Consider the following 72,089-nt stretch of genomic DNA (forward strand, 5'->3'; position numbering starts at 1 on the left):
TTACAATGATTAAACAACGGAAAATCACCATATATACAAGTATTAGGGCTCAAGTAACTTACCTCAACAAAAACCCCTTGATTCCCTCTTCAAATCTCTCCCAAAAGCTCCAAACACCGAATAGAAATGGTGAAGAATGCACCAAAATTCGCGAAGTGTGCAATATGTACCCTCTGCCCAAGCTCCTCGCACTTGCGGCCATTTTCTCGTACCCGTACGACTGCACCTGCTGTCCATGGAGCCGCACCTGCGTAACTCACTTACGCACCCAGACTCTGCATCTGCGGCAAAACTGTCGCACCTGCGAAGGCGCACTTGCGCGTTTCCTCCGCTTCTGCGAAGCCTGCCCAGCATTACCCTTTTACGCATCTGCGCCCCAGGTTTCGCATATGCGGGCTCGCAGATGCGACCTCCAATCTCACACCTACGCATCTTGCCTAGCCCAGCGTTTCCCGCACCTTCGCACTCCCCACGTGCACCAGCGGACTCGCACCTGCGACTCTTCCTTCCGCAAGTGCGAAAATAGCAGAAGCAGCAGCTCCAGCTGCAAATTCCAACTTCGACAAATCCGTTAACCACCCGGAATCACCCTGAGGCCCTCAGGACCTCAACCAAAAATACCAACAAGTCATAAATCAACATACAAACCTAGTCGTACTTTCGAATCACTCAAAACAACATCCAAATACCAAATTACCCTCATATTCAAGCCTAAGAACTTCTAAATTTCCAAATTCAGCAACAGATGCCGAAACCAACCAAACCACGTCCGAATGACCTCAAATTTTGCACACACGTCACAAATAACACTATGAACCTATTCCAACTTCTGGAATTCCATTCCGACTTCGATATCAAATTTTCCATTGCCTACCGAAATAGCCAAATTTCCAATTTTGCCAATTTAAGCTTAATTCTACCACGGACCTCCAAATAGCATTCCGGACGCACTCCTAAGTCCAAAATAACCTAACAGAGCTAACGGAACCATTAGAATTCAAATCTGAGATCGTTTACACATAGGTCAACATCCGGTTCACTTTTCCAACTTATGTTTCTACTTAAGAGACTAAGTGTCTCAATTCACTCAGAAACCACTCAGGTCCCGAACCAAATAACCCGATATAACATAATATAGCTTAATAACACAAAAAGAAGTAGAAATGGGGAAAACGGGGCTATAACTCTCGAAACGACCGGCCGGGTCGTTACATTAGCACTCAAATATGTATACTCTTGTCAATACGTAAGTTTTGATAAAAACTTATAATATTTACCTTGAGTGTCATTCTTCCAACAAGGTTTAAAATAAAATTTCATAAAATGGCATGACACTACATATGCAACATAATATTCTAGTACATGGAGACATCCGTACATGTTTGTCCCCACAACCACGAAAGCACATTTGCAAATAACTTAAGTATTAACTTGAAACATGCTTTTAGAGAAAGTCCCTCAAGAAGAGTAAGTTTTAATCAACTTACCCTGTATTCGCTTTATTAACATTCTCAAGATTTCAATCTTCCTCTATCTTTCCAATGTTTATTAAAATGTTCAACATCACCAACAAGTCGATATCTATAATTAGATATCCTAATTACATCAAAATATGACCTAAGATATTGATCAACATCCATATATGGCTCACAAGTTGGCTACAAGCCTCCAAAAACTCAAATCGCCAAATAAATTTACATGCTAGACCATTCAACTTCATTCTTATGTTTTAATACCCATTCGAAGTCATTAATGATACTACATCAATTGACAATTGCCACCAAGTTACTATTCATCGTCTTCCATAATCAACACTTACAAAATATACAATTCAGAAGATTACTTAGTTGATCACTCCATCTTTTGCTAACAAATAACTCCATAGGTTCATTGTATCCATAAATTTCAATCACCAAGACTACCATTCATCTTCTCTCTTATTTTCTCAAAAGTACTATTCATGCCATGAACTAGAGTTTTTTAATCCAATCTTTCAACCATTAAAACTTGTAACAAATACTTCTAACTACTCATAAGAAACGAGTTTGAAGCATTGGAATTACCTCTAGTAGATCAATCTTGAAAAATCATAACTTTGGTGATTTTCGCGTTTTTCTTTTTAGGATTTGATGATGAAATCTAGCATTTGGATGCAAGAATAATGTTAGAACTCATGTATATTGAGAAAGAATCAACCCAAAACATCATTAACAACTTACCTTAGTTGGTTGGACTTGATTTGAGCTCAAAATCGCCCCTTCACCTCAAGAACCCTAACCCCCAAATACTCAAATACTCCCCTCCCCCGACCTTGTATTTATAGGCCCAGTTTTCTGGGTTATGGATGCGGCCCTGGATGCTTCGCATCCTAACTTCACTCCTTTTTGAAGCTCAGATGCAGACCTGGACGCTATGGCAGCACTTCACTGCCAGCCTTTGGTAATTTAGTCATAACTTCTTGTAGAAATGTCCAAATGACAAACTATTTGAAGCGTTAGAAACTAGACTTGATGATAGGCTTTACATCACATAACGCCTTATATATATGTAGATATGCTCGTTAAAAGTTGAGTCTTGTGCGTACTCATTTGGAACTTTAGTCTATCATGTTATTTCCATCTTCACTTGGACTTAGGGCTATCCATAGACCCAGCATCACTTATAATATGCCTCGTACACTTATTATCATATCCAATTGATATCTATCATATTAATAGTCCTCGTCTACAGATAAAGTAATATAATTAGTGCACATTAACTTTCTTAATAGTGCTTAAGTACTTCAAACTTTTTCGGGGTGCTACATTCTCCCCCACTTAAGAACAGTCATTCTCGAATGTTTTACAAGTCACTTATAAGAATAGAGTTACCATCCTTTTACCTCCAACCATTATGCATAGGCACTTATGACTACATGGGTCTTATACTTTCTTTCCAATATCTCAACTTACTTATGGCCCTTAAAATTTGGCTATCTTTACAAATTCTTAAAAATTTTGGTAGAGTTTCCCCTATAACTAGGACTATCCAAAAACTTTAACCTGTCAAAACCAAGCCCCCACACGGGTGCCAATAACAATATCGCTCAACAACCAATAATACACAATATAATGTACCATCTTGACCTCATTCGGCCGTACATATACCATAAGTGCATCAAATGTAAATCTTTAAAACTTTTAACTTGTAACATATATGAATACCATTCAATATCAACAATTGCTACTATACATAGCTCCCATATCATTATTATACATGCCTGTATTTTCTTTACTCATGCATACATCAAGTTGTACCTGAAAAGTATCTTCAAATAAATCAAAAATCTCTCTGTGATTGGACTTCCTTAATAAACACTAACTTATTTTCATGCCCCTTTAATTTCTTAGCTTGATCAAGGTAATATCTCATAGTTTATGAGATCGAAGTTATATTGCCCATTTGGTATCTGCAAAACTTATTCATTACGACTCGTAGTCTCAAATTTTCCTTATAACAAATACTTTCAAATTAGTTTGTTGTCCTTTATGAATTCTGTTTTCAAGAAAAGACTTGCCACTTAAAACTAATATTCTCTAATCATCAAACTATTTTGGAATATTCTTTTATTCCTTCCAAAGATTAATAAGATATTTGTCTCAGATTTATCCATCATATGATAATTTCATACCCCCACTTCCGCTCATACCTTTAGAGCTCGTGTTAGATTCATAATTTGATAACTATTGTTCCAACAAATTTGCTCTAAAAATAATTCAACTCACTTCGTTTGAGATCATGACACTAGTTTGCCACCTACTCGCAGACATCCATCTTCTAGTTTTTATTTCTTAACTTTTACCAATTCCTTGACACAATTGAGTATCTTGTGATATTTTTCTATCAAAAACTTGGGATTGCATTTATTTCCATGTGCACCATAGACATGCTACCATATCTCGTAAGCCTTCAACAATTGAGAGGCATTGTTATCACGATGGTACTTGCACCCTTTTAATATTAGTGCTCTTTTTTGAACTCATGCCCTTTACTGGCATATTTTATTTTTGTATAGAAGAGTCTCTTCTCATTCAAGAATGCGCATTACATTACCCTTTTCTATTTCATCTCGTTCTAAGTGTGCACATATTAAAATACCTTCTTATTCTACTTAATCCCACGTACAATTCAAAGTACTTTCTTGTTCTCCGCCAACACTTGAATCTAATTCAAATCACACATGTCCCCAAAGTTGTAGGAATACACTCGAGTTGTTCATTAAATTTTTGACTATCAGACATAACCTTTAACATCCCTGATGCAGAACATTGCAAGTATTACTTATAATGAGTCTATGATTCTCTATAAATACTTTATGGTAATTGTACTTATTCCATCATGAAGTTACCAAAGGTTTTCTCTTCATCTTAACTCTAGTAAATAAAATATCTTATTTCTCAAATCATTACCTTTAAGGTGAATCTTTTCTGTTCAGATGCTCCCCCACTTAAGAGTAAACGCAATTCAAACTCTTACTTGCCACTCGAAGTCATTATTAAACTTTTATCTCACATAAAATTTTTCATTGACAATCAATTTGTTCACCCACTACAATAGGCTATTTATCCCTTCCAATTAGAAATCTCTATTTTACCGCTTCAATCTTTCATCGTACATTGACTTTTATTTCATCATTATATCGAAATACTCATTATTCTCACAATAGGATAGATTGGTTATACTCATAGGAACTTTCTTTGTTCATTTTTGTATCCAAGTATCACGTCGCTACTAGCTACAACATATATTGCTAAGGGCCATTATTTTCCGCCCTTACGACATCTTTATAGTTAGCACTTCACTCTTTCATCTTCACTCTTTCATCTTCACTCTACCGTTGAAATCTCTTCTAATATTTCACCTTTCAATCCATACTCTAATACAGTTCTAGCAAGTACGGCTAACTTGCGCCTCTCATCTCATGCTTAAATATGCTGAACAAGTGTAACTCCCTTAGGCTAAATCCACATATCATTATATAACTTTTCACAACATATACCATCTTCACAATGCCACATGTTAGAATTACACATCCTATCTTTATGCCACCATCATGTTCTCAAGCCGCATATATAAATGAGATTTCATAGTATATATCTCTAAAATTATATTTCTTGCTCTTAAGTCCTTTCATGAAACTTTATTTTGATGGTATCCCACCGAGTAGGCTAATACTTATGATAAAGATGGCATGTATGTAGGGTCTTATTACCTCATGTCTTCATCACAATGTGATAATTATATACTTACATATTTTCACATTCTTCATGGTATTGTTGACCTCGTCCATACACATCAATGTAGGGATTTATGACATATTATCATGTAGTCTTAGAATTCTTGTAACTTCTCAATCTCCAAATCCGTACCATAACCATTTTCAATCATTGTTTTGAGCCTTACGTTATACACCTTATATGTATAACTTTTCAATAACTTTAACTTAACCCATGAGCCATTTCTATATTTATTCTTCTTGAATCATAATGATTTGTTCACTCACAAGTTAATTGCTCCGTCAATATCGGGCACATATAGAGTTTCTTTGAGATCATTCTTGGAAATTCTCAAAAAAATATTTCATCGTTTCAACAAAATAAAATAAGACATACCTCGACTAGAAAAACTCAAAATTATCATTCCATGTCATTTTCTTTTTCTTCTCTAATAACCTATATTGTTTCTTATAACCTCCAAGATTATGCCTTTTGCACATCTCATGCCTTAATATTTTCACACTTACCCATTTAAGTTCACATACTTTATCCTCGCATACCTTTTTATGCATAATTAGAGATTGACTTTTATTTGTATCACATTCATCATTTGGAGGAACTCAAGGTTGTCATGCCCATCTTTTACATATGGCATGCTTCGTCTATCCTCAACTCGTACTTACACATGGCACTTTATTTCTTATATATCACTTATATTACGTATGACACAATCTTGGCAATAACCTATCATGCTCAGAGGAAACCTGGTGTCTAGTATAATTAAGGTTCATGTCCCTCATCCTGTAACATTTCCTTTTCGAATGATCAAGAAAGTCTTTTTCTTTTTCTTTTGGGAATGTGTCTTTGGTCATTATTGACATTGTCTTAACTATGCCAAACTTCTTATGAGTCATACTAAGTTTACCACAAACTTGAATGATTCACATTCACTTATCAATTAGATCCATATCACCTCTCTATATCTTGTCATGATAATTTAAGATGCAACATCTTCCTTTACAATATTCTTTTTTTTTGTACCTTTACTAAACTCGTTAATGGTGATTACCATAGTAAACAGTCCCTCCAGCATATGTTTGTGGTGGGGCCTAACATATGTGCCCTTATTCGCATCCTTTAGTAAAATTCTTTATAAGTCAGGACACCATCTTGACAATACTAGCTGACATCATCACATTATTTTCTTCCATGATTTCTCAGTATTCGACTGAAAATTCTTATTTACCAAAGTAATGTGTGTTGACTGTATCAGTCCCAATCTATTCTCAACTTATCCTTCCATTTTGAAAAAATCTGATACTTTCTGGCCATTAGCTCAAATATATCGTACTATAACTTGAACATTGAGCTTCATTTTCATCACTTTTAATATCTTCCTCAACAGGAAATCAATACGATCGAGAATCCGTACTCTCACTTCAGGCACAAACGCACGATATAGAGTATGAAAAAAATGAAACTCCTTAGATGTCATTGTAGCCTCCCCGATATAAGTGTGGCCGGTAACACACTGATAAGAGGGACTCTACTTGACACGACTCCATAGACTTCCTAGGACTCGACTTAGAACCTAGTGCTCTGATACCATGTTTTTCATGACCCAAAATCACGTGACCGGCACCCGGCACACTACCCGACCTGAGCGAACCAAACCATGTAATGCACCCAAATCATATGCATGAAAACCAATTTAACTGCGGAAGCTCCTTAAAAATTATATACAATTTCAAATTAAATGATAAAATATTTTCTAATTCTAAATCACACATGATGCCTTTCATAATAATAACAATGAGACTAAGTAAAATAAATATATTTTCATGTATGTTGTGTACAACCCCGTTACTACAACCTTTCATAACTAACTATGGAGCCTCTATACCAAAGAATATAACAAACGGTTGGAGTAATTCCAACAAAATAAAATAAGGAAGAACATGATAGCTACCACAAAATAAAAGTGGTGCCTCAGAATACCTCCGAAAGAGAGTCATCCTAGCCTGGCCGCATGCCAAGTATCATACATCATCCTAAAACATATAAAGTAAGCAGGGCCCTGGAGGGGGGGCTAAGGGCTGAGTACACCAAACGGTACTCAATAAGTGTCATAGACGCTCTCTAACTTAAGTTCTTGGGACAAACTTTATAAACATAATGCACCAATATTTGATATAAAATGATAAGTAATTTTATCAATTCACGACCATTGTAATTATAAATAACAACCAAGTGAAATATAAACCACAATATAAACTTTTAAAATATTTACATCAATCAAAGATTTTGGATAAAATCATACAAAATCATTCCATTTGCTTTAAGTCATCGAAATCACTTTCGGCTCCTTAGGCCTAAGCATAATAAAATCATCCTTGCCTTTCACTGTGAGTACTATACCATCACCGTCATAAGAAGATCAACTAGGTTATGTACCTAGCGGCAAGTATCATATACCATACTTGCTCAGGTCGTCTCATCGTAGTGCCGTATGAATCGACTCAGCCATGCTAATAATAGCACAAAATAGTACTCTCTCGAGGGAGAGCCCTCGGCCGTAGTCTATACCACAAAGTGTCCATCTACGCCTACACTGGCACGTGTAGTTTTATAACAACAAACACAATATATCCGAAGTCAATCTCGGTGAACACAAGTAACTCCCAAAATATTTGGTACTTTAAAAATAGATTCATAGCATAGTAGCCTCAAAGGATATATTTTTATCAAATCATAGCATTTATAGTAAATCCAAATTATTTGAACAAAATTTAAATAAATAACCTTTTAGATGCTACAACCTTTATCAATTTAACATCAATCTTTAAAACATACCACAGGTGCCATTTTGTTCATCAATTTCCAAAAGAAATAGTTTCCATGAAAACTTATCTTTAGCACTCAAATATGTATACTCTTGTCAATACGTAAGTTTTGATAAAAACTTATAACATTTACCTTGAGTGTCATTCTGCCAACAAGGTTTAAAATAAAATTTCATAAAACGGCATGACACTACATATGCAACATAATATTCTAGTACATGGAGACATCCGTACTTGTTTGTCCCCACAACCACGAAAGCACATTTGCAAACAACTTAAGTATTAACTTGAAACATGCTTTTAGAGAAAGTCCCTCAAGAAGAGTAAGTTTTAACCAACTTACCTCGCTTTCGCTTTATTAACATTCTCAAGCTTTCAATCCTCCTTCATCATTCCAATGTTGATTAAAATGCTTAACATCACCAACAAGTCGATATCTACAATTAAATATCCTAATTACATCAAAATATAACCTAAGATATTAATCAACATCCATATATGGCTCACAAGTTGGCTACAAGCCTCCAACAACTCAAATCGCCAAATAGTTTTACATGATAGACCATTCAACTTCATTCTTATATTTTAATACCCATTCAAAGTCATTAATGATACTACATCAATTGTCCATTGCAACCAAGTTACTATTCATAATCTTCCATATTCAACTCTTGCAAAATATACAATTCGGGTGATTACTTAGTTGATCACTTCCATATTTTACTAAAAAATAATTCCATAGGTTCATTGTATTCTTTAATTTCAATCGCCAAGATTACCATTCATTTTCTCTCTTATTTTCTCAAAAGTATTATTCATGCCATGAACTAAAGTTTTATAATCCAACCTTTCAACAATTAAAATTTGTAACAAATACTTCAATACTTCTAACTACTCATAATAAACGAGTTTGAAGCATTGGAAATACCTCCAGTATATCAATCTTGAAAAATCACAACTTTAGTGATTTTTGTGTTTTTTGCGGATTTGATGATGACATTTAGCATTTGTATGCAAGAATAATGTTAGAACTCATGTAAATTGAGTAAGAATCAACCCAAAACATCATTAACAACTGACCTTAGTTGGTTGGACTTGATTTGAGCTCAAAATCACCCATTCACCTCAAGAACCCTAACCCCCAAATACTCAAAATACTCCTCTCCCCGGACCTTTTATTTATAGGCCCGGATGCGGCCCTGGATGTTTCACATCCCCACTTCACTCCTCTTTGAAGCTCAGATGCGGACCTGGATGCCATGGCAACACTTCACTGCCAGCCTCTCTTTCGGACGCAGCCTCGGATGCTTCGCATCCGTAGACTCCTCCGCCAGCCTTTGGTAATTTGGTCATAACTTCTTGTAAGAATGTCCAAATGACAAATAGTTTGAAGAGTTAGAAACTATACTTGATGATCTTTCATTTGATATGTTTTACATCACATAACGCTCTATATATATGTAGGTATGATCGTCCAAAGTTGGGTCATGTGCATACTCATTTGGAACTTTAGTCTATCATATAATTTTCAACTTTCCTTGGACTTAGGGCTATCCTTAGACCTCGCATCACTTATAATATGCCTTGTACACTTATTATCATATCCAATTAATATCCATCATATTAATAGTCCTCATCTGCACATAAAATAATATAATTAGCGCACATTAACTTTCTTAATAACGCTTAAGTACTTCAAAATTTTTCGGGGTGCTACATCATCCTTCACAAAATCCACTCAATTAACCTTTATGCAGATATTGTCATCTTCTACAGTGAATAGATCAGCGTAGAAACTGCGAACTTCCTCTTCATAGACTTTGGAACTCTGAACAGTAAAGAGATGAGTCCACTTCTGAAACTTACAGATATCAAACACCTGTCTCATGCCTGACATGTCAATAATGTCAACGTCAAACACTCTGCCCCCACAACATCTTTTTCTTCATTAGGTTTTCTCTTCTATCAACTTTAGACACTTACACTTTGGCTTTCTTGGAGGAGCCAGGTTCCTCTTTGTCACTTGCCTTTCTCTTCTCAGATTTCTTCACACTTTTCTCCTTCTTCTCAGACTTACTTTTCTCACCAAAATCTTTTTGTCCAACACTCTTCTCTTTTTCAATCTCAACACCTTTCACAGACGAACTTTCTCTTGGACTTCACAATCACAGACTTCTTAGAGGATTTACGAAGAAGGGAAGCAGGTTCCTCATTCACCTTTTTGTCCTCAACATCCACAATATTTTCCGGAGGCAGATCCTCCTCATTCACTAATTTTTCCCCTTTCACCAACCTTCTTCTTTTCTTTTTCTCCTTATTTATTTGCAAAGCACTCTCAAGAGCTTCTTTATTCTGCTTCCTAGTAGTGGGTCTTTTAAGAACGGACTCTTTGGGGACTGCCCTACCACTTCTAGCAGCTATAAGCTGTGTCACAGGCATATCATCATAATACTCTTCACTTTCATCATCTTCCTCTTCAGATAAGGGCTTCATCTCAGGAATCACAAAATTTAATGGAACTGCATCTAGATGAGGGCAAGGAAGAGGGTCAGTACTGTCCAGAAATTTTTAGTGGAGCATGGAGTTTCATCCCAAGTAGGAGCAGAGTGCTCTTCGTGGGTAGAGGGAGCAAGTCCCTCTGTTGGCTCCCCTGTAGTACTAATTGGTACCAATTCTCATTGAGGCACCAGTTCCCCACTTCCATCCTCATTACCCTTTTCTTCCTCCTAAGTATTTGCACTCACATCACCAAACACATACTCCCCAACCAAACCCCCTTCAGTAGAAATAAACAGCATACTCTCTATATCTTCCTTCTCACTTACATTCAACAATGTAGAATCAGTAGAGGCAAGAGAGGCGTTACCTGATGGTGATGTAATATTCAGATCAAATGTTGGAGAAGAAGGAGTGGTAGACACACAAGATGCTTCACCAAGACCAGTAATAGCCTCTTGGGCTACAATTACTTCCCCAATTTGATGACACATCATTTATTCCATGTAGCAGAGGGAGAGTTTGTCACAACAAACGTTTTGGGATTTGATTTTTCCAGCTACAGTGAGAACCAGAACTCGATGGAGTCGGAGAAGAGACAATGTGTGGTTGTTGGTCAAAGATGGGTTGTTCACTGGGTGAAGGTGGAGATGCAGACTCAAACTGCTATGCTTCATGAGATGAAGACACAGTAGGAGTAACAATGGTGGCTTTAGGAGACTCTGGCTTTTGAGAAGACATGGTAATTTTTAAGAACAAAGACACAAGAAAGAGGGTTTTTTGAGAGAGGAGGGAAGTTTGATGGCTTTGATGCCGACAGTTGTGCGAGAGACAAGTATTGTGGGGTTATTTAGAGGGGATAAGGGATCGGTTACAATTGGGTGCAACAGACTAGGTAGACGGGTCGGTTTGTAATGGGTGTGACGTTTGGGCTTAAAAAGGTGTGAGAGAAAAGGCAGACACATTTTAATGATGTGTCACTTTTAGCAGTTTTAAAATGCGTATGAGTGTAAGGACTACTAACATGAGTCAAGAGAATCAAGTTTCCTGGCTGATTTTTGTAAATATGAGCCTCATCCTTCTACCAAATTGCAGTATCATTAGCTACTTGTTTTCTCTGTAATTGCCATGCATGTTTACCTGTAACGGTATAGAATTGAGTTAGAAATTACTAGAAAATACTTTTTAGTAGTTTACCTTCACATTCCTTCATAGCCAGTTATTGAGGGACCAGGTTCTCAGTTTAATTTTATTAGTCCCAACTCCAGTCGATTCTTTCCAAAATGCTCTCTGCTCAATGCTTTGGTGAAGATATCAGCTACCTGGTCCTCTGTTTTGCAAAACTTCATGCAGATGAGACCTTTTTCAATGTTGTCCCTAAGAAAATGAAGTCGCACATTAATGTGCTTTGTCCTCTTATGCTGAACCGGGTTCTTTGCCATGTTGAGAGCACTTGTGTTGTCACACAGTAGTGGCATACAATCATAAAACACATCAAAATCTTCCAGTTGTTGCTTGATCCACAGTAATTGAGCACAACAGGAAGCAGCTGCCACATATATAGCTTCTGCAGTAGAGAGAGCTACAAAGTCCTGTTTCTTTGTACCCCATGAAATCAAGCATGATCCTAGAAAGTGTTCCATCCTAGATGTACTCCTTCTATCCACAAAATAATCAGCATAATCAGCATCATCATACCCAATTAAGTCAAAATTATCTCTTGTGGGATAGTAGAAGACCAGGTCCTGTGTTACTTTGAGATACCTCAGAATTCTCTTAGCAGCTTTCAGATGAGATTCTTTTGGACTTGATTGGAATCTAGAACATAATCCCACACTGAACACAATGTCAGGTCTGCTAGCTGTGAAATACAAGAGTGAACCAATGATACCCCGATACATGGTTTCATTCACAGGGGAACCAGGTTCATCCATGTCCAGATGAGTGGATGTGGCAATAGGAGTATCAATAGTCTTTGAGCTTTCCATCTCAAACATCTTCAACAACAACAACAACAACAACAACAACAACAACAACAACAACAACAACAACAACAATCCAATATAATCCCACTAGTGGGGTCTGGGGAGGGTACTGTACCCCTACCCTGGGGTAGAGAGGCTGTTTCCGATAGACCCTCGGCTCCCTCCCTCCAAGAACTCTCACCTTGTTCTTGTGGTGACTCGAACTCACAACCTCTTGGTTGGAAGTGGAGGGTGCTCGCCACTAAAGCAACCTCTTCAGAAGCTCTTTAATGTATTTCTGCTGACTTATCATCGTTCCCTTAGAGGTTTGCTTAACCTTCAGACATAGGAAGAAGTTCAGTTCCCCCATCATGCTCATCTCAAACTCACTTCCCATAAGCTTGGAAAACTCCTCACAAAAGGAATCATTTATTGCACCAAAGATGATGTCGTCAACATAAACTTGCACAATTAGCAGGTCCCACCCTTTTTTCTTCAAAAAGAGAGTGTTATCAATTTTCCCTCTTATAAATCCATTCTCTAGAAGGAACATAGACAACCTTTCATACCATTCAAAAGGGGCCTACTTTAAACCCTATAGTGCCTTGTCGAGCTTGAATACATGTTCAAGATGCTCATGACTGTCAAAGCCAGGTAGTTGTTTGACAAAGACTTCTTCCTTTAAATATCCATTCAGAAATGCACTCTTGACATCGATTTAGAACAATCTGAATTCCATATGAGATGTAAAAGCAATGAGAATCCAGATGGCTTCCATCCATGTAACTGGAGCTTCTTTCTTCTTGATTATAACCTTGAACCACCAATATGGCCTTGTTTCTTGTTGTATTTCCTAACTCAAAAAGCTTGTTTCTGAACACTCACCTGTATCCAATAATAGTTCTATCTGAAGGTCGAGGAATCAGGTACCACATGTTGTGCCTCTCATATTGATGGAGTTCATCTTGCATAGCAGCAATCCAGTCAGCATCTTTCAATACTTCCTTGATATTTTTGGGCTTAATTTGAGACAGAAAGGCTGAGAAGGCAAACATGCTTCTTGTCTTTGATCTAGTTTGTATCCCTAAATCAAGAGGAGTGATCACATTCTGGAGAGGATGTGAGCTTTTGTGCTTCCAGTTGGACACCTGAATCTTATTGTGAAAAGACCCAAGCTCCTCTGAGTGGGATCCATAATTTGCATCCATAGACGAATGAGTGTCACTTGTCTGCTCAGCATCAGGAGTTCCTTGCACTGCATCAACAACTTTGCTTTCTGCTTCAATTGCTGTAATTGAGGAACTAGATTCCTCTAAACCAACGGGAGGTTCTACTACATCTTCTTTATTAGACTCATTGACCTGACTCATCAGATCTGCCTTCCCATTTGCCATATCAATTACTTCTCTAAGAACCTTTGAATGTTCTTCGTCTAGATCATTCTTATCATGTGAATCTTTCCCACTTAAGTGGTGTGATTCATCAAAGATTATATGTGCGCTTTCTTCAACACATTGAGTTCTTTTTTTGTAGACTTTGTATGCTTTGCTTTGTGAAGAATATCCAAGAAAGATTCCTTCATAATTTTTGGCATCAAATTTTCCCAGCGCTTCCTTACCATTATTAAGAACAAAACATTTACAGCCAAATGTTCTCAGGTACGTCAGCTTGGGTTTTCTCCCGTTTCGCAATTCATACGAGGTCTTGTATAGGACGGACCTGATCATGCACCTGTGTATCAAATAGAAGGCAGTGTTCACCACCTCAGCCCAAAATCTCTTTGGTACACCACTGTCAATTAGCATCGTCCTTTCCATGTCTTCAAAAGTCCTATTTTTCCTCTCTACAACACTATTTTGTTGGGATGTTTGGGGAGCTTAAAAATTATGACTTATACCATTTTCAGCACAGAATTCGTCAAATTTTGCATTGTCGAACTCTGTACCATGATCAGATCTTATGCTTATAACATTATGGCTCATCTTCACTTGAATCTGCTTCACAAAGGCAGCAAAGACTGGAAAATTTTCATCCTTGGTTCTGAGGAACAAGGTTCAGGTGAATCTAGAGTAGTCATTTATAATGACAAAGATGTATTTCTTTCCTCCTCTACTGGGCACCCTCATAGGTCCACACAGATCCATATGGAGAAGATCCAGTGGCCTTGAAGTGCTTACTTCCTTTTTTGGCTTGAAGGAGGACCTGACTTGCTTTCTTTCCACACATGCTTCACACTTTGTGATCCTTGAACTTTGACTTTGGCAGCCCACGGACCAGGTCCTTCTTGACTAGCTTGTTCGGCAAGGAGAAACGTGCATGTCCCAATCTTCTATGCCACAGTTCAACATCATCATCCACGACACTCAAACATGTAAGATCCCCACTGTTTAAGGACTCAAAGTCAGCAACGTATATATTTTTGAATCTTTTTGCCACCAGAACTACTTCACCAGTCACAAGATTGGTGACAGTGCAAGACTTTGATAAGAACTCCACTTTGTGTCCTTTGTCACAGATTTGAGAGACACTCAGCAGGTTGTATTTTAGGCCATTCACATAGTACACATTCTCAACTGAGTGAGTGAGTGTCTTCCCAACTCTTCCAACTCCCAAAATGTATCCTTTTTTTCCATTGCCAAAGAAAACACTCCCACCTTGCAGGGTTTTGAGTGAAAGGAAATCATCAGTAGTTCCAGTCATATGTTTAGAGCAGTCGCTATCCATATACCATCTTTGGTTGCTTTCCTTCACTGCTCCCTACACAAGAAAAATCAGATATTAGACTTTGGAACCCAAACAAGTTCGAGTCCATTGTAGTGAGGAAAATGGCAAATTAAACTCCTTCTTGTCCAAGCAGGCATCACACGTTTTTATTGTAGGGGTCAGGTTCCCTAGCAATAGATACTTTTTCAAAAACTTTGTTTTTCTATTGGGACTAAAATGTAGCTTTACATGAATCTTTAAAATGCCAGTGTTACCACAATGAGTGCAGAGCCAGTTATCAGGGACAATAACATACTTACTATGTGGGTTATAAGGAGCCTTTTCCTTTTGGAGCCCAAATCCCTGCCAGTTTCCCCCATTACTTTTATACATGTAAGTGATTGTATCAGAGGACCAGGTCCACTTCAGAGATTTATCTAGGTTATTTTTAACACTGCTTAGATCTTCCTGAAGTTGTCTATTTCTTTCAAGTTCAGCACATAGATTCAATTTTACCATTTTGAATTTATTTTCAAGTTTAAGGTGTGTCTCACTCACCACTTCCTTACCTTTTGAAGAGTTCATGTAATTTTCTATTGAAGCTTTCATAGAAATATTTTCCCTTTTAAATTCCTCTACTGTTTTCTTTAGATCCACAACTACTATCAACAAGTCATCTCTCGCATACTCTACCTTTTCAATTTTCTCAGTTAGGACATCCTTTTCATTCTTTAAATCCTCAATGGTTTCTTTTAAATCAACAACTACGACTAGTAAATCATCTCTCTCATGCTCTGCCTCTCCTAATTTCATAGTTAAAATATTTTTATCATTGATAAGGTTATGATAATAATCAATCAGAACATTTGCTAAGGATACAAGCTTCTTTTGAGAGTAAAACTTCAAATTTCTTTGAACGTCTAGAAAGTTTACCTCAGCGTCATCGTCATCGTCATCGTCATCTTCATCCTCGACAGATTTTGCAATCAGGGCAAAGATGGAGTCATATTCAGGTGCTTCCCATTCAACAACCATCATGGAGGTTTCGCCTTGTTCACCATCTCCCTCGGATTAACTAGAGAAATATCCCCATGCAGCAAGAGTTTGTTTCACAACATTGTCACCGACATCTTTTCTCTTGAATTTCCTGTCAGGAACCGGGTTCCTCTTGGCCTTCTTGTTTATGTTGTGCTTGTACTGGTCTTTCTTGTGGAGAGGGCAATCTTTTATAAAATGTTCTGGCTTCCCACATTTGTGACAGCAATCATAGCCTTTTGGTCTGCTAGAGCTGCCCTTTATTGAAATACCCTCATTTCTGTGAACCATTTCTAAAACCTTCGTGTCAGATAGGCCATGTCAGCATCATTACCACTTGAGTCATTGTTGTCTTCCTTGAGAACCAGGTTCTTCTCCTTTTTTGATTCTCTTCTTTCATGGTCATTCTTCTTCTTCATTTCGTAGGTCTTCAGATTTCCAATGAGTTCGTCAATTGTCAACTTTTGCAGATCTTTTGCCTCCGTGATAGCATTGACTTTACTCTCCCAAGAACCAAGTAATATACTGAGTATTTTCCTAACTAGTTTGTTCCTTAGAATGATCTCTCGTAGAGAATGGATCTCATTGATAATATAAGTGAATCGAGTATGCATGTCCTTAATGGACTCATCACCCTTCATCTTGAAGAGTTCATACTCAGTAGTGAGCATGTCCATATTTGACTGCTTGACTTGAGTTGTTTCTTCATGTGCGATTTGGAGAGCCTCCTAGATCTCCTTGGCAGATTGACAAGCTGATATTCTGTTGTACTCGTCTGGTCCAATACCACAGACGAGGTTTTCTCTATAGCTTTGCGGTCAGCATCATTGTACTACTTCCTTGTCTTTGGGACTATCACTGTTGTCTCACCAATGGTCTTTATAGGGACGAAGGGTCCATCACAAATAATATCCCAAAGTTCTGAATCTTTAGCCATGATAAAATCATGCATTCTTGTCTTCCACCAGTCATAGTATTGTCCATTGAATCTTGGTGGTCTGTAGGTTCATTAACCTTCTTCAAAATTTGGTCGAGCTGCCATGAGGATCCTTTCAAGGTGTTAGCCTTATAGAAAGAACTGGCTCTGATACCAATTTATGTAAACTAAGAGTCTACCAAACTGTATAGAGAACCTGGTTCTCTATCAGTTCCCACAAAACACATACATACAAAGCAGTAAGTAAATAACAAAATAGTATTTTATCTGGAAAACTCCCAGCTCACGGGATCAAAAACCACGACCTACAATTGTAGGATTTCAACTTCACTAACCGAGCAACTTTAGATTTCAACCTATTGTAACCTAGGAATTAAACTCTTAATCCCTTACGTACTTGCAATAACTCTATTGCAAGCCTCTTTGTAATAACTCTATTACAAAGCTCACCACTTTGACTAACTCTAGTCAAACACAAACACAAGGTTTATGATTTACAAAGATATCCTACAAGATGCTTCTAACTAAGCTGAGTAAGGAATTACAAGTGAATAACATTGACAAAGATACAACAATACTAAGGACACACGATGAACTCAGTGCCGAGATCTGGTCCTTTGTTCTGTTGCTACTTTGTTTTTCAACCCTAGGAATGAATGAAGGCGGCAGCACACTTGAGAGAGTTTGCAAGTGTGTGTTTTCCCGTGCCTCATGTTGGTAATATATAAGTGAGGTCACTGAGATGATGTAAGCAAGTATCTGGTACACAGCATGCTCCAAAAAGTGACTGTTGCGTGTGTAGTGCAACAGTGCAGCAGCTTTATGTAATGACCCGACCGGTCATTTTGCGTATTACAACCCCGTTCCACCATTTTCTATTCAATTTATGCTTTACAGTCGTTATGTGACTTGACGGGGTAATTGGTTCAGGTCCGGCGAGGGTTTGGAATGAATTGGAACACTTAGTTCCAAGGTTTAAAAACTTAAATTAAAAAGGTTGAACGGATGTGTGACTTATGTGTAAATGACTCCAAAATCGAGTTTTCATAATTTCAATAGCTCTGTATGGTGATTTTGGACTTAGGAGCGTGTCCGAAAAATTATTTAGAAGCCCGTAGCTAAATTAGGCTTGAAATGGCTAAAATAGAAATTTAAGTTTGGAAATTTGACCGGAGAGTTGACTTTTTTGATATCGGGGTCTAAATCCGATAAGGGAAATTTGAATAGGTTCGTTATGTCATTTATGACTTGTGTGTAAAATTTGAAGTCATTCCGAATTGATTTGATGTGTTTCGGCACAAGATATAGAATTTGGAAGTTTGAAAAATTTATAAGTTCGATTTGAGGTGCAATTTGTAGTTTCGATGTTATTATGTATGATTTGAGGCCTCAAGTAAGTCCGTGTGATGTTATGGAATGTGTTGGTATATTCGGATGGGGTCCCGAGTGGCTCGGGTGAGTTTCAGACGTGGTTCTAATCGATTTGAAATTTTTGGAAGTTGCTAGAAGTTTGGGTTGCTGATGCAACCGCTTCTGCGGAAGCTTGGTCGCAGAAGCAAGCAGACCTTCGCAGAAGCGGACTGGGCACTGCTGGGCAGGAGCCGCAGATGTGAAATTTTGCGCGTAGAAGCGCGACGCGCAGAAGCGGTCCTGGACATCGCAAAAGTGATCACTGCTGGCCAAGGTTGTCTCGTAAATACGAGCTTGTTCCGCAGAAGCGTTGGTCGCAGATGCGACCTACTGTCCGCAAATGCGGAAACGCTGGGCAGAATGCCTTATATTCGAGGGTTCAACATTTTTACCCATTTTCGAATTTTGGAGCTTGGTTTGGACGACCTTGGAGAGGAATGTTTCCACACATCTTGGGGTTAGTGTTCTTGAATCCCTTGTGATTATATTTCATGAATTGATCTTCATTTTTGGCGTATGATTGTCGAATCTTCAAGGGAAATCAAAAGAAATTTCTATAATTTCATAAAATGAATTTTAGAGTTTTGAATACCAATTCGGAGTCAGATTTGAGTGAAATTAGTATGATTGAACATGTAATTGAATGAGTTATCGGATTTTATGAGTTTTGTCGGATTCTGAGACGTGTGCCCCATTGTCAACTTTTCGAGCGGAGTTGAGAATTTTCATAAATTATTAATTTGTAAGCATTTGAGTAAATTGTGATTTATTTGCACAGTGATTGAATAGATACAAATCGTTTGGCTTGAATTGAGGAGATAGGAAGGCATATGGAGGTTGATACGCGCGGAATGGAATTTTCAGAGTATTGTTTATCTTGCTCGGCATTGGACTCGGCTTGTTCGAGGCAAGTAACTCTTCAAAACTTAGAGCTGAGGGTATGAATCCCCGAATTTTGTGTTATATCAATTGTTGGAGGTGACACACATGCTAGGTGACGAGCGTGTGGGCGTGCACCATAGAAATTGTGACTTAAATAAAATTATGTGGAGTTGTAAAATTAAAGAATAGTGTTATTATCCGAATATTCTCCACGTGTTAGGGAAATTGAGCTGAGACTCGTATTAAAGATCATGTTTAGGCTGCATGCCGATATTTTGGGACCCATAAGGTCATGTTTCTATTGAATTTAATTGTTTAAAAATATACATTTCATGCTCAATCATGTTCATCCATTGTGAGGATATTGATGGGATCGGGGATGTCCGCGTGAAACAGGCCATATTGGCTTTATACATATTATTATTCTATGGATCGGGGTTGCCCGCATGCAGCAGGCCTTATAGGCTTTATTATTATATGGATCGGGGTTGCCCGCTGCAGCAGGCCATATCGGCTTTATATCACGCTTGGGCCGAAAGAGCCCCTCCGGAGTCTGCACCCCCACAGTGAGCATAGATGATTTATATTCAGGATGGATTTCCCAGGGCATAGACTTTCCTTATTTATTTATATTCAGGATGGACTTCCCAGGGCATGGACTTGTCTTATTTATTTATAATTGTGATAAATTTTTCCCTAGACATGGATTTTGTCTGAGTCTTTATATTTGGGAATAAATTTACCCATGGGCTGGATTGGCCTTGTACAGTACTGAGTGACTGAATATAAGTTAATATGTATATATATATTGGGATGAATCTTTCCTGGGCTGGATTGGCCATATACAGTACTGAGTGATTGAGTACTCTAAGAGTGTGAGTGCCTGAGTTCATCACTGTGCTGCATTGCATTAGATATGCATACTTGATATGTAAGCATAGAAAAGTATTGTTCCTCATGCCATCTGATAATGGAATTTCTTATTTGTCGTTAAAGCTTTTTAGAAAAATCACAGATGTCAGACTTACTCCTAATTTCAGAGATTTTCGGCAAAAGATTTGAGTTTTTCTATTATACTTGAGAAGGATATATTTATTTTCTACAACTGTATACGAGTTGAGCATTTTATTGTTGAAGTTATTACTTGTGCTGCCTTCAATTATATTGTTATGAACTGTTGTTGGTTATTGGAGTTGGACTCTGACCTTAATATAAGCTCGTCATTAATTTCAACCTAAGTTTAGGTTTGTTACTTATTGAGTACATGATGTCGGTTATACTCATACTACACTTCTACACCTTGCGTGTGGATTTTGGATGTTGATATTGCTGCACATGGCGGGAGCTAGATCTGAAGATGATCCTGCGTTCCAATCATTGCTGCCTCTTGCTCATGGTAGCTTTAGAATTTTAATCTGTTCATGTATACTTCAAACATATGTTGTATTTTATTTCATACCAGCTTTGTAAACACTAAATCTTAGAAGCTCATGATTTGTATTACCAGTCCTTAGGAAGTGTATTAGAGTCAATTAAATATTATTGAATCATATATTTGTAAATTGGCTTACCTAACGGGTTGAGTTAGGTGCCATCACGGCTAATTGAATTTCGGGTCGTGACATTTTAACACCTGTAGGAAGTTGAGTTGTACTGTGACCGGAGGTGCTGATAGTCATTTGTTCCCTCTGTCGTTCCTTTGACTGATATTATTAGAACTTGTGTCAGACATGTGACTTGTTTTTCTGAGCACTTTGAGGCTTTGTATCAGGCTCCTTATCTGGTTCTCGTATGAAATTTGTTAAATCATAAAAACACAATACACACATAACTTATCATCACTTAATTCCACGAACAATTCGTATCTTCTCCTCCATTTATGACAAGTTACGGGGCAAAAATAATAACCGGTAAAGTTTATATAGTTAAAATATTACCATCTATTAGAAATAAAAAGTACGTAGTTAAAAAAAAAAAAAGGGTCAAATACATATAGAGCCCCTAAAGTTGGCATTAAATTTCACTTTAACACTCTGAGTGAGACTTGTTCCAATTAAACACTTTAACATAAGTCAATCCGTACCTATCAAATCCCTCATGACTAACCAATACAAAAAATATGATGGGTGGAGTTCACGCGGCAAAACTAACAAATGAAAAAGTGCCATTTTGCTTTTGAGTTAAAGAAAAGCTTTTAAACAAAATAAATAAATAAAATATCCGAAGAAAAAAAAAAGCAAAATGAATAGAATTGTCATCATCTGACGCTGCCGTAACCCTCCCCCCTCCCCCACACACTATTTTCTGGCAAATTCTCCGAATCTTCTTGCGCTGAAACAAAACAGCTGCTGAAAAGTACATCCATTGCTATGGCAAACACAAGGTTACTCGATGGTGAAGTGTGTTAGGTGAGAGGAATGGTGGTGTTGGCGAGGCAGTGATGGAGGGAGCTGAGGTCGACGACAAAAATAGTGAGACAATGGCGTTTTCCAGTCATCCATTCTGGTTAACTCCGGTAGTGATTAATTCTTTTTTCTTTAGAAAGATACAGGGAAGCGATGGGCATTTTAGACCTCCTTTACAGAAGTAGACTATCACAATCTTTTTCATCTTTTGTCATTAAATGTTTTGGCATTTTCTACAGATTTTAATACTTCTTTAAATATGTTTCAAGAATTTTGCATCTTCCATAGTGCTTCCCGCCTGCATAAATTACAAATTTTGCACCTAATAATACACCAGCAAAGGCAACATTGAGAAGAAACATCCATAGATGAAGATTGAAGGGGAAAACGATTTCCTATGTGGTTGTTAATGGAGGCGATGGCTGTAAAAATAGTGAAGGCGGAAAACTAATAGTGTTCGACCGCTGCATTTTTGATAGTAAGGTAGAGAGAGGAGGGGGGAGAGAAAAGATAAAAAAATTAAAAACAAAACATTTGGATTCTCACGCTCCTAAAAGAAGTGTTGGTACACGTACTGTGCCACATAAATTGTATGTGTCTAATAGGCACAGTTTAAGAGCCTGTTTGGATGGGCTTAAAAGCTTGTCAAATCAGCTTTTAAGCAGTTTTTAACTTGAGAAAGTGTTTGGCAACCAAAAAATGGGATTAAAAAAAGTTAAAATCTACTTTAAAAAAGCCAAAACTAATAAGTTGAAAAACCCAACTTTTTCTAAATTGACTTAAAAGCCATATTGCTTTGACCAATGATATAACATTCTTATCCCTTATAATTTTTCTTAATCCCGAAATTTTCCCCAAGTAAAAACCCTACAACATACTATTTTTTTTCTCCATTCTCCAATATTTGTCAATTTCTTGAAGTTCTTAACGTGAAGCAAACAATAGTTTTTTAAATAATGTTTGATACATTCCAATATTTTGTAAATATTGTTCTTTTGGCTTCTTTTTTTGGTTCCATAACATTAATTTTTTTGGTCGTTGAATCCTTTCTTTTTTTTTTAATTGATGTAACTATATTCTAAAATCAAATCATTCAATGAATTTACGTGTTACCCCTGAATTTGAAGCTATGAACGAAAAATATAATATTATAGTCATCATCTTCTTTATAATGTTAACAACTTTAAGGATATTTCAGTCATTTTAACAAGAAAAAGTACTTACCAACAATTGTTTACCAAACACTTTATCAGCTTGTTTTAAGTTTCAACACTTTTATCTAAACACTTAGCTGTTTATTTATAAAACAAGTTTCGGCACTTATAAAATGCTTTTAATCACTTAACTTAAAAGCTACTTTTTTTAAGCCAATCCAAACGGACCCTAAGTATAGTTCAAGTGTTTGATGGAAAACAATGTTAGTTGAGGTGTCTAAGTAAAAATCGGTACCAAATTTAAGGGGCTGGCTATATATTTGGCCTTAAAAAAAATAATCCTAAGATTAAGACTATTAAACTATATTTGCAAACGTTGTTTAAAAAGTTTAAACTAGAGTACAACACTATAAATATACAAAAGACAAAGCCATAGAAATCAAAATCATGAATGGCTGTGTCATGGCCCTAACTTTTAGGTCACAATGAATTTAGAATTTAAATTTAATAGATTTAATTTTTTAAGTTTTTAAATATTAAAATTTATTATATTATTAAAATTATGAGTTAAAATATAATATTTATTATTAGATTTTTAATAAATTTTTAATATTTATCTATATTTTATATTAAAAGTTATGAATTCAAGTGAATCCAATGGTTATATCCGTCCCACGTTGAAGTGTCGTGTGTTTGAGAGAAGTTTCAGTGCTTTCTTTAGCAGAGATATCAAATTGCAGAAGCTCAGTCATTAATATCGTGACTTGTGAAGTAGTAATTGTTCTCTGCCACACACCATTAATTCACAACGAATTGACTAAACGAGCAAACCAGAAGATGATAATAAATGCTACAATTAGGATCTAACGTGAGATCAGAAAACTGTATATTTCCAATAGGTGTGAAATTAAAATATTTGAAGCGTGAAAAAACACACACACACTTAAAACTGTTGTGTTTTAGAGTTTCGTTTGATTTCTAAATAATAATAAAAAGATAAAAACGTGTTTGGACAAAGAAGTGAACTATAGTTTTCCAAAAAAGTTAATTGAAGTAATTGAAATAAAGATGGATTTGTCTAACTAGCTAAAGTTTAGAAGTTAATTTCACTGATAGTCATTGAACTATCTTCCAATTTCACTAAAGTCATTCAACTATTTTTTGTCAGTTAAAAGTAACTAAACTTTATCATTGTCACTTTAAAATCATTTTGCCTCAAACTCCTACCATAAATATGACATGACATAAAATTTAATAAGAAAAATTCAAAAATAAATGTCATATAAGCTTAACGGGTCATACCCACTTTAGATCCATGTCTCCCTTAATATGATTTGACCCAAAACCCAAATGGGTTTCGATAAAAAAAATATATTAAATTTCACATTAGTTTAAAACGATTATCCTATACTCAAACTTTTTGCCTTTTTTGTTACATAATGCACATTCATAATTATTCTATACTAAAATAATCTATGCTAGAAAATTCTTATTTTGTTTGTATGCCCTATCCGAGTCATTTTATAACTCTACTAAAGCTAAAATACTACTGTATCCAACTCACATAACATATTTATAATTTTCTAGTGAAGTTAAAATACAGTAGTATAAAAAGGCAAAAACTTTGTAGTATAGGATAATCATTTTAAACTAATGTGGAATTTAATTTTTTTTTTATCGAAACCCATTTGGGTTTTGGGTCAAATCTTGCTTACTTGCACACTAGTCCCAAATGATACAATGGACCTATTCCAACTCCCAGAATCGAAATCCAAACCAGATATTAACAAAATCAACTCTCGGTCAAACCTCTTAACCTTCCAAACCCTTTAACTTTCCAACTTTCGCCAAAAAGTCTCAAACCAATCTACGAACCTCCAAATCAACATCCGGATATACGCCTAAGCCCAAAATCACCATATGAAGTTATCAGAACCATCAAAACTCTATTCTGGAGACATTTACATAAAGGTCAAATCTCGTAAAGTCTTCCAACTTCAGCTTCCAACCTTGGGATTAAGTGTCCCAATTTACTCTGAAACATCCCCGGAACCAAATCAACTACCCCGAAAAATCACATAACTACAAATGAACATAGAATACGCAATAAACAAGGGAACAGGGCTATAATACGCAAAGAGACCGGCTAGGTCGTTATATTCTCCCCCTCTTACACAAATGTTCGTCCTCGAACGGGTCTACAATCATACCTAGAGTCTCAAATAGGTGTGGATAACTGCTCTGCATCTCTCGCTTGGTCTCACAAGTAGCCTACTCGACTGGCTGGCCTCACCACTAAACCTCCACTGAAGTTATATTCTTTGATCTCAACTTCTAAACCTGCCGATCCAAATGGCCATCGGCACCACATCATAAGTTAAATCCCCATCTAACTAAACCGTGCTGAAATCCAAAATATGTGACAGATCACCATAATACTTTCGGAGCATAAAAATATGAAATACTAGGTGAACACCCGATAGACTAGATGGCAATGCAAGCTTGTAGGCTACCTCTTCAATCCTCTTAAACACCCTAAAATGACCAATATACTGAGTCCTCATCACACCCTTCGTGGACGAAACTCTAAGCAAAACTTTCTCACCCACCATATATGCAACATCACGAACCTTCCTATCAGCATAACTCTTCTGTCTGGACTGTGGTGTTCGGAGTTGATCCTGAATCAACTTTACCTTCTCTAAGGCATCAGGGACCAAATCAGTTCCCAATAACCTACCCTCCCCCCCCCCCCCCACACACACACACAATCTCAAACCAACCAACTAGAGAACGATATCTCCTCCCATATAAGGCCTCGTAAGGAGCAAACTAAATACTCGATTGGTAGTTGTTGTTGTAGGCCAACTCTATAAACGGTAGAAACTAATCCCAAGTAACCTACAAAAGCCAAGAAATCTACGAATCTCACTAGCTGAAGATGGTCTAGGCCCACTTTGAATTGCCTCAATCTTCTTTGAATCTACCTTGATCCCTTCACAAGACACTACGTGGCCCAAGAACGCCACAGAATCAAGCTAAAACTCACACTTGGAGAATTTAGCATATAGCTTCTTCTCCCTCAACATCTGGAATGCAATCCTCATATGCTGCTCATAATCCTCCTATCTGCGTGAGTACACCAGTATATCATCAATGAATACGAAGGCAAATTAATCAAGATATGGATGGAATACATTGTTCATCAGATGCATAAATGATGCTGGGGAATTGGTCAGCCCAAAAGACATTACTAAAAACTCGTAATGACCATAGCGGGTCTTGAATGTCGTCTTTAGAATATCAGAATCCCGAATCTTCATCTGATGATACCCAGACCTCAAATCCATCTTCTAAAGCACTCTAGCACCCTGAAACTGGTCAAATAAGTCATCAATGCGCAGTAGAGGGTATTTGTTCATAATTTTAACCTTGTTCTACTGCCTATAATCAATACACATATGTATAGTACTATCCTTCTTCTTCATAAATAGAACCGGGGCACCCCAAGGCGACATACTAGGCCTGATAAATCCCTTATCAAGTAGCTCCTGAAGTTGTTCCTTCAGTTCCTTCAACTCTGTTGGTGCCATATGATATGGAGGAATAGAGATGGGTTGAGTTCCCGACACCAGGTCAATACCAAAATCAATATACCTATCAGGTGGCATGCCTAGCAGGTCTGCTGGAAATACATCTGCAAAGTCTCTGACTACTGGAACTGACTTAATGGTAGGAGTATCAACAATAACATCCCTCACAAAGGCCAGATATGCCAAATATCCCTTCTCAATCATCTATTGAGCCTTCAAGTATGAAATCACTCTGCTAGGAACATAATCCAAAGAACCTTTCCACTCTAACCTTGGCATCCCCGACATCGTCAACGTTAAGGTCTTGGTGTGGCAATCTATAATAGTGTGACACGGAGACAACCAATCCATGCCCTGTATCACGTCAAAATCAACCATGTTGTGCAGTAAAAGATCAACTCTCATCTCATAACCCATAATAGTCACCACACACGACCGATATACATGGTCCACAATAATAGAATCACCTACCGGCATAGATACATTAACAAGCATAACTAAAGAATTATGGAGCATGTCCAAATAATGAGCAAACTAAGATGATACATATGAATAATTGGAACTAGGGTCAAATAGTACTGAAGCATCCCTGTTGCATACTGAAATAATATTTGTGATCACAGCATCTGAAGCAACTTCCTCTAGCCTAGTGGTAAAAGCATAGCATCAAGCATGATCACTACATGATCGATCTCCCTCTCTAGGGCGACCTTGAACTGCATGAGTCCCACCCCGAGCTCACTGAGCGGGTGGTGTAGTAACTAGTGTAGAAGTAGAAGATTGACCTCTCTGCGTAATGGAACCTCCCATAAGATGTGGGCAATACCTCCTCATATGCCCTAACTCCTCACACTCGTAGCAACCTCAATCTAAAGATGACGGCGGGGCATGAACCAGACCCAGAGAACTAGAATAACCAGTAGAAGAACCTGGTAGTGACGAACCCTGAATTGATGGAGCACGATATAAATCCTGAACTGAAATTCGGACCACAAAGGAATGAGAACATTCTGTAATGGATGAGAGATTTTATGTTTCTAATTTCTCACATATAATTCTTGAGGTCTATCCTTCATGAATCATTGAAGAACAAAATTTGTCATTAGCAGTTGTTTCAACATTTACCTATTTAGTTCTCCCTGTCTGGGGTACACCATACTCAACTTCTAAAGAACCTGGTTGGTTCACCGGCTCTCTTTATTTGGCAGTGTTTTCCATACTACTTTGATATGGCATATCGGCATATTTCTATATCATTCCATTTTTTCCATCATCATCATCCTACATGCGTTTCTTAACCTCTATTATCTTCATCCTGCAAGCCTTTCTTAGCCAAGTGTTCAGTTACATAATAATCACATGGACATTTTTTTCAACACATAAGGTTCTTTTATTATACACTTTATAAGCTTTACTATGTGAATAATAACCAAATAACTCGCCCATCACTTTTCGCATCAAAGTTTTCTAGAGCCCCGTTACCATTATTATGCATATAACACTTATAACCAAAGGCTCTTAGGTAAGTTAGATTTGATTTTCAACCTTTTAATAATTCACATGGGGTCTTGTCAAGCAACGGTTTTATCATGCACCTATTGATTGTATCACAAGCAGTATTCATAGCCTCCACCCAGAAACTTTTAGGAAGATATTGGGGCTTAATGCACATGCAAGTATACACAGTCAACAAGTAATAAAGTGATAAGAAAGTATCATTCCTATGAGTACTTGTGATCAACTACCAACTGAATTAAACTAGCCACGAACCGTTTGTTCAAGTTATTTTCTGAGGGATGGTAATAATTTTACTTACTAAAACTACTATAAAAATTAACAAGTAAGCAAGGAGAAAAGAATGCACGTAGGCACAGAAATAACTTAGGAGTAAATTCAATGGCAATGAGGATATTTCGGGGTTAATGTCAATCCTATTGAGTTTTTCAGTTGAGTTGACTACGTGATATATCTGAATTGTTGATTAGAAGAGTTTAGTTTGCTTGCAAGTCTCGTTCGATGCCTTGATCTCCTATTCAAGCCAACTTAATACTATATGTCTGCAGAATCAGAATTAGCTAGATCGCATATGTAATTCTTGAAATAATAACAAAGTAAGGTAATTAACATATATCTATCCTAATCGCGAATCTAATCTCTGTTGCTCGGATTCAAGATCTTAATCTATTCAATCTTATATGCAATCTATGGTTCACAAGTTCGAGTTCAACTATAAGTTCGTAGATAGTATTCTGTTGCTAGCTATGCAATAAAATAATTAAGAACAAGATTGAATAATTAAATCAATATGATATAATCAAGCAATCTCAAAAAAAGTTAAACATCAACAATTAAGAACTACCCATAACCCCAGACCACGAGGGGTTTTAGCCACTAACAATTGTAACAATCACAAAGTGTTTTGAATCATAAAACTACAAGTACGAGAGAAAGGGATGAAAGAAGTGATGATTCCATGCTCCAAGTGTGTTCTGTAGACCTTAGTACCTCTAAAATATGTCCCACCCTGTCCAAAACGAGTTTAAGGTATATTTATAGGTGAGGGTCGAAATTTTCAAGTCCAAAATCAACAAAAAAACCAATTCTTCTCATACTCAGGGGTGCTGGCACGAGGCAGCGCCTTGGGTGTAGCTTTTTCCTTGCTAGGTGTCATGGGAGGTGTCGTCAGGAGCTCGCGAGATGCCATGTGGCGTGACAAATTGGGAGCCTTAGGTGAAGTGAGGCGTCGCATGGGGGGCCAACTCTACTGTACCTTGCACTGAACTTCCTCTTGTGCTCTACCATTTTGTGCAACTTTCTTCCTACTTTGCATTCTAATATTCCTATACATAAAATCAACTCAATTAAGCTCAAACGTCACACAATTTATAATTAAATTCTCAAAATGTAAGGCAAGTAATGTTATAAAACATAGAATTATCGCCAAACATCACCATTCTATACTTAAATGTTGCACACTACACCTATGAATATGGTTGATAACAATAATTACGCTCTAGCATATGCATTCAACACACACTTCCCATACTTCAAGCTATACTTCAAAAATATTCAAAGCATAAACAACGTGGTCATAACAATTCTAGCCTCAAAACTTGACTCGATTCCATACTGTACTCAAGGCTTGAACACTTACCCTCATAAAGAAGTCTAATAACGTTAACTATCCATTGTAAAATCATGTGTCCTCACAATTAAATCAAAGAGATTAGATAGTCCCCACATTCAAGTCAAATGCAAAAATATATTTTTAAGGACTCACACATATGAAAGAAATCATTCACTCTTGCAAAGAAGTCACATGGACGCAAATGGTACTATCGACTTGCCCATTATGTAAACCTCTATTAATGTAGCATGCTCATTCTAAAATCAATTAGGACTTTATCATGGTTGTAATGTAGGTCAATGGACAGGTAGGATATATTTAAGAATATTGACTAACCCCTTAAGCACTTTAACACATCATGTAATCACTTTAAGTGCAACTTCCTTCAACTCAACTTAAAATTCACAAGCCAGATCACCCCAAATAAGTTCCCTTATTCTTTAAGCACTACTTTAATTTACACTCACTAGCAAGAAAAATATTTAATTATCTCTTTCGAAATATTTTTCTCCTTTTCTTTCTTTTGTTTTTTTCTCTTTCTTCAAATATATTTATCGAAATGTTTTCTTGTATTTTCTATTTCTTGCTAGTGGTGCTTTTTCTTCAACACGAATGCACATTTTTTCCTTTCTTTGGTTCCAGTCAAGCCATCTAAGCTCCCTCCTTACTTCTTTCTATCGCTCATTTACAATTCAAGTGCTCTAAGAGGTAAAAGAATCAAAATAATTTAATTTAGAATAAAAAGGGTAAAAGCTTGTACTGCGAGTGCCAACAAAAAGGCTTATAGGCTCAAAAGGACAAACTAGGGATGATTCTATTAGTGATAAGCAACAAAGCTCAAAATTATTAATGAAGTCCTAAAATCATTTTTTAAACCGAGCAACACCTAGGATTTTGCTTTAACTCATATATTGGGCAAGTTCTAGACACAAATGTAATCACATGGACTACACAAAGATCTCACTTCATGCATTGACACATGACTCACTAAAGACGGTCATATTATGACATCTCAAATTAAAGCAAGTATTTACGGAGCCAAGACATATATATGCTACTATCAAATAAGAATTACATCATTCTAAACCACATTATTTCCTATATTTTAATCTACTCTAAAAATAAAAAAGTTCACCCGGTGCAAGTTCTATCCCATGAAAAAGAATCGAGACAAGAAAAAAAAACAAAAACCACATTATTACCTAATGAAAACTAAAAGACATGTTTGTATATATTTCTTTAGACTTTAATCCCTCAAGAAAACTGTCTAAGAGATCCATCGTCAGAAAAAGTCCAATCTTTTCCCTAAATTTTGTTTTTCCATATTATCGAGCATTTTTTTAAAAATTAAGCTACTAAGACTAAAATACTATACTAATAGTCCTAGTAAATACAAATCTTCAAAAATGGAAAATCAAATAGTCTTAAAACTACTAAACTAAAATACTATACTAATAGTCCTACTAACTACAAAAGAAAAGATAAGAAGCTAAAATAATAATAAGAAGTTAATATACTAAAATCTATTCGAAGGAAGTCTCTCACCCCACACTTAAAAAGTGTGTTGTCCCTAATGCATAATTCAAACGAAATTGGATGGTGAAAAAGAAACTCCCTGGTCACTTGTCGATGTCATCTCCCTCAACTAATAAGGCTCTGTCGACCTCCTCTCAATCATCCTCCTTTTCTCCGAGGTCCTCATCTCCATCATTAGTAGCTTTATCAACCGGCTCCTCCTCCTCGTGCACAAAATGTTCGGGGGTGTTAATATCTTCATCAGAGGGTACATCCTAGCCCTCAGCAACGCCGACCAACCACTGGGCATATGTGTTGAGATTATATCGCTCAATGAACTGTGTCCGCTCCTCTAGAGTAGCAGGCCTCCCTTCAATCTACAGCTGTAAGTCTAGCATCCGTAGAAATGCGCCATGACACTATCATCATGGGCCTGATGCTCGGCAGTAGTCAAAGAAGACCCATCTTCCTCATCCTTGCCATAGATACTAGTGATGTTTGTGCCTCATCAAGCGGCAAGAATGATCATGTCAAAACCCGGCTACTTATCCATCGGGTCGGCCCGCAGGTACTGAGTCAGCACATTACCAAAGAAAATCCTGTCAATTCTATTACTCCTTCAAACATGTGCCATCTGCAGGCGCATTAGCTGTTCCACATTAACTCGCTACCCCGTCATCGGAAAATATACAAGGCAAACTCTTTCCCTACCAATGTTCGTGTCATGATTACATGGTAGTAGCCTCGTATTCACTACCATCAACCACACTTTGACAATCTTATTGAACTTCTTCTTAGGGTAATGCAGATGTCAATTCTGTCAGATCTTTTGTCTCAGATCCATGTAGCATAAAAAAAATGGACATCACACTAGGTGTGTCTAATATGACGGCTGGCAATGAAGTTGCACAAGGGTGCATGCGGAACATTGGGTGTCGCATGTGGGTACATAATGCACTAGAAGAAATGTCGATCAACCTCCCACAGATAGGCATCAACTGCTCTTCATCCTGAATAGTCCATTCAGCATAAAACTACCTAATTAAGGTGAAATTTGCTTTTCCCGGGTACTTAAACACATGGCTCAAGCCTAAGTGATGTACAACTTGCCAAATTTGAGGGTGTCTAGACATCAACTTGTCACGACCCAAAATTCCAACCCATAATGATGGTGCCTAACACACCGGCTAGGAAAGCCGAAACATAACAGTAAAGAACCAGAACAGTGGATCTTATAGAAATAACATAAGCCTGAAATCTCAATTTAAAACAATACTGCTAATACAAGGTAAATCTCCCAGAAACTAGTAAATACGGAGTCATGATCTCTATATGGGGATACAAGTCTGAATATTAAATAAAAATATTATCTGAACCGAAATAACAGTACATAAGAAAAGACAAGTCGAAACTACTGCCAAGAATGCAGCTCTACCTCTCCTCTTGAAGCTTGGTCGAACAAGCAAATCTACTGTTGATTACTGATCCCCACACCTGAATCTTTAAAAATAAGTGCAGAGTATAGTATGAGTACAACTGACACAATGTACTCAATAAGTATTGTAACTACCCACGACGAGGTAAAGGAAACAAGAATTATGAATGATATATGCTATAGCCTTTACAGTTTCATAAATCCAACAAATATAGAACACTAATGTGATCATGTGTAAGGTACTGAAAGGACTATCAGCGTGTGTGTGTACAATTACTCAAAATCTCTATTCAGTCACCGGTACAACGTAAAAGGTGATATGCAGATAAATCAGATAATAAACCATGGAATTTGCAAGTAAAGATAAAATGCAATTACAAAACAACACTGGCCAGACTTTCCTCAACCTTTCCATATCCGTACCAAATCACTGACCAGTTTTCCTTAATAACCGTGTGTACACAATCAAGAGAGAAACATGAGAGAATGACCTCAGGGGGATGCGTCCATATTCACACGTTGCACGAACAACTCATATGTTGCATGGACAGCTGACGTGCTAATAGAATCAACCGCACGGACACGTGTTGTACCGACAACTCACGAGCTAATAAAATTAATCATACGGACAACTCACATGCCAATAATCACAATCCGCCTAGCGTGGTCTCATGCTTCCGTCTAGCTCATAACATAGAGAAAGTAAATATGCGTAATACATGTATATGATCAATTATTATCAAGTGTCATACTCCTGGACTGGTATAAATAATGTATTATAGCGTAGGCATGTGCAATGTGTGCTATCACAGCTATAACAGACAATTTTCATCAAGAAATAACAATTTATCAGGTTCAACTGTAAGAATAACCTTAACAAAATCTCAAATACGGTACAAATAGCTCACAGAGGGGTACAAATAGGAGAAACATCTCAACTTGAAGATTAGACATCATTTCAAGGTATGTCATAGCATAAGCACTACCCCGATCATGAAAATAGTACCCCGGTGCATGCATATGGGCTCAACCTCAAACACATGCGCCACCCATAGCACGTAGCTATCACAAATAATTCAGGCAACTAATATCTCAACTAAGTTTAGATAAGATACTTGCCTCAAGCAAGCCAAATCACTCCTCTAACAAGCCCTTCCCGCACATATCTACCTCCGAATTATCCGAATCTAACCAAACCAATTAAATATAGTCAATAAAATCCATAAGAATTGATTCCAAATTATAAAGCTAAGATCTTTAACCAAAATTAAAAAGTCAACCCAAAAAGTCGATTCCGAGCCCGCACCTCGAAACCCTACAAAATTCAAAAATTCCGAACGCCCATTCGATTATGAGTCCAACCATACCAAAATCATCCAATTCTGACCTCAAATCGACCTTCAAACCCCAATTTTTCATTTTAGAAAAGTTTCTACAAAATTCCCAATTTCTCTACTTCAAATTACCAAATTAACGACAAAAACAAGCATGGAATCATGATAAATCAACAAATCTGAGTTAAAAATAATACTCTGATCCAAGAGGTGAAAATCCTCTCCAAAATCGCCCAAAATCGAGCTCTACAACTCAAAATATGATATAGTAACTCAAACCCTCGAAATGGCTTTTTAATATTCTGCACAGGTGCTTACCCTTTGCGAACGCAGAAGAAGCCTCGCTTTCACGAAGCACAATTTTGCCTTTGGCCAACATTCCTCTTCGCGAACGCGACGACCCAATCGTGAACGTGATGACCAACTAGACCACGCCTACGCGAACGCGAGAACTTCCCCGCAAACGTGAAGGCTTAAGCCCTAGTTCCCCTCAGCCGACCTCCCTTCTACGCGAACGTGACCACCCTCTGGCGAACGCGAAGGGCACTGAACTCCAAATCTTCACGAATGCGAAGAAGCATACACCAGACACCATATCATATATCCAAACATGAAGAAGATGGTCTGAAACTCGTCTGCAACACACCCGAGGCCCCCATGACCTCAACCAATCATACCAACAAGTCCTAAAAAACAACACGAACTTAGTCGAAGCCTCAAATCACATCAAACAACATCGAAATCGCACCCCAATTCAAGCCTGATGAACAAATGAACTTCTAACGTCTAAAACTAATGTCGAATCATACCAAACTAATTCTGAATGACCTCAAATTTTGCACAGAAATTATGAATGACACAACAAACCTATTTCAGCTCCCGGAACCAAAATCTTACCCCGGTATCATCAAAGTAAACTCTAGATCAAACCTCTTAACCTTCCAAACCTTCAACTTTCCATCTTTCGCCAAAAAGCATCAAACAAACCTACGGACCTCCCAATAAGCATACAGACATACGCCTAAGTCTAAAATCACTATAAAAGCTATCTAAACAATCAAAACTCCATTCCGGAGTCGTCTATACAAAATTCAAACTTTGGTCAACTCTTCCAACCTAAAACTTCAATTTGGGACTAAGTGTCCCGATTCACTCCGAAACATCCTCGGAACCAAACCTACCACCTCCGCAAGTCACATAACCACAAATGAAAATATAAAAGTAATAATCATGGGAACACGGCAACAATACACAAAATGACCGACCGGGTCGTTACACAATGTGTGCTCCTCCGCTGCCAAATTAGGTTACAAATCTTTGGATGACACTTTCTATACCACGCTCTGACAGACAGAGGTATACTCTTAATCCCATACTCTCATTCAACCCTAGCTTGTGGTTGTGACATAGCAAAGTCGCTACCACTTGCTTCCCTTTACTCTGGCTACTAGAGGTAGGCTCAATTCTATTCCTCTTCTTAGGCGGGGGTGCGGAAGTGGACGATTTACCCTTTGGTAGTGCTTATCTTTAGCCGGAGCCTTAGCACTAGGCATTTGATGCACCATGATCAATTTACCTACAAATAACATCAATAATTAATTCATGGACCCAAGAAGTACTTTTAAAAAAAAAAAGGTCAGAACGACCTCAAACTTAAAGCTTCATCACATTCTACTTCAAATAATTCAAGGTTACTTAGACTTTACCTCTTTCACTTAAGCACATCTTCATTCTTAATTCAGGTATCAAATTAGCAAGTAAGTACTTTGGTCTCACACTTTGTCAATGTACCCGACACCGTTGATCCACCCACACTTAATTTTCATGTTAATCATGCTCACACAATAAATTTCTATCAATCTCGGAGACTCGTGCTCCAACTGGGCAAAAAATCACAGTTGAGGCATTTGTGAACTATTTGTCTCGAAGTTTCTATGTGGGTGAGAGATTGTCTCACCTGCCCAAATCGGTTTGGGCATCGAGTTCGAAACACTCTTTCAATAATAATAATAATAACAATCATATGGGGTTTATGAAGTTTAGAACAATTTTAGCACAAATCACCATTTAAGCTTACGTGGCATTTATTTTTGAATTTTTCTTATTAAATTTTATGCCATGTCATATTTATGGTAGGGGTTTGAGGCAAAATAATTTTTTAGTGACAATGATAAAGTTTAGTTACTTTTAAGTGATAAAAAATAGTTGAATGACTTTAGTAAAATTGAAAGATAGTTCAATGACCATCAGTGAAATTAGCCGTAAAGTTTAGTATTTCTCGTATAATACATTTAAGAGAAGCTCATTCACAGGTTCAACTAAAGTAAATTTCGAGCTTTAGAAAACCTAGATCAGATCTAAAAAGTAATACCTTCAATCCAAGTCAAAGTATAAATTATGAGTAGAATATCGCATAAGGAGAGATCTAAGGGCGTGCGGATCGGCCAAATACAGTAGTTTGATCGAAATCTTGTATTTATCTTAAAAAATTTATTAAATTTTATAAAAAATTATTATTTGAAATCCAATAACTTAAAGGAACTATAATATCGAATCCATAAGTTTCAAATCTTAACTTCGTATGTTAAGAGATCTAATACCAACAGCCATTACCATAATAGTTAAGTAAGCTAATATTTCATTTAAAACTCTATATAATGCGATATAGTTGATAATCCATTTTTTCCTTTTTTATTGAGTGATATACTTGTTTCCACATGCACTTTGTAGACCTTCATTCATCATATTAAGGTTTTGGATTGTATATCAAATTCTCACATGATATCATAATTAACTTTTAATTAGCTTATCCATAATTGTAAGTCTTATTTAACGTTCATGACTTCACGTACGTATGACACAAAAATCAGTTACATTATTACACAAATAGGTGTGTAAAAGCTTCCAAAGGAAATTACAAAGACGTCTGATTGCCTATATGTTTTGAATTAAATGGTCAAAATCTTTTCACATTTTCTAAAGTTTGATATAAATGTCTCGAAATTTTAAAATATTGATGTAACTATATATGCCAATCAAAGTCAAGCAATTATGTAAATGGTGTATATCACCTCTTGTTTTAATCTTTTTTTGCATAATAATTTAATTATGTCCATGTCAGAAATTCGGCAGTTACATAATTGTACATGTAAATGTGTTCCCAAAATTATGCATGTGATTAGTGGATAAATTACAAACAGCAGCATTAATCATAAAGGTGAATATTACTGAAACCAATCATTTTCATTCTTTAAAGCGCCAGATCTTAAATTTCGCTAAATGGACACTTCATTTCTTCTTTTTTCCAAATTCTGCAGTTCGGTTTTCCTTTTATTTCACCTTTAATGATATGTTTAAGATTATTATAAGGTTAAGGATGTTTTTGTTATGTGCCAAAATTTTAAATTCTTGTTTTCTTTAACTTCATATTCAGATAAACACTGCCATACCAAAAAAATAGCTTGTCGACATTAACTACCCAACAAACAACAACAATTACATTTCAGTCCCAAATTATACTCCCTTCATTTCATTTTATGTGTTTGACTGGCACATAATTTAATATAAGCAATTAAAAAAAAAAAACTTAACACTTGCAGTCTAAACAAGCAAATAGATATTTGTGTTGGCTATAAATTTTCTCATTAAGAAAAATAAAAAATTTAAAATTATATTATTTTAAAACATAATTGGACCTATCTATAACAATCATCCTCCATAATAATATTTTACTATAATGGTTAAATTTTCTTTGGAATCGATTTTGCATGTTATGTGATATTAGATGTTGTCTATAATAGCATTTTTTCTATAACAACCAAAAAGAATTCAGTGTGACATTGAACGATGCAGTTATAAAAAGATTTGATTATACGTAAAATTATCATTCTTTTGGGACATGTTAAAATTAGACATGCATCACATAAATTGGAACAATACTACTCTGTACTCCCTCCGTTGGCCTGATCATGTCATTCCAACACCTCTTATCCTACATATAGGGTCGAGAGAGGGTAGAGTGTATACAAATTTTATCTCTACCTTGTGTGAGGTAGATAAGTTATTTTCGATAAACACTCAACTGAAAAAAATAATTTTCTAAGCATAAGTAGTATGTATTATTTATTTATTTATTTGATGTCACCACCATGCAGTTAATGAAAATCATATCATCCTACCTGTATATACAGATATAGTAGTAATACTTCATTGACTTATCAATCTCCTCCATTTCCCTTCATAGTCTATACCAAGTTCCAACCACATTCACTCCCTCCAACTTTTCTTCTTTCAAGTTTCAACACTCCTATTACCAATTCATTTTTTCATCACTTTTTTTGTCTACTCTTATACATGAATTCTGCTAATTAACCATTAAAATTTATATCCTCTTTGTCATTTGATCAAATGGGCTGTTTTTTTAGCTCTACTAAGAAAACACCTTCAAATCCTATTACTAATTCATCACCTAAATCTCACACCAAACAAAGCAGAACTACTCAAAGATCTCCACCACTTACACTACCATTTCTTGAAGAAGAAAAAGTGAAAGAAGTCCTCTCTGAAACTCCCGCCATACCAAAAAATAATCATCAAAATATTTTGGAACAAAAAAACCAAAATGATAGTGTTTTAAAAATAGCCAAGATTTTCAACCCTAAGGAAGAACTTTCCCAGGAGCAGTACAGAAACTTCAGCAGAAGTAACCGGGTCGGATCAGACCCGAAAGATAATACTAGTAAAGAGCTCAGCAGGCATATCCGGTTCGGGTCACATCCGAAGGACACAATCAAGGAGATCAGCAGGCATATCCGGGTCGGGTCGGATCCGAAAGGGATGACCGGAGATGTTGGAACTGAGCTCCGGCAGAGATCACCTGCAAAGTATCGGAACGACGCTTCTCCGGCTAGAATAAGGCCGGAGTACTTATCCGGGTCGGTTCAGACCCGGAACACTTCTCCCGCTAAAATAAGGCCGAAGCACTTATACGCTTCTCCAGCTAGAATAAGGTCGGATCACTTATCCAGGTCGGGTCCGATCCGGAACACATCTCCGGGTCGGATCGGGTCTGGAAAGAATACAGGCGGATTATCAAGAAAAGATAATGGGGAGAGTTCATTTAGGAGAACAAGGTCACCGGTGATATGTGCAGATCAAAATGGAGGAACAAGAAACAGTATAAGTAGATGCCCGTCGGCAAGGAAATCCGGTAAGTCGCCGGGAAGGGTGAGATCGGAATTGGGTGACCGGCGCCGGAAGCCGCCGGTGGAAGCTGAAAATTATAGTCACAGGGAAAATAGAGAAAACAAGCTGACAAATGGAAATAATGAATCTCTTGAAAATCCACTTGTGTCTATGGAGTGTTTTATTTTTCTTTAAAATGTATATTTGGATATTTAAGTAATGTATGTTCTTTTATTTTGTCTGTCTTTTGTTTTTTAAGTTGTAAATGTTGGTATTTATGTAGAGATAATCATAATTTATGTGTACTTATTGGTTCAGTAAACTAATAAATATTTCAAAGGTAAAATAAATCAAGCTTAGTGCAAGAAGTCAAATTAGTATTGACGTGTGACTTGAAAGAATGTGATATATATTTTACTCTCAAAAACATGAGACGACTTTAGGCGTTCGGACAATATTTGCTTGAAGTTTAAAAAAATAATTATTTGAAGTTGTAGTTGAAGTTGAAAAAGAATAAAATATGGACATGAATTTCAATTGCAGTTTGGTGAATGAAAAACATTACTTATTTCATTTCAAATACTCCTCAAATATATTTTTCAATGTTAAATTCTCTATTTTCAAGTTAAAGTCGAACTAATGACCAAATTATAAAATAAACTTTAATTTGCAGATAATATTTCAAGTTGTTAAAATTGCAATAATGAAATACTTGATTTTTGTGGCTAATTGGGGCTGCCTAAGACCAGTGTTTTAAAAGGCGTGGGCGTAAGGCGATACGTTTTACATATGCCTCAGCGAGGTGTAAGCCCTAAGGCATGGGGCGTAAGCCCCATAGGTATTTAATTTTTAATATTTTATAAAATAATATAATTACAGTAAATATTTATAAACAGATAAAATTATATAAAAATAAAGAAAACTATAAATATGTAAAAAATAATATATATATATATATATATATATATATATATATATATATATATATATATATATATATATATATTGATGTGCTTCATCCCCACAAAAAACTAGTCAAAACAATCTATTATACGTTACTTAGAAGCTCAAGTAACTTGAGTCGAAAAGAATAAAGTTTTATACATGGAGGAACAAAAATGATGACTAACCTTCAATTTGAACTTTGAACTTGCTGCTACGAAGGAGAATGGAGTTCTTTTTGTATTTGTAAAAAAAATTAAATATTCGTTGCTTTTGAGAGATATTAGCAGACTAGCGGACAAGATAAAGAATTGGGAAAGACCATGAATTGGGGCTTCAATCAATAAAAAAGATCTTGACTTTTAAATTTAATATATTTTAGTTCCTTTTTAAAATTTTTGAGTAATTACCAAGCTGAATTTTGAAAATTTATGTATTATATGAAGGACTTATTCAACAAATTTTGTTTTAATTTGAAAAAATCTCTCGGGCTTACGACTCACTAAATAAACTCGCCTCGAACGTCCGGGCGTATGCCTCTTGAGACTTTCGCCCCACACCATCGCTCCGGGGCGTTTTTGGTGCGCATCGCCCCAGGGCTCTCCCCGAAACCTAAGACAACGATATTATGTTGGGAAAAAAAAAGGAAATGAACTTTGTGCATGAATTATATTATTTATCTACAACATGGTTAATTATAAATTCAAGTCCTATGCACTAACATTGTAAAAAATATTAATAAATCAAATCGCTTAGGAATTTAATATATATAAATTTTTACGATAAACATTAACTGATAATCTAGTAAAAACAAAAATTAACATACTATCGTTGAGTTAAATTTTAAAGATCCGTAAAATTTTATCTAATACTAAAGTTGCTCAATTTGTAAGAGCAAAGGGGAATGAAAGATTGCATGTGGGATTAAAGGAATGGAACAAGAAGTTGTTGAGATCTTTGATGAGATCGTATTTATGGACACAGAGTAGGAAGCATTGGAAAACTTTGACTAATTATTTGCATAGCTTTTATGCCACCATATTCATCTCAACTACCATAAATTCTACTGCAAGCCACCTCCGTTCACTTTTAGTCGTTCACTTTTGATTTTATTTTGGTACTTGCTTTAAGAAAAAATAAATGAAATATGTATTTTATAATTTTACCCTTAATAAATATTCTTTCATTCACTTTTACTTGTCCACTATTGACTTTGTATACCCCTTAAGAAATAATAAATAAAGTTTATAATTTACTATGATACTCATATTAATTTAGTATAATATATTTTAGTATAGTGGACAAGTAAAAGTGAAAATATATTTTCAATATAGTGAACAAGTAAAAGTGAACGAAGAGAGTAACTTCTTTCTTTGGTTTCCCAACCAGTATTCAATATCCACATTGACCTGACTAAATTTAATTAGGCATCAGAAAAACCTAATTTTTTGGGTAAACAATTTCCTTGACGAAGACGGCTCTATACCTAGGAGTCGAACTCAAAACATCTCGATAAAGATGGATGATCTTTTAACACCCTTATTGCTATTTTACGGGCAACTTCTCAGGTAGCAACTAGCAAGTAAGCCGCCAAAATAACCAACGAGGTAATGAAAGAATGATTAAGTAAAATACAAAAATATAATATTACAATTTACGAGAAAAAAGTTTAGATTGAATTGTTCTCAGTTTGGCCTATGTGGTGGCCATCATTTAAAATTTGTTGGTTAATTGTTTGTTGATTTTACGTGTAGCAAGTAGAAACCAAAATAGCCCAACGTTTCATAGTAGGCAGTATTAGCCATTTTGGGATTGCATGTCCCTTTGTATTTACCTTTGAAATTGACTTCGCCCAAAAGGAGTGTTTAAGTGTTTCATTTTCTAGTGTAATGTCATGGCCCGCCATATCATCATGCTACGTAAGTGTTATTTGGTATATATTTTTGCCATATAGAAAGCTTACATATAAAATAGACTAGCACACGTGGGAAGATTCTAGAGAAAAATATGAAGATTTCTCATGGAAGACCTTAGAATCCTATGGAATTGCTAGGAAAGTTCTTAGAAGAATCTAGCTATGTAGAAAATTTTAGAGAATGTACTTACTTGTAAATAATAAGGGACTTGTGTAATAATTTTTATTTACTCACTAGTCCCTAGGAGACTAGTATATAAATAGAGATATTCATTTGTAACTCATCAAGCAAACAATTCAAATTCTCTCTAATACAAAGCTTCTTTTAGCAATTCTCTTGTGTTCTTTCTAACATTCCCTTAGCGATCTTGAGTGTAGTAAGACTAACTTGGCGTAGCAAGAACGTGAGCAAGTTGTGCAAGATCGTGAGAGAGTTTTCAAGTGCCACACATGTACTTAGTTAACAACTAAGGACGTGACAACGTGGTATCAGAACAAAGTTTATGACTAAAGGAATGTTAGAATACAAGAGATTGCTAGAAGGAAGATTTGTAGGGAATCATGATCGGGATTACCAAGGGTGTGGTACTTGCAAAAGGACAAATGTGAAGGCCCCTAAGCAAAAGGAGTATGGCGGTGCACAGGACGCGCGCGAGGTCGACGACTTACTTTGGAGGATGGAAAAGTACTTCGAGGTAGTCAAGAAGGATGACAAAGTTGTTAAGGTACACGACGCTTCAATGTACTTGACTGAGGTTGCCGCGCTATGGTGGAGTCGAAAGTATGCTTACATGGAGAAGGGGCTATGCAAGATTGAGACGTGGGAGCAGTTCAAGAAGAAGTTGAAAAAGCAATTCTACCCGATGAATGTGGTGTAAGAATCTAGGCGGAAGCTAAGGAAGCTCTGGCGGACGGCTACAATTCGGGAGTGTGTGCGCGAGTTCACTACCTTAATGCTTCAAATCCCGTCGTTGTCCGAGGGAAATTCCCTCTTCTACTTCATGGATGGGTTGCAAAATTGGGCAAAACAGGAGTTAAGAAAACATAAAGTAGCCAACGTGGACGAGACAATAGCGGTAGCCAAGTCGCTCGTTGACTTCAAGATAGAGCCTGCCAAGTCCAAAGAAGGCAACGCCGAGAGGGGTGGGGGAGATCATGACAAGGACAACGGGAAAGGCATAGACGAGGTATACAAGGGCAATGGCAAGGGGCCATCCCATAACGGACAAGGGTCCAAGAGAAACGACAAGGGGCCGTAAAACAGCAGCGAGTACGTGCCTAAGGGAGCGAGTACGTGCCTACGGGAGGGTGCTATTTCTATAAAGGATCATATCAGGCAAGTGAATGCCAGAGTTGGGGAAGCTTGCAGCAATAATCGAGAACTTTTCTCAGGCACACAAGGGTGACACAGAAGGGACCATCTACACTAGGGGGATGCACTTGGAATCTAAGCTGAAAGTAGGGGACTTCAAAGACTATCTTGGCGCCATGCAAATGGAGAATGATGCTAGCAAAAAAAGTTAGGCGGACATAGTTGAATAGGATGGCAAGTTACAAAGTGATGGCACGCTATCGGACTTAGACGATGCACCAAGCATAGGGTCAAGTTTGCTAGCAAGGCTGGGACCACGGAGGGTAGCCAAATAGGGAGTGGAAGCATGGACCCGATGCTTGAGAAACTGCTAGACTTGGTTGAGTCATGAGAGATTCAGGCCAAGAGCAAGGAGAGGCATCCGATGGGCGGAGGAACGAGGCCATCATTGCTAGCTGTCCAAAGTACAAACGAGGCAAGAAGAAAGGCAACTAGTACCTTGTAACATGGGAAGGCGAACCACTCCATAGGGCATCATGGCTAATGGACAAAGAACTCCGGCGATATCAAGGCGAGGTGCACACGTACGTGTCGATGCTTTGTACCGAGGGCGGCACAAAATTGGGTGGGGGAAACTGTCATGGCCCGCCATATCATCATGCCACGCAGGTACTACTTGGCATATATTTTTGTCATATAAAAAGCTTACATATGAAATAAACTAGCACATGTGGGATGATTCTAGAGAAATGTGAAGATTTCTCATGGAAGACCTTAGAATCCTATGGAATGGTAGGAAAGTCCTTAGAAGATTCTAGCTATGTAGAAAATTCTAGAGAAATGACTTACTTGTAAATAATAAGGGACTTGTATAATAATTTTTATTTACTCACTAGCCCATATAAGACTAGTATATAAAGGGAGATATTCATTTGTAACAAACTAAGGTGGTTAGATTTATCGGAGTTGTGGGATTGTTTTTAACCAAAAGCACCTATTTAGCAGTCGCCCTAACGAGTAAGCACGTTGATATTTGTTGTCGCTAGCCCAAATTCTTCCTAATATTTTCCAAGGAAACGTTGCAAACGCCATGGAACGGGCAGACGTTTTCTTCATTTCAATTAGCCCAACGAGATTTTAAGAACTCTGTAATGGGCAGGCCACTAGGTTTACTAGAATTTTAAAGCATGCTGCCAAAATTTTAAGCATGCTACCAAAATTTTCAGCATTTCAAATTTTGGCCCGAGTACTTTAAAATTCTGGCACATAACTATTTTTTCAAAAAAAAAAATAATTAACAGGGTTAAAATATAAACAACTGCTCTAAAAAGGTTCATTCAGCATAATTTTCTCGTAACATGCACAGCCAGAGGCCCATTTCTATCTTGTATTGTTCTATGGTCTCCACCAGCAGAATAATGGACTGCACTTGCCTCGTATACAGCGAAGGCAGGGGCAGACCTACGTTAGGGAGTGGGAGGTCACCAGAACCCGTTGGCTTCGGAAAAAATATTATATATATATATATATATATATATATATATATATATATATATATATATATATATCCCCCTAACTCACAAATGCTGGACAAAGGAGTTGGTTTGTGAAAGTGCTCAAGAGCCTTATTTTGCTTGATGAACCAGGTTCGAATCTGGGGTCCTACAATCTACTTTTTTGAATTCAATGGTTATTTAATTAAGTTGATTATTTTATATAACAGTCAACTTAATACTTAATTAGCTTAATATTTTTCAAACCCCTCGCTTACTCAAAGGTCCGAACTCCGAACAGAGAACAACTAAACAAATGCTTCTTTTTCTCCATGAAACAAACCCTTTCTGCCTCCCTTCAATTTCAACTTTCTTTTTCAGTTCTTCACTTCTTTGCATCTCCTTCAACTTCGAATCCTACAGTTCTATTAGGTGAGGGAGACTCTTCTTCAAATCTTTGATTATTTGAGTAAGTTTTTCTTCTTTTTACAAATATTACTTTTTTGATTTGTGTAATTTTGACCTAGATTAGCAGTTGACTCTTACATAAATTTGAGGAGAGATTGATACTCGACTCTCGAGATTAGTTTGGGTATGAGCAGATTTCTTAAAATAAGTTTATCTAAAAGTGGCTACTAGTTTAAGGGAAAAAGTTTATCTTAAGCAGTAATCCCTGCAAGAAATCTAGAGTTCTTTAATATAGTAGTCTTTAATTTCATAGGTATTTGAAGATTCTGTGCTAATGCTATTAGACATATTGTTTCCGTAAAGTGGATAATTTGAAACCAAGCTGTATTCAAGTTTCAAGGATACATTTTCACAAATTGGTAAATGTTCCTTCTATCTTTAAGATAATAATAATATAGTTATGACTGATCTACGTCCAATCCACACTAAATAGTGAGTGAAAATGGTCGTTGGAAGAATAGTACCCAACAAGAGTCGTGGTCGATTTCCACAGGGAGTTTATTATGGGTGTTAGGGTGTACCCTTGATAACAGTAATTGAAATAACTAAATTACGCTTTCAAACTGTAACGACCCGACTTGTCATTTTGAGAATTCACATCCCGTTCAGCGGTTTAAGATCTCGAACAGCCTCGTAATGCGTATTATAACGTACGTGTGCGGTCGAGTTTGGTTTTCGAAAGATTCGAAATTAAATTGAAAGAACAATTCTTATTTTTGAAGCTTAAATGAAAAGAGTGGACCGGAGTTTGACTTTTTAGCAAACGACTTCGGAATAGAATTTTGATGATTCCAATTGCTTTGTATGGTGATTTCGCACTTAGGCGTATGTCCGGATTTAGTTTTGGAAGTCTGTAGGACAATTCGGCGTATTTTGGCAAAAATTAGAAAAGTTAAAATTTTAAATATTCATAAATTTGACCGTAAGTCGATTGGTTGATATCGAGGTCGGATTTCGATTCTGAAAATTGGAACAACTCCATTATGTCATTTAAGACTCGTGTACAAAATTTGAAGTCATAACGGATTGATTTAATATGTTTCGGCACAAGTAATAGAATTTGGAAATTTCATAAACTCATAAGTATGATTCGAGGTGCGATTCATAGTTTCGGTATTGTTTGATATGATTTGAGGCCTCAACTAAGTTCGTATCGTGTTTTACGACTTGTTGGTATATTAGGTTGGGGTCCCGAGGGCCTCGAGTGTGTTTCGGGTGTTATCGGATCATTTTGGGCTACTTTGGATGCTGGTTTTCTGATGTATGGTTTTGTTCTTCGTGTTCGCGATGAGCCTCTCGCATTCGCGAAGAAGGATTTGGCTCCCATGATTTTGTTCTTCGCGTTCGCGAAGAAGGAATTCCTGTTGTCAGTCGTCAGACTTTGGAAGCTTATATGTTGCAATCTATAAGAAATTTGGAGATGCTCCAAGAATGAAAGTTGTTGTGATGACACAAAATATTATCTTTAAATTTAATAAGTAATTCTGTGTTCTAAGACCTCGAAAAGCACAATTTATCATTCCTCGACTTGCGTGCGCAGTCCATACAATTTTTCAGAAAGTTTTTATGTGAAAAATGGATTAAAATATAAAATAGAGCTTTAAAACTCAACTAAGTTGACTTTGGTCAATATTTTGAGCAAACAGACCCGGATCAGTATTTTGACAATTCCGGTAGGTCCGTATCATAATTTGGGACTTGGGCGTATGCCCGAAATCGAATTCCAAGGTCCCTAGCCCGAGATATGGAATTTTGATGAAACATTAAAAGCTTGAAAGCTTAATGATTTTTAAGAAATTACTGATGTTGGATATATTGACCTCAGGTCCATATTTTAGTTCTGGAGCCCGGTATAGGTCCACTATAATATTTATGACTTGTCTGCCAAATTTGGTGAGAATCGGAGTTGATTTGACGTGATTCAGAGGTCCGGTTGTAAAGATATAAGTTTTAAAATTTTCTTGAAAATTTCCTTTGAATTGGTGTCTGATTCATAGTTCTTGGTGTTATTTTGGCGATTTGATCGTGCAAGCAAGTTTGTATGATATTTTAGGACTTGGGTGCATGTTTGGTTTGGAGCCCCGAGGGCTCGGGTTGGTTTCGGGTGGTTAACGGATCCTTTTGGACTTGAGGAAACTGCAGAAACCTGCTTCTGGTTTCCTTCTTCGCGTTCGCGAATAGCAAATTGGGGCTGGCACATTTTGTGCTTCGCATTCGCGACAGAGAGAACGCGTTCGTGAAGGCTAGAGGTGCGAAGCTTCGCGTTCGCGATCGAAGCCTCGCATTCGCGAAGGGAAAGAGGCTGACCATGACAATTGCCTTCGCGTTCGCGAAGGGCATCTCGCATTCGCGAAGGCCAAGCCAAGCAAGCTTCGCGTTCGCGAAGTAGCCCTCGCATTCGCGAAGAGTAAAATTGGGCAGTAGGAATTTGTGCTTCGCGAGCGCGAGGCACTGATCGCGTTCGCGAAGGATAAAAATCCCAGAAACAGAACTTAAGTTCTAGAAATGGGGTTTCGACCCATTTTCAACTCTTTCCATTTTTTAGCCCGGGTAAGGCGATTTTTGGGCGATTTTTACGGAAAAATATTGGGGTAAGTGTTCCTTATCCTATATTGATTATATTTCATGATTTCATATTCATTTATATCATGAATCCGTGAATTTATGGAAGAAAAATCATATTTTTATAAAATCTTCCAAAAACGAAAATTTAAGATTTGAAGGTCCCTTTGACATCGGAATTGGATAATTTTTGTATGGTTGGACTCGTCTCAGAATGACTGTTCGGATTTCGTAAGATTTTCCGAGATTTGAGACGTGGTTCTCACTGCCGAATATTTTAATAAATTTCGGATTTTATCCGAAAATTAGTAAATTCATATGGAATTAATTCCTATGATTCGTATTGAGTATAATAAATTATTTGTTAATAGATTTGAAGCTTTCGGGGAGAAATTTAAAAGGAAAAGTTGTGGTTGAGTAATTGATTGGAATTTGCAAAGCGAGGTAAGTGTCGTGGTTAACCTTGACTTGAGGGAATAGAACCCTCAAATTATTTGTTATGTGAACTGCGTATAGGCGAGGTGACAAGTGTCTATACGTCGTCAAATTAATTGTTTGCCTGCTTACTTGAAAAATCATAAATTGTTTTAAATCATGAATTAATTATTATAATAATTATTTCTCTCCTATTCTTTGTCAAATATTAATTCTTGAATTTCTGCATTAATTGTTACATACTATTTGAATTATGTGCCTTAATTGTTATTTGACATTTAGCATATTAAATATTAAACTGCATAATTTCTCTCTGATTTACAATATTTGCCTTTGTTTGCTTCATGATTAAATTATAATTATTGTATGCTTGTAGTCTTATAATTTTATATTAATTGTTATATTTATTGGAGAAATTTCTTCTATAAGAATTGGTAAATGAATATGTTGGAGGAGCGGGTTGCACGCCGCAATATGATTGATTATAATGAATATATTAAAGGATCGGGTTGCACGCCGCAACAGAATTAATTATAATGAATATATTGGAGGATCGGGTTGCACGCCGCAACAGACTTATTAAAAGTCCATATTGGAGGATCGGATTGCACGCCGCAACAAACTTATTTAAAAGTAGACATATATATATATATTGGGGGATCGGGTTGCACGCCGCAGCAGACTTGATTAAAATGAATATATAGGAGGAGCGGGTTGCACACCGCAACAGAACTGAATGTGAATATATTGTGAGAGAGGGTTGCATGCTGCAACAGAACTGAATGTGAATATATTGTGAGAGCGGGTTGCACGCTGCAACAGAATTGAATGTGAATATATTGTGAGAGCGGGTTGCACGCTGCAACAGAATTGATGGAAATGATAATTGGTTATGACTGCTGAGTTGGCTTCAATTATTATAAACGAGTTACCTGATTTATTTCTATTATTGTTGTTGTTATTAATATTGTGTACATGTAATGTAAGTGACCCGCCTTAGCCTCGTCACTACTTCGTCGAGGTTAGGCTTAGCACTACCAGTACATGAGGTCAGTTGTACTGATACTACACTCTGCACTTCTTGTACAAATTTCGGAGTTGGTCCCAGCGGCGTGCCATAGACTTGCTCAGATTTCAGCTACCAGAGGAGACTTGACGTATAACTGCATGGCGTCCATAGTTCTGAAGTCCCCGTCTATTTTACTTTAGCTGTGTGTTTATTTTCAGACAACTTTATTTTATTCAGGCCCTTATTTGTATTATTCTATAAGCTCGTGCACTTGTGACACCAATTCTAGGATGGTATTTAGACACTGTTGTTTTTAAAGATTATTCACTATATTTCAGACTTAACTTCCGCATTTGTTCTTTGTTATTAACAAATTCAAAAATTGTTTAAAAAAATAGATAATATTAATCTAGCATTGGCTTGCCTAGCAAGTGAAATGTTAGGCGCCATCACGGTCCGAAGGTGGGAATTTCGGGTCGTGATAGTTGGTATCAGAGCACTAGGTTACATAGGTCTCACGAGTCACGAGCAAGCTTAGTAAAGTCTGAAGGATCGGTATGGAGACGTCTGTACTTATCTCTCAGAGGCTATGAAGTTTAGGAACAATATCACTTCTATCTTATTCTATCATGCGATTTTATTCTATCATCGATGATTGAACCATTCTACTCTTATTCTCTCGCAGATGGTGAGAACACGTAATACCTCTATCGATGGTTAGGGACCAGAACCCCCGGTGGCAACTACGGCCAGGGGTAGAGGTCGAGGCCGAGGTCGTGCTAGAGGCCGAGGCAGAGGCCGAGGTAGAGCTCAGTCCAGAGCTCGAGCAGCTGCACCTGTTGAAGAACCTCAGGTGGACCTTCAGGAGGAGGGTCCAGTTCAGAATGTACAAGTTGGACCAGTTCAGGTCCCGGAAGGATTCATAGCCACTCCAGTACTTCAGGACGCTCTAGTCCGTTTGGTAAGTCTTATGGAGGGCGTGGCCTAGAATGGTACATTTCCAGTGGAAGCAGCCATCTCAAAGGCTGGGGGAGGAGCACAAACTCCCACTACTCCCTCTCTGGAGCAGATGGCTCACCAGAATCAAGCTCTAGCAGCCCCGCCAGTTGGGGTAGTTCAGCTAGTTATTGCGGCACAGATCGGTGATAGGTCCGCCATGTCTTTTGAGGCCTTATTGAGACTGGATAACTTTACTAAGCTCTTTCCAGTTCACTTTAGTGGTACACCTTCTTAGGACCCACATGATTATCTTGAATGCTGCCCGAGGTGCTGCGGAACATGGGTATAGTTGAGACCAATGGAGTTGATTTTGCTGTATTTCAGATGACGGGTTCCGCCAAGAGATTGTGGAGAGATTATACATTGACCGGACCAGTTAGATCGCCTGCACTTACCTGGGAGCAGTTCTCTCAGCTATTTCTAGAGAAGTTCCTCCCTATCACACTGAGAGAGGAATTCCACAAGCAATTTGAGCGTCTACAGTAGGGCAGTATGACTGTTACTCAGTATGAGTCCCATTTTGTGAATTTGGCTCGTCATGCTCTCCTTTTACTACCTACGGAGGGAGAGAGAGTGAGGAGGTTTATTGAGGGACTCACTCACCTTATCAGACTTCAGATGGCCAAGGAAATCGGAAGTGAGATTTCTTTTCAGGCGGCTGCTAATGTCGCAAGGAGGATCGAGATGGTTCTTGCACAAGAGAGAGGGCAGAGGTCCGATAAGAGGCCTCCTCAGTTCGGTGTTTTCAGTGATGCCTCGTCTGGAGGCAGAGGTAATTTTGGTAGGGGTCATCCTCCCAGACTGTTTCATTCAGCACTTCATGTATCTCCCGGTGCTTCAGGGAGTCACGCTCCTATTATGCCTTACTCTAGGCAGCCAGTATTCAGTGCACATTCAGCTCCTATCAGTGCATCACCACTCCAGAGTTACTACAGTGGTTATTAGGCCATTTGGGTCAGCTTCAGCTTCAGCAGCCACGACATCAGGATGGGTGTTATGAGTGTGGTAACATTGGTCACATCATGAGGTATTGCCCTAGATTGGCGAGTAACAGATCTTGGCAAGATTATCATGCCATCATACCGGCACCGGTTGCTTCACCGCCTGCTCAGCCAGCTAGAGGTAGGGGTCAGGCAGCTAGAGGTGGAGGTCAGGCCATTAGAGGTGGAGGTCAGACTGTTAGAGGTGGAGGCCAGCCAGTTAGAGGTCGTCCCAGGGACACAGTTCATAGTGGTGGGGCCCAACCCCGATTTTATGCTTTTCCAGCTAGGCCTGAGGCCGAGTCATCTGATGCTGTGATCACAGGTATTATTCCAGTTTACCATAGAGATGCTTCAGTTCTATTTGATCCAGGATCTACTTATTCCTATTTGTCCTCCTATTTTGCTCCATATTTGGTTGTGCCTTACGATTCTCTGAGTGCTTCTGTGTGTGTATCTACACCGGTGGGGGACTCTGTTGTAGTAGATAATGTATATCGTTCGTGTGTGGTTACTATTGGTAATCTTGAGACTAGTGTGGATCTTCTACTTTTTGATATGGCAGATTTTGATGTCATCTTGGGTATGGATTGGCTGTCCCCCTATCATGCTATATTGGATTTTCATGCCAAGACAGTGACCCTAGCTATGCCGGGGTTACCTCGGTTAGAGTGGAAAGTAACGCATGGCCATTCTGCCAGCAGGGTTATTTCTTATATGAAAGCTCGGCGTATAGTAGATAAAGGGTGTCTAGCCTATTTGGCTTATATTCGCGATTCCAGTGCGGATGTTCCTTCTATGGACTCAGTATACCAGTTTTTTGTGAATTTCCAGAAGTATTTCTTGCAGATTTGCCGGGGATGCCACCCGGCAGAGATATTGACTTCTATTTTGATTTGGCTCCGGGCACTCAGCCCATTTCTGTTCCACCATACCGTATGGACCCGCGGGAGTTGAAAGAATTCAAAGAGCAGTTACAAGACTTACTTGATCTGGGATTCATTAGACCCAGTGTCTCTCCCTAGGTGTACCAGTATTATTTGTAAAGAAGAAAGATGGATCTATGCGGATGTGTATAGATTATTGATAGTTGAACAAAGCCACTATCAAAAACAAATATCCGCTGCCAAGAATTGATGACTTATTTGATTAGCTTCAGGGTGCCAAGGTATTTTCGAATATTGATTTGAGGTCTGGTTACCATCAATTGAAAATTAGGGCATCTGATGTCCCTAAAACAGCTTTTCGAACTCGGTATGGGCATTACGAATTCCTAGTGATGTCATTTGGGTTGACAAATGCCCTAGCAGCATTTATGGATTTGATGAATCGGGTGTTAAAGCCTTATTTGGATTCTTTTGTGGTTGTATTCATTGATGATATCTTGATTTACTCCAGCAGTGGAGAGGAACATGAACATCATCTTCGAAGTGTGCTTCACACCTTGAAGAATAATCAGTTATATGCCAAGTTTTCAAAATGTGAATTTTGGTTAGACTCAGTTGCCTTTTTGGGGCATGTTGTATCGGCAGAAGGCATAAAGGTAGATCCTAAGAAGATTGAGGCTGCTCAGAATTGGCCTAGACCTACTTCAGTTACAGAGATCCAGAGTTTCCTGGGTTTAGCAGGTTATTATCGTCGGTTCATGGAAGGGTTTTCATCTATTGCAAGCCCATTGACCAGATTAACCCAAAAAGGTGTCCCATTCAGATGGTCAGACGAGTGTGAGTTGAGCTTTCAGAAGCTCAATACCTCTTTGACTACAGCGCCAGTGTTGGTATTACCCGCAGGTTCAGGATCGTATACGGTATATTGTGACGCATCTCACATTGGGCTTGGTGCAGTATTAATGCAAAATGACAAGGTAATTGCATATGCGTTGCGGCAGTTTAAAGTTCACGAGAAGAATTATCATGTTCATGACTTAGAATTGGCAGCCATTGTTCATGCACTGAAGATTTGAAGGCATTACCTCTACGGTGTCTCGTATGAGGTATTTACTGATCATCGTAGCCTTCAGTATCTGTTCAAATAAAAGGATCTTAATTTGAGGCAAAGAAGATGGTTGGAGTTGTTGAAAGACTATGATATCACTATTTTGTATCATCCCGAAAAGGCCAATGTGGTGGCCGATGCTTTGAGTAGAAAAGCTGTGAGTATGGGCAGTATTGCGTATATTCCGGTTGGTGAGAGGCCATTAGCGGCAGATGTTCAGACTTTGGCTAATCAGTTCGTAAGGTTAGATGTTTCAGAACCCAGTCGGGTTCTAGCTTGCACAGTCGCTCGGTCTTCTTTATATGAGCTCATCAGAGAGAGGCAGTATGATGATCCTCATTTACTTATCCTTAAGGACACAGTGCGGCACGGTGATGCCAAATAGGTTGCTATGGGGAAATATGGGGTTCTGCGAATGCAGGGTCGTATTTGTGTGCCTAATGTGGATGGGCTTCGTGAATTAATTCTTGAAGAAGCACACAGTTCTAGGTATTTTATTCATCCAGGTACCGCCAAAATGTATCAAGATTTATGGCAACATTATTGGTGGAGGAGAATGAAAAAGGATATAGTTGCATATGTAACTCGGTGTCTGAATTGTCAGCAAGTTAATTACGAGCATCAGAGACCTGGTGGTTTGCTTCAGAAGTTAGAAATTCCTGAGTGGAAGTGGGAGCATATCACTATGGATTTTGTTGTTGGGATCCCACGGACTCAGAGAAAATTTGATGCAGTTTGGGTCATTGTGGATAGGTTGACCAAGTCAGCACATTTCATTCCAGTGGCAGTTACCTATTCTTCAGAGAGGTTAGCTGAAATTTACATTTGTGAGATTATTTGCCTTCACGGTGTGCCCGTGTCTATTATTTCAGATAAAGGTACGTAGTTTACCTCATATTTCTGGAGGGCTGTACAGCGTGAGTTAGGCACGCGGGTGAAGTTGAGTACAGCATTTCATCCACAGATAGACGGATAGTCAGAGCACACTATTTAGATATTGGAAGATATGCTTCGCGCTTGTGTTATAGACTTTGGAGGTTCTTGAGATCATTTCTTGCCACTTGCGGAGTTTGCTTATAATAATATCTACCAGTCGAGCATTCAGATGGCTCCATATGAGGCATTATATGGAAGGCGATGCCGATCGCCAGTTGTTTGGTTTGAACCGGGAGAGGCTCGGTTATTGGGTACCGTTTTGGTACAGGATGCCTTGGATAAGGTCAAGATTATTCAGGATCGACTTCGCACAGCTCAGTCTAGGCAAAAGAGTTATGTCGACCGTAAATTTCATGATATTGCATTCATGGTTGGAGAAAGAATATTGCTTCGGGTTTCACCTATGAAAGGTGTAATGAGGTTCGGAAAGAAGGGCAAGTTGAGCCCTAGGTATATCGGACCCTTTGAAATTCTTGAAAGGGCGAGTGAAGTAGCCTACAAGCTTGCATTACCACCTAGTTTATCAGCGGTTCGTCCGGTGTTCCATGTGTCTATGCTCCGGAAATATCATGGTGATCCGCCCCATGTGTTAGATTTCAGCTCAGTCCAATTGGACAAAGATTTGACTTACGAGGAGGAGCCGGTGGCTATTCTAGCCCGACAGGTATGACAGTTGAGGTCTAAGAGTTATCCTTCAGTTCGAGTGCAATGGAGAGGTCGGACGATAGAGGCATTTACTTGGGAGTCTGAGTCGGACATGCAGAGTAAATATCCACACTTATTCACCAGCTCAGGTACTTTTTTTTCTAACTCCGTTCGAGGACGAACGTTTGTTTTAGAGGTGGAGAATGTGATGATCCAAAATGTCATATTTAAATTTAATAAGTAAGTCTGTGTACTAAGACCTCGAAAAGCACCATTTATCATTCATCGACTTACGTGCGCAGTCCATACAATTTTTCAGAAAGTTTTTATGTGAAAAATAGATTAAAATGTGAAATAGAGCCTTAAAACTCAACTAAGTTGACTTTGGTCAACATTTTGAGCAAACGGACTCGGATCAGTATTTTGACAATTCCGGTATGTCCGTATCGTGATTTGAGAGTTGGGTGTATGCCCGGAATCGAATTTCGAGGTCCCTAGCCCGAGATATGGAATTTTGATGAAAAATTTAAAAGCTTGAAAGCTTAATAATTTTTAAGAAATTACTGATGTTGGATTTATTCATCCCGTGTCCGTATTTTAGTTCTGGAGCACGGTATATGTCCACTATAATATTTATGACTTGTCTGCCGAATTTGGTGAGAATCAGAGTTGATTTGACGTGATTCGGACATCCGGTTGTAAAAATATAAGTTTTAAAATTTTCTTGAAAATTTCCTTTGAATTGGTGTCTGATTCGTAGTTCTTGGTGTTATTTTGGTGATTTGGTCGCGCGAGCAAGTTCGTATGATGTTTTAGGACTTGGGTGCATGTTTGGTTTGGATCCTCGAGGGCTCGGGTTGGTTTCGGGTGGTTAACGGATCATTTTTGGACTTGAGGAAACTAAAGAAACCTGCTTCTGGTTTCCTTCTTCGCGTTCGCGAGGGGAATCTCGTGTTCGCGAAGAGCAAATTGGGGCTTGCACATTTTTGTGCTTCGCGTTCGCGACAGAGAGAATGCGTTCGCGAAGGTTTGAGGTGCGAAGCTTCACGTTCGCGAAGGGAAAGGGACTGGCCAGGATAATTGCCTTCGCTTTCGCGAAGGGCATCTCGCGTTCGCGAAGGCCAAGCCAGGCAAGCTTCGCATTCGCGAAGTAGCCCTCGCGTTAGCGAAGAGTAAAATTGATCAGTAGGAATTTGTGCTTCACGAGCGCGAGGCAATGACCGCGTTCGCGAAGGGTAAAAATCCCGAAAACAGAACTTAAGTTCTAGAAATGGGGTTTCAACCCATTTTCAACTCTTTTCCATTTTTGAGCTCGGGTAAGGCGATATTTGGGCGATATTTAGGAAAAACATTAGGATAAGTGTTCCTTATCCGATATTGATTATATTTCATGATTTCATACTCATTTATATCATGAATCTGTGAATTTATGGAAGAAAAATTAGATTTTTATAAAATCTTCCAAAAACAAAAATTTAAGATTTGAAGGTCCCTTTGACATCGGAATTGGATAATTTTTGTATGGTTGGACTCGTCTCGGAATGGGTGTTCAGATTTCGTAAGTTTTTCCGAGATTTGAGATGTGGGTCCCACTGCCGAATATTTTAATAAATTTCGGATTTTATCCGGAAAATTAGTAAATTCATATAGAATTCATTCCTATGATTCGTATTGAGTATAATGAATTATTTGTGAATAGATTTGAAGCTTTCGGAGAGAAATTTAAAAGGAAAAGTTGTGGTTGAGTTTGATTGGAATTTGCAAAGCGGGGTAAGTGTCGTAGTTAACCTTGACTTGAAAAAATAGAACCCTCAAATTATTTGTTATGTGAATTGCATGTGAACGGCGTATAGGCGAGGTGACGAGTGTCTATACGTCATCAAATTAATTGTTTGCCTGCGTACTTGAAAAATTATAAATTATTTTAAATCATGAATTAATTATTATAATAATTGTTTCTCTCCTATTCTTTGTCAAATATTAATTCTTGAATTCCTGCATTAATTGTTACATGCTATTTGAATTATGTGCCTTAATTGTTATTATACATTTAGCATATTAAATATTAAACTGCATATTTTCTCTCTGATTTCCATAATAATTTGCTATTTGCCTTTGGTTGTTTCATGATTAAATCATAATTATTGTATGCTTGTTGTCTTATAATTTTATTAATTATTGCCCTTATTGGGAAATTTCTTCTATAAGAATTGATAAATGAATATGTTGGAGGAGCGGGTTGCACGCCGTAACAGGATTGATTATAATGAATATATTGGAGGATCGGGTTGCACGCCGCAACAGAATTAATTATAATGAATATATTGGAGGATCGGGTTGCACGCCACAACAGACTTATTAAAAGTCCATATTGGAGGATCGGGTTGCACGCCGCAACAGACTTGATTAAAATGAATATATTGGAGGAGCGGGTTGCACGCCGCAACAGAACTGAATGTGAATATATTGTGAGAGCGAGTTGCACGCTGCAACAGAATTGAATGTAAATATATTGTGAGAGCGGGTTACACGCTGCAACAGAATTGATGGAAATGATAATTGGTTATGACTGCTGAGTTGGCTTCAATTATTATAAATGAGTTACCTGATTTATTTCTATTATTGTTGTTGTTACTAATATTACGTACAGGTAATGTAAGTGACCCGCCTTAGCCTAGTCACTACTCCGTCGAGGTTAGGCTCAGCACTTACCAGTACATGGGGTCGGTTGTACTGATACTACACTCTGCACTTCTTGTGCAGATTTCGGAGTTGGTCCCAGCGGCGTGCCATAGACTTGCTCGAATTTCAGCTACCAGAGGAGACTTCAGGTATAACTGCGTAGCGTCCGCAGTTCTGAAGTCCCCGTCTATTTTACTTTAGTTGTGTATTTTTTTCCATACATGTTTATTTTATTCACGCCCTTATTTGTATTATTCTAAAAGCTCGTGCACTTGTGACACCAATTCTGGGATGGTATTTAGACACCATTATTTTTAAGGATTATTCACTACATTTCAGACTTTACTTCCATATTTGTTCTTTGTTATTAACAAATTCAAAAATTGTTTAAAAAAATGGATAATATTATTCTGACGTTGGCTTGCCTAGCAAGTGAAATGTTAGGCGTCATCACGATCCGAAGGTGAAATTTCGGGTTGTGATAGTTGTATCCCTTGATGTCTAGTTTTCAGAAAGTCAAACTATTTATTATTTGGAGTTTTGTACAAAACGTTATGACCATGATACTAGAGATTGTCTGTGAATAGTTTGGAAATGGCTGTTGAGGAATTTGTCCATCGCGAACGTGAGAGGAGGGTCGCAAACGCGAAGAACAAACCCCTGGGCAGCAGAATAAAGTCAAAAAATGAGACTTCATCTCATTCTTCCATTTTTGGACAAAGAAAGCTTGGGTGAGGCGACTTTTCGAGCGTTTTTCAAGGAAAACATTTGGGTAAGAATTCCTAACTCGATTTTGGTTAAAATACATGAATCTATTATTGTTTTTATCATAAAATTAGTGAATTTGGTTGAAAATGGTAGAAATTTTCTATACTTTAAATTGAAGATTTGGAGGTTGATTCGTTATCGGAATTTGATAAAATTGGTATGGTTGAACTCATATCGGAATGTGTATTCGAATTTCGTCAATTTTTGTCGGGTTCTGAGATGCGGGCCCCGGGGCTAACTTTTAGAATAAAAATTGGAAATCGACGTATTATTATCCGGAATTGTTTTCTATGAATTGTAATTATTTTATAAAATTATTTTGACTAGATTGGAGTCGTCCGAGGGTCGTTTCGCGCAAGAATGCTATTTTGGAATGTCGGCTTAACTTCATTAAGGTAAGTGTCCTGTCTAACTTTGTGTGGGGAAAATTGCCCCTTAGGATTTGAGATTATTATGTCATTCGTGCTATGTGAAGGTCATGTACGTGAGGTCACGAGTGGGTATACGACCTATATGTGGTATTTGCCCGGTTTAGACCGTTAGGCTCCTTTTATACAATTGATTGTAAATATCGTTTCATGATTATATCTTTTGTTGTTAGAATTGTTTGTACGTGCTTTACTGGAAATTGTTAGCACATGTTCCATCTTTGTTGTCAAGATCACCTTATATTCCAATTGTTGATCGTAATTACTCGTTGAATTCATGCTTTACCTGCTACACGCCTTAATTGTTAATTGATGCTCATAAATTGTGCATTGGCTTATGGATTGTCATTTTCTTGCTATTTGATTTCGTGAGCTATCGTGTAGCCTTTTTCATTAGTTGTGACTTTTTGTGTAGCCTCGTTATTACTTTTGATTTTGTGGTATACCGTAGTTGGTTGTAAATTGGTCGAATTAATATTGAGAGGGATCGGGTTGCATGTCGCAATAGATATAATTTAATATTGAGAGGGATCGGGTTGCACGCCACAACAGATATGATTAATATTGAGAGGGATCGGGTTGCATGCCGGAATATATATGATTTAATATTGAGAGGGATAGGGTTGCACGCCGCAACAGATATGATTATTATTGTGTGGGATTAAGTTGCACGCCGCAACAAATATGATTTATTATTGCATGGGATTGGGTTGCACGCCGTAACAAATAAACAAATATGAAATTATTGTGATATTAAGGTTAATTCCGATTGTGATTCTTCTTACATCACCTAATTGTATTTTGATTATAATTAATTAACCATCAATATATTAAAAATGAAACAATATGGAATTCTTGTGTGAGTCATGCATCCTATGTGATATGTTTAGTTGTTGAGAATTTAGAAGAGGTAAATGAAAGCATTTTCAAGTTGTTCCACTTGTGTGTCTTTCAAAAATAAAACTCATATCTTATTCGGAGATTTACTAAATTAAATGGTGATTATATTTTACTCTAATTGATGTCTCAACCTTCTCATTATCTTATTGTCGTGTAATTTGCGTGAAAAATTGCTATTTTATTTTACTTTAATAAATCTCATATTTATCTCGTTAAAACTTGATTGAATGTCTTATTTTGTATAACTATAATATTTTATCGGATCTTATATATCTCTAAACTAAACTCATTTGATATTTTATTTGTACAACCTCTCCATTATTTTACCTTATTTAAATCCTAAATTGCTTAATGACTCATTTGATGCTTCATTGTATTTAATTTGCAAATTGTATTTATTTGTGTTTAAATTATTCATTGGTCATCTTGGTTGATATTGATACGGAAATTATACACATGGTAGCACGAGGATTTTGCCGTGCAAAAGTGATCCTGAAGGTGTAGGCACAAGATACCACATGTGTAAGAATTGGAAGTTGTGAATCATGAATTGAGATTTTAAATAGTGATAACTCGGGTAATTGATATTCGGCTATAATTCCATATTTTAGTACATTATTTACCTTATATTTTAGGTGCTTTAATGTCAAACTATACTTTATTTGCGCATAATGGAGTCTATTTTATGTGTAGGTACATTGGAGATGAAATTAGAGCAAAAAGGAAGATTTAAAGTATAAAGTGTACTCGAAAACAGTTGGAAAGAAGAAAGAAAGAAGTGAGCAGCGGAAAAATGAAGAAGCTAGTGAGGCGAGCTATGGAGCTCGCGTTAGAGCTAGCGAGGCGAGCCTCTGAGCTCGCGTGGGAGCAGGCGACGCGGGGGGAGGCTTGCGTTATTGTTTCCATTCTCGGTGACAGAAGAGGCTCAAACTTGGCTTAATTCACTCCCCATAAACTCCATCACTACTTGGGAAAAATTAGTCAAGCAATTTTTGGACAAGTTCTACCCACCCAATATGACTGCCAAACAAATTGATGAGATATTGAGCTTCAGGCAGAGACCAACAGAAATACTACAAGAAACGTGGGAGAGGTTCAAGGGTATGCTGGTTAAGTGTCCATATCATGGCATTCCAGATCAGATATTGGGGCAGAGGTTTTACATGGGTTTGGCAGACAACTTAAAGGCCAATGTTGATGCTTCAGCAGGTGGAGCATTTTTTACCAAATCATTCAGAGAATGCAAGATCCTACTTGATAAAATGGCCCAAAACTCAAGATGGATGACAAGATAATCTATGATCACTCATGTCGTTCACTCAGTGGCTTTGGACACAAACAACTCCATGGCCGAAAATATGGCCACTCTGATGATGCAAATGAGTATCCTCACCAAAAGGATCGATGAATCAGGCCAGAAGCAGCAGGTACACATAGTTGATGTGACTAATGGGGGCTTATGTACACCATCCATTAACCAACCATATGTATTCTCTTGGAGTGCGGAAAGTGACAACCAGCATTATCAGGAAGATATGAACTATGTGGCCAACTATGGAGGACAGAGGCAAGGTGGTCAGAATTGGGGGCAACAGAATCAACAATATAGACCAGCACATCAGCAGTACAATAATAGCAGTAATCCTAGAGCTATGCAACCACAAGGTCAAGTTGTGTTGTACCTAAGGCAACAGGGGTACAACCAGCAAAATCAGCAGCTAGCTTATCAAAAGCCTCAACGACAGCAAATAGTGAGACAAGATGATGGGTTGTCCGAAATTAAAGGAATGTTGCAACATCTGATTGGGTCCAATGAAAAAATGCAAGAAAGAGTGGACGCATATGAATCAACGATAAAAGGCATTAAGATTCAATTAGGACAGATATCAATGGCTCTGAATAATCGCCCCCGAGGGATGTTACCTACAGATACACATGTCAATCCAAAAGAGTAGGGCCCAAAACAGCTTATGATAGTGAGTCTAAGAAATGGTAGAGACCTAGATCTAGAGCAAGAAATTGCTCGCGAAAGCCGACAAACTGAAACACTTGTGTCAGTACCCATTGAGGTAGATGATTCAACAAGGTTAACTGAGGTGCCGATACAACATGCACAAGAGAGAACAAGTAAAGAAAAAGAGGTTGCGAAGGAGGCTGAGGTAGCACAAGAAACGACAGAAGAAGCAGTGCCTAAGCAGGATAAAACTCAAATCACAGGAAGGAAGCGACCTCCAGCACCATTCCCACAGAGAGTGGCCAAATATCAGAAGGATGAGTAGTATAAAAATTTCATAGAGATGTTGAAACAAATCCAGGTGAACATTCCACTGATTGACGCCTTGAGAGAGATGCCTGGGTATGCCAAAATGATGAAGGATTTGATGTCTCGCAAGTTCGACTTTCAAGACTTGGCCACCGTTACACTAACCCAGACATGTAGTGTTGTCATGACGAGACCCATAGTTGAGAAGTTGTCAGACCCAGGGAGTTTCACAATCCGATGCACAATAGGCAGTTATGCTTTTGCTAAAGCATTGTGTGATTTGGGGCAAGCATACACTTGATTCCCTTGGCTATCTACAAAAGATTAGGCATTGGAAGAGCAATACCCACATTCATGTTACTACAGCTAGCCGACCGGACAGTGAAGAGGCCATCAGGTATCCTTGATGATGTACTAGTGCAGGTTGGAAAATTTGTGTTTCCAGCAGATTTTGTCATTCTGGACTGTCGGGTTAACGAGGAGATCCCTATAATTTTGGGAAGACCATTCTTGGCCACTGGGAGAGCTCTAATTGATTGTGAAACTGGAGAGCTAAAAATGAGACTGAACGATGAAGAGATAACATTCAATGTGCAGAAGTTTATGCGGCGACCAAGTGAATTTGCTAATTGCTCTCTGATAGAAGCTGTGGATGTAATTTTGGAGGAAGAAGATGAGACTTTGAACGCTAAAGACCCTCTAGCAGTATGTCCCATGAACTTAGAGGAGGTAAATGGAGAGGACTTGGCAGAGTGGGTGCTGGCTCTTGAAGGCCAAGGGTTCTGGAAAAGAGAGCTCGAATTTGAGTCTTTGCATTTAGAAGAAAGAAAGACTCCTCCAGCTAAGCCATCGATCGAAGAGCCACCACAGTTGGAACTGAAATCGCTACCACCTCATCTCAGGTATGCTTTCTTAGGACCTAACTCAACTTTACTTGTTATTATCTCATCTAGTTTGTTAGATGTGCCAGAAGAACAGCTTTTGCAGGTATTAATAGAGTGCAAAACTGTAATTGGTTGAACCATTGTAGACATTAAGGGTATCAGCCCGGCCTTTTGTATGCATAAGATTTTACTGGAAGACGGCCACAAACCTTCCAGAGAACATCAAAGAAGGCTGAACCCCAACATGAAAGAAGTCGTGAAAAAGGAGGTGATAAAGTGGTTAGATGCGAGAATCATTTTCCCCTTCTCTGACAGCAATTGGATTAGCCCAGTTCAATGTGTGCCAAAGAAAGGTGGAATGACTGTGGTACAAAACAAGAACAACGAGTTGATCTCAATAAGAACAGTCACAGGATGGCGAATTTGTATGGACTACAGAAGATTGAATAAGGCCACCCGAAAAGACCATTTTCCATTGTCGCTCATTGATCAGATGTTAGATAGATTGGCTGGGAGGTCTCACTACTGCTTTCTGGATGGATACTCGGGGTATAATCATATATCTATTGCCCTGGAAGATAGAGAAAAAATGTCATTCACCTGTCCATATGGCGTCTACGCTTTCCGAAGAATGTCGTTCGGCCTATGTAATGCACCCGCCACATTTCAAAAGTGCATGATGGCCATCTTCACAGATATGGTGGAAGACATAATGGAGGTCTTCATGGATGATTTCTCAGTGGTGGGAGACTCATTCGATGATTGCCTAAAGAATCTGAAAAGAGTGCTGAAAATATGTGTGGAGACTAATCTGGTGCTCAACTAGGAAAAATGCCATTTCATGGTACATGAAGGTATAGTCTTGGGGAACCTAGTGTCAAGTAAGGTAAATGAGGTGGATCATGCAAAGTTTGATGTGACAGAAAAGCTACCACCACCCACTTCCGTCAAAGCAATAAGAAGTTTCCTTGGCCATGCCGGTTTCTACAGACGGTTTATAAAAGATTTCTCCAAAATTGTTAACCTCTTGTGTAAATTGCTTGAAAAAGATCACCCTTTTGTGTTTTTTGATGACTGCAGGGTATCGTTTGAGGAGTTGAAGAAGAAACTGGTGATTGCACCAATCATAGTGGCCCCCGACTGGGGGCAACCTTTCGAGCTGATGTGTGATGCAAGCGACTATGTTGTGGGAGCAGTTCTTAGGCAATGAAAAGATGAAGTCATGCATCTGATATACTACGCAAGTTGAACCTTGAGTGGTGCCCAACTGAATTACACAGTGACAGAGAAGGATATGCTAGTTGTGGTGTTCGCATTTGATAAATTCAGGTCATACCTGATAGGCTCAAAGGTAATTGTTTACACTGGTCATGCTGCCCTTAGGTACCTAATTGAGAAAAGGGAGTCAAAGTCGTGCCTAATTCGATGGGTGCTACTGCTACAAGAGTTCGACCTGGAAATCCGGGATCGAAAAGGAACAGAAAACCAAGTTGCTGATCATTTGTCCAGGCTTAAAGGAGCGGAAAAGAAGGTTGAGGTGGAGGAGATCATGGAGACTTTCCCAAATGAACAACTCTTAGCAACGAGCCTAGAGGGTACACCATGATTTGAAGATATTGCAATTTACCTGGCAAGCGGTATTGTTCCCTATGACTTGTCTTCTGTGCAAAAGAAAAAGTTTTTTTGTGATTGTCGCATGTATTTCTGGGATGAACCATATTTGTTCAGGATTTGTCTTGATAACATGATCTGTAGATACATTCGCGAGATAGATCAATCTTCTATTTTGCAGGCATGTCATGCTTTACCGTATGGAGGACATTGTGGAGTTTTAAGGACAGCGGCTAAAGTGTTGGAGTCAGATTGTTATTGGCCGACGCTGTTTAAAGATGCACACTTCTGGGTAAAAGGTTGTGATGAGTGCCAACGGACGGGGAATATTTTCCGTCTACATGAGATGCCCATGAACCCAATTCAAGAGGTGAAAGTATTCGATGTATGGGAAATCAACTTTATGGGACCATTTGTCAGCTCATATAACAACAAGTACATACTTGTAGCGGTGGACTATGTCTCGAAATGGGTAGAAGTCGTGGCACTTCCAACAAATGATTCAAAGGCAGTTATTGGTTTCCTCAGAAAGAACATCTTCACCGAATTTGGCACTCCAAGAGCTATCATCAGTGATGGGGGCAACCACTTCTGCAACCGAGCCTTTGCACAGTTGTTGGAGAAATATGGCGTTTACCATAAAGTTGCTACTCCGTATCACCCACAAACAAGTGGGAAAGTTGAGGTGAAACAGAAAAATCAAGAGTGTTTTGACCAAAACTGTAAATGCTACTCGGACTGGTTGGGCGAGAAAATTGGATGATGCGCTATGGGCTTACCGCACTGCATTCAAATCTCCGATTGGTATGTCACCGTATAAATTGGTGTTTGGAAAGGCATGTCACTTGCCGGTGGAGTTAGAGCATAAAGCCTTTTGGGCGTTACGAGAATTAAATCTGGACTTGGAGGCCGCTGGAACTAGTAGAGTCACAGAGTTGTATGAACTTGACGAGTTTCGTTACCATGCTTTTGAGAGTACAAGGTTATATAAGGAAAGAATGAAACTAGTGCACGAAAAAAATATTCTTGAGCAAACTTTTAAGCTGGGAGACGTGGTATTATTATTCAATTCGAGATTGAGGCTGTTTCCGGGCAAATTGAAGTCAAGATGGTCAGGACCATTTCGTGTGCTAGAGATTCATCCCACCGGAGCTGTAGAGATTGCTTCAGAAGATGGTTCTCGCAAGTTCAGAGTCAATGGTCACAGGTTGAAACATTATTTGGGCATGGATGAGATGAAAGTAGTATCAGTGACTCATTTGCTAGAGCCAACAATGTTGAGCGAGCCTTAAGTGGATTGCCTGCGTCATGCCGCGACATTAAATCAGGCGCTTCATGGGAGGCAACCCATTGTATTATTGTATTCGTCATGCCGTGACGTTAACTAAGGCGCTCATTGGGAGGCAACCCAATTCGTAGTTGATTTTTAGCGTAATTAGAATTCTTCTTTTCGTTTGTATGAACTAACATGTTTGCAGGCAATTTCGGCAGATCGTGCACTGGACCTCACGTCGCCAGGTCCCCAGCGAGCTTGGCCAGGCAGAAAGCCTCGCGTCGCCATCGTTATTTCTCGCGTGGGAGCTCGCCTCGCATGGGTTACAGTGAGGTGCAACGCGTGTAATGTCTCGCGTCGCTCGCCCCACAGCTCGCGTTGGAGCTCGCTTCGCACGGGGTATAGCGCACTATTAGCCTTGCGTCGCCAGGTAAGAATTTTTTCGGTTTTCTTTTAATCTTTTTGTTTTGTTCCTTTTAAAACCCTTCCCTTAAAACATAAACTAAATGCCTCAAACATCACTCATAATAATCTCACACACTCATGCCTCAAAAACCCTCCCTCATAAACCCTTTGAAGACTAGCATTCTCTGCTCTTTCCTTCACCTGCAACATCAATTCAAGGGCAATACCTCCTCTTACACATCTAAGGTATGATTTCTATATCCATTCTTTGGCAATTTCGAATTGGGTGAATGCATGCCATTGGATACAAATTTTGGGATTGTTCTTCATTGTAACAATGTGTTGGTGTGTCCCAACCCTATGAACCCCATAGGAATAGTATTGTTATTGTGTGAACAAGCGGTAGCGTAGAAATCCCAAGCTGATTTGGGAGGGTGAGGCAATCCCCCATCCCTACAAGCACTCCCATGGCATTGGTGCATGCTAAGTGTTTATCATAATGCTCCAAAGGCATTCGTTGTCCTCATTGGAGCCCTCCGGGATTGTAAGACTAGTGCTATGTAACCGGGCACCACTTTAAAATTTTAAGTGTGGGGTGGCTCACTGGTATCCCGATACTTCGAAATTGGAGGAAGCACACATGTGTCATTGCTTGATTCTCATACTAAGAAAAGATGAGGTGAAGTCTGAGTAACCTCGAAAATTATTGAAAATCATGTGTTGAACTCTTAAGTGTGGGGTCGCAAGACCATGTTTTGAATTTTGCAATGCACCCTAAACTGATTCATGCACTTGTATAGATACAAACATGCCTCCAAGGAAGGACACCGGTAAAGGCAAATCCACATCCACTGCTCCATCTAAGGCTAAGGCTCCCTCCGCACCTCTATCGAAGAAGAGAAAAGGGGGGGAAGCAACTTCAAGTCAAGTTGAAGGACTGCAAGTAGTGGCAGCTATAGCAGCCACTCGCCCACAACCTCAAGGACAAAGGGAGTTTGAACTCAAGAGTATACCTCCACATGTTAAGGACGGGTACAAACGTTGTAGGCCCAGACATATACATCTGGAATCTGCTATTCATGAGCGTCACCTATAAGCCAAGTACCAAGCAATCTGGAGAAGTATTAATGAGTTGGGTTGCGTTATGTGTTCAAAAATACCGGGGATATCAATGTCAATCTGGTTTGAGAATTTTATGTCGGTTTTGATCCAAAGGATCCTGAGCAACTGGTGCCCATTCGGGGAAGGTTGATAGATTTTTCAGCCTCACCAGTATGCAATTTCTTAGGTGCTCCAGATGTTCCTCAGGAACCCTTGGACAATTTCATCACCCGTCCTACATATCAAGAACTGAGACACACTCTTTGTGGTGTCAATTCTATGGCGGCGTGGGTTCGGGATAAGAAAACTAATCGTCATAGAAAATTCCCCAAGAAGAAAATGAGGGCAGAGGCTCAAGTATGGCTAAAATTCATTAATACACGGCTCTTACCTTGCAATCATGACACTCTTATTAGCCGTGAGAGGACGTGTGTGCTATATGTCCTCATGATTGGCCAGAGGGCGAACGTGGTTCATTTGATCCGCTACCAGATGACTCAAGTGAGAACTAGTAAGATAATTGATTGAATGCCCTTTGCAAACATGTTAACACAGTATTTGAGACAGGAAGAGATAGAGGAGGAGAAAGCTTTCGATCACATCACTGATCAGCCTCTACGACTAATGGATATTACAAGCGTCCGGGTTAAGAAGGATATTGTTATGCCATCAATGATAGGTTCTAAGTGCAATGCTCGCGATGATAGCTTTATGGCCCATTTATATGGGATGATGGACTTGCAGCCTCGGATTGGGGGACGTTCGGCCACTATAGAGGAGAGGAACATATTAGAGGAGCATTTCCCGCTCAATGCTCATGCTCAGCAGTTGGTTGGGCTTGGTGATGGCTACAAACTCCCAGAGGATGAGGATGTCAACATACCTGAGCAATCTGAGGTTGAGCCGGAGCAGTCGAATGAGGATGATGATGATGAGGAGGAGGAGAAGGAGGAAGCAGAAGATGAGGAATGGGCAGCCTTCGAGGATGAAGGCGATGACGAAGATTGATCAAGGAGTTTTCATACACCCTACTTGTTATTTTTTCTTGTTTTGTCTATTTGAGTATGCACTAAGGACATTGCATGAAATAAGGGTGGGGTGGTAACTTGAAAATATTAGCCTTGTTTTAGTTATTTTTTTATTTAGTGTCGTCTTAGCCTGATATAAAAAAAAAGTAAAAAAATTGGACTCTTCCCGATGATGGATCTCCTAAACAGTTTTCTTGAGGGAATTAAGTCTAAAGAAAAAAAAAAGATTTTCTTGTAGGTAGTGTAGTAATGCCCCCTTGGTTTTCCTTTGTGCCGTGGTTCTTTTCCAAAGGTTTTAGTTGAACCGGTTGTAGTTAGTTTTAATTTTTAGGAGTAGAAACCATTGTGCTATGAATTGAATTACAGCGATATCTCTCGACTTTGTTATGCCTTGAGAATAGTGAAGTACTCTGGTTGTGACGCTTCGGTTCAGTGTTTGACTATAGTATAAGTACCTTAAATCGTAGATTCTTAAATTCACTTAATTGCTTTGATTAGAGTGTCGTGATAAAACTAATCCTGAGTGAGTTATGTGCCATGTCTGTATGAGATTTGTATGTATTCTATACAGTACAGTTGATGTCTAGAACTTACCCCGTGTGTGTACAAAGCAAAATAGTAGTCTTGTTCAGTATGGGAAGTGATATAGGCATTTCTTTGTTTAGCCAGATATATATAGTTTACCAGCCTAAATGTCATATAACGTAGTTAACCCCCTTGAGCCTATAATCATGTTTCTTTGGTAAACACATTACAAGCCTTACCCTTTGTTTGAATTGACCATATATTTGAACCTTGTCACCTCTCATGAGCACTTGAATTATGATGGATTATGTAAAAGTTAAAGTGTGGGGTGGTGGTTTGGCTTTTGAGTAGAACAAATGGAATAAGGAGAAAGGTGCGCCGTTTTGAAGAGAAAAAAAAAATATATATATATATATATATATATATATATATATAGTTGTATTGTATGAAATATAATTCTTGATGGTGGTGGCTAGTAATGTAATTGTGCTTAAAGAAGTATGGGGTAATATACATTGATGTGAAGGTGAAGTTTTGGTTTGACATAAGTATAGGCTCAAGTGTTAAAGTATATGTATTAAAGTGCTTAAGGTAGGTGTAATCACTCATATCCAAATGTATCATACCCGACCCGCAGCCTACATTACAACCAGTTAAAGTCCTACTTGATCCTAGACTAAATGAGCGTGATTAGTAGAGTATTACACTACGGGCAAGCCTATGGTGCATCATTTGTGGCATATGAATGTTATTTCTGAGAGCGAGTGAATTCTTCCTATCTTGAGTTCCTACGGTCTTAAAATTTATTGTGTGTGGAACTAATCTCTTTTGTTATGTGAGGGCATGTGATTCATGATGGAGAAGTAATGTCGTTGACCTCCATGTTAGAGTAAGTAAGTGAATTATGAATAATGCATGATATTTGTGAGTCAAATCTTGAGGTGAGGATGTTACACCTTTGTGCTTAGTATATTTTAAAGATACTTGGTGTGACGAGTTAAGGGAATTGCTTAAAAAGGCCGTGTCTATAAGTGTAGTTTGATTGCTCGAAGACGAGCAACGTTTAAGTGTGGGGTATTGATGTTTGGCTATAATTCCATATTTTAGTACATTATTTACCTTACAGTTTAGGTGTTTTAATGCCAAACTATACTTTATTTGCGCGTAATGGAGTCTATTTTATGTGTATGTATATTGGAGATAAAATTAAAGCAAAAAGGAAGATTTAAAGTTTAAAGCATGCTCGAAAACAATTGGAAAGAAGAAAGAAAGAAGTGAGCAGAGGAAAAATGAAGAAGCTGGCAAAGCGAGCTATGGAGCTCGCGTTAGAGCTGGCGAGGCGAGCCTTTGAGCTCGTGTGGGATCAGGCGATGCGAGGGGTAAGGCGAGGATGAGCGCACTGAATGCCTGGCGCTGCACGCTCTGCGACGAGATGCATCTCGCGTTTTACCTCGCGAGGCACGGTCTGAGGCGAACCTGATCCGGATTTTGAGGGCTTATTTCGTCTCCTTATTTGAATAGGACTTGGGTTATGTCATTTAGGTCTTTTTCTACACATATAAATAGACATTAAACACCACTTTTGAAGGAATTTTTGCTACCGGAGGCAAGAATAGCTCGTGGAACACCCGTTGGGGGAGAGAATCATCGATTTCTACATTCCTTCATCTTTACTTTGTAATTTATTTATGCATAATACTTGGGATATTATTACTATGAGTATGAGTAGCTAAACGTCTAATCTAGGGTTTTGATGCAACCTATTGGAGGATGATTTTCCTCTTACGTTAATATAGATTTACCGTAGTTTTTCTCTATTTGTTCAACTACATTTATATTATGGTTGGTTGAAGAGCTCTCTATCGACTTTGCTTATTTAGTGTGTATTACTCGAAAGAGAGTGCATATTTAGGTAGTTGTTGAACAACATCACTCCTAATGTATATGAGGGATCAATACGAAGGGTTTAAAGATGGGATTAGGAATAACAAAACCTTGGTGCGATCCGAGTGAGCTGTAACTTAGTGCCAGCTAGCGTAATTCGGAAGAATATGTCTAGTAAATTATGGTAGTTACTCGGGAGAGAATTACGACACTCAGAGAGCTCATGATCGATAGAGAAAACTTAGGCAAATTTATAGGAAACATAGCGGAAAGGATTCCGATAATAGGGGAAATCAGAACCTTAGACCATTCCAAATCTTGTCTACAACCTGTTTGTAGTTAGTTATTAATTACTGCATTTTTATTATGTGATATTTAATTAGTAAATATCCAATTTGTTATTTAAATATTTCTAAATATTGATTGCGTGAATTTGTGCGAGTCTAGTAGTTGTGCTTAATCGGTTAATTCCCTGTGGGATTCGACTCCGGACTTGTTAACCGGAATATATTTGCAACGACCGCTTAGTCCTTTTTTTAAGGCATAGTTGGGCGTGATCAGTAATTTATGTTAAAATACATGCATTATAAATAATTTAATTGATTGATTTGTCATATGATTCCTTACTTGAACCCATTCATATATCATTTGTACTCTGACTATGTTGGTGCTTAATTACTTGATTGTTTTCTCGTTGCTATCCGTGTACTCATTGTTCTCATTGTTGATTTGAATTGAAAATTATTTTGCAATTGGACTTACATTGATTCTTTCCTTGTTAGCTTTATGTAACATTTTGTATAGGTTTATATGTCTGGTAGGTGTCTTGACCTGGCCTCATCACTACTCTACCGAGGTTAGGCTTGATATTTACTGGGTACCGTTGTGGTGTACTCATGCTACTCTTCTGCACATTTTTGTGCAGATCTAGGTTCCTCAGTGTTGTTGATAATCTTGCTAATTGATTGGACATTTGTGTGGAAACTTAAGGTATACCTGATGTCGCGTTCGCAGGTTTCAGAGTCATCTTCTGATACTTTTCTGCATTGTTGATTCTATTCTGGAACAATTGTATTTAGATATTTTTCTAGTAAACTCTGTAGAGCTTGTGACTTGTACTAACGGTTTTGGGATTGTAGAAAATTTCTATTTCATATTTAATATGTAACGACCAGACCGGTCGTTTTGAGTATTTATGCTCATTTCAACTATTTTAAGTCCTAAATAACTTCAGATAATGTATTATGACTAGTGTGTATTGTCGGATTTGGTTTTCTGGTGTTTCAGGAGTAGTTCGGATGAAGGAAATTCATGTTGGAAGTTTAAATAAAAAGGGCTGATCGGAGTTTGACTTTTGTGCAAACGACTCCGGAA

General features: G+C 38.1%; 4 protein-coding genes and 1 non-coding gene across 5 annotated transcripts; 1 reads left to right on the forward strand and 4 right to left on the reverse strand.

Annotated features, from left to right (window-relative positions):
- Positions 1-11,832: 11,832 nt before the first annotated feature.
- On the reverse strand, positions 11,833-12,582 carry LOC138899288 (secreted RxLR effector protein 161-like). The gene has a single exon (XM_070185442.1). The coding sequence runs from the start codon at positions 12,580-12,582 to the stop codon at positions 11,833-11,835; it is 750 nt and encodes a 249-aa protein (XP_070041543.1).
- Positions 12,583-14,787: 2,205 nt separating this feature from the next.
- LOC138899289 (uncharacterized) lies at positions 14,788-16,296 on the reverse strand. Its single transcript, XM_070185443.1, has 2 exons — positions 15,511-16,296; positions 14,788-15,315 (listed from the first exon to the last, which is right to left on the reverse strand). The coding sequence occupies exons 1-2, from the start codon at positions 16,294-16,296 to the stop codon at positions 14,788-14,790; spliced, it is 1,314 nt and encodes a 437-aa protein (XP_070041544.1).
- A 293-nt stretch (positions 16,297-16,589) lies between these two features.
- On the reverse strand, positions 16,590-16,973 carry LOC138899290 (uncharacterized). The gene has a single exon (XM_070185444.1). The coding sequence runs from the start codon at positions 16,971-16,973 to the stop codon at positions 16,590-16,592; it is 384 nt and encodes a 127-aa protein (XP_070041545.1).
- Positions 16,974-60,766: 43,793 nt separating this feature from the next.
- On the reverse strand, positions 60,767-60,873 carry LOC117281302 (small nucleolar RNA R71). The gene has a single exon (XR_004511913.1). It is a non-coding gene; the product is annotated as a small nucleolar RNA R71 (small nucleolar RNA).
- A 1,485-nt stretch (positions 60,874-62,358) lies between these two features.
- On the forward strand, positions 62,359-63,714 carry LOC138899291 (uncharacterized). The gene is made up of 2 exons (XM_070185445.1): positions 62,359-62,991; positions 63,073-63,714. Exons 1-2 carry the CDS (start codon positions 62,359-62,361, stop codon positions 63,712-63,714), a joined length of 1,275 nt encoding a protein of 424 aa, XP_070041546.1.
- The last annotated feature ends 8,375 nt before the right edge of the window (positions 63,715-72,089 follow it).

Source organism: Nicotiana tomentosiformis, chromosome 9 (genome assembly GCF_000390325.3).
Source record: "Nicotiana tomentosiformis chromosome 9, ASM39032v3, whole genome shotgun sequence".
Taxonomy (NCBI): Eukaryota; Viridiplantae; Streptophyta; class Magnoliopsida; order Solanales; family Solanaceae; genus Nicotiana; species Nicotiana tomentosiformis.

What these genes read in the sequence shown, in the direction of transcription:
- LOC138899291 (XM_070185445.1), top strand. Translation starts at nt 62,359, where the DNA reads ATGTTACTACAGCTAGCCGACCGGACAGTGAAGAGGCCATCAGGTATC. An exon ending in CAGAAGAACAGCTTTTGCAG is followed by an intron (nt 62,992 to 63,072) that starts GTATTAATAGAG and finishes TGTATGCATAAG; the next exon opens with ATTTTACTGGAAGACGGCCA.
- LOC138899290 (XM_070185444.1), bottom strand. Translation starts at nt 16,973, where the DNA reads ATGGACATGCTCACTACTGAGTATGAACTCTTCAAGATGAAGGGTGAT.
- LOC138899288 (XM_070185442.1), bottom strand. Translation starts at nt 12,582, where the DNA reads ATGGAAAGCTCAAAGACTATTGATACTCCTATTGCCACATCCACTCAT.
- LOC138899289 (XM_070185443.1), bottom strand. Translation starts at nt 16,296, where the DNA reads ATGGTTGTTGAATGGGAAGCACCTGAATATGACTCCATCTTTGCCCTG. An exon ending in CTGGCATTTTAAAGATTCAT is followed by an intron (nt 15,316 to 15,510) that starts GTAAAGCTACAT and finishes TTTCTTGTGTAG; the next exon opens with GGAGCAGTGAAGGAAAGCAA.